General features: G+C 52.0%; 1 protein-coding gene across 2 annotated transcripts; it reads left to right on the forward strand.

Moving 5' to 3' along the window:
• The first annotated feature begins 2,784 nt into the window (after nucleotides 1-2,784).
• ACER3 (alkaline ceramidase 3) lies at nucleotides 2,785-60,515 on the forward strand. 2 transcript variants are annotated; one of them, XM_077341251.1, is made up of 12 exons: nucleotides 2,785-3,028; nucleotides 29,811-29,921; nucleotides 31,533-31,585; nucleotides 34,431-34,483; nucleotides 36,361-36,442; nucleotides 39,344-39,379; nucleotides 43,207-43,265; nucleotides 45,912-46,013; nucleotides 47,522-47,626; nucleotides 50,133-50,178; nucleotides 51,081-55,365; nucleotides 55,459-60,515. In XM_077341251.1, the coding sequence occupies exons 1-11, from the start codon at nucleotides 2,926-2,928 to the stop codon at nucleotides 51,132-51,134; spliced, it is 804 nt and encodes a 267-aa protein (XP_077197366.1). In that variant the 5' UTR covers nucleotides 2,785-2,925; the 3' UTR covers nucleotides 51,135-55,365; nucleotides 55,459-60,515. The 2 variants fall into 2 exon arrangements, with proteins under 2 accessions (XP_077197366.1, XP_077197367.1); XM_077341252.1 differs by having other exon boundaries at nucleotides 51,081-55,343.
• Nucleotides 60,516-70,189: the final 9,674 nt, after the last annotated feature.

Here is a 70,189-nt window from a genome sequence, read left to right on the forward strand (position 1 = left end):
AATTTAATCTATGTGTCCAAGAACCTCCTGAAGATTGACCCCTGGCTGGAATCCAGGTGTTCTGCTTGGGAGCAGACGCCATACCTTTGCGTTTTAGATGTATTTACTGTCTCTTCCAGGGTCCAACTCCAGACAGGCTGTGCGCTGCAAATTGATATTCAATGTAGTCTGAAGGAAGAGTGTTTATGGTTATTCTGGCCAGTCCTTAACTTTGATCCGGAAACAGCAACTGGTCCAGAATGCGGTAGCCGGGGTCCTCACAGCAATACCATGGAGGTCCCACATCCGGCCCGTCCTCCATCAGCTGCAATGCCTGACAGTCGAATTCTGGATCAGGCTTAAGGTCTTGGTAATTCCCTTCAAGGCCATACGCGGTCTGGGCCCAGCGTACTTGAAAGACCGCTCCTCTGCCTACACCTCTCAACGAGCTTTGTGCTCCACCACCTCCAACCAGCTAGGAAGCCCACTTGACCTCAACCAGGGCCAGAGTCTTCTCAGTCTTGGCCCCCACCTGGTGGAACGAGCTCCCGGAGGAGATCAGGGCCGTGACGGAACTAATACAATTCCACAGGGCCTGCACAAGGGAGCTCCTCCACCAGGCATTTGTTTGAGGTCAACCCAAACTAAACATCTACTGAACCTCCCTCCCTTGAACCCATGCAGTAGATATGACCAACAATGGGTCAACCTGTGAGTCAACCTGTGGTCCTCCAGATGTCCATGGCCTACAATTCCCATGAGCCCCTGCCAGCATTTGCTGGCAGGGGCTCATAGGAATTGTAGTCCATGGACATCTGGAGGACCACAGGTTGACTACCCCTGTGCTAGATTGTTCGGTACATTAAAATGCTGTTTCTGTGATTATTGTTATTATCACTGTTATCTTTTATTCGCTATAATAACTTCATGCCATGGGTCAGTTTCGGTTTAATTTCGCTGAAAGAACACTTGCATAATTTTATGCTTGGGGGGGTCACCACAACATGAGGAACTGGATTAAAGGGTTGCGGCATTAGGAAGGTTGAGAACAGCTGATCTATGTGAACCGTCCTGAGCCTTAAGGGAGGGCGGAATGGAAATGTAATAAAATAAACAAACAAACAAACTACCACTGAGTGTGAGGAGGGGGTCTGGCTCCTGACAGGGGACTGGGCCCGTTTACCAGAAACGGTCCAGGGAGGGTGATCATATATGGTTGCCAACCTCCAGACGGGGCCTGGAGATCTCCTGGAGATTTAGCCAACTTAGGCCTTTCAGCCACAATTCTTTCCAAGGGAGCCTAGAATCACAGAATCATAGAGTTGGAAGGGAATGGCCAGGTCGTCTAGTCTAGCTTCCCTGCTTTCTATGTTAAAAAAAAAAAATCGCGGTTGCTGCCATTTCTCCCCTGCTATGGTTGCTAATATCCAGGAAGAATCTGGAACTCAAATATAGAAAAATAGAAATACTTTATCATTAGAGTTCAACAATATTTACAAACCATAAAAGAATCTTATCTGGAATTGTAGAGTTGGAAGAGGTCTCCTGCGTCATCTAGTCCAACCCCCTGCACTGTGCAGGACACTCACATCCCAATCGCTCCTCCACTGTCACCTGACACCCCCTTGAGCCTCCACAGAATCAGCCTCTCCGTCAGATGGCTCTCCAGCCTCGGTTTTAAAATCTCCAAAGATGGATAACCCACCACCTCCTGAGGAAGCGTGTTCCACTGAGGAACCGCTGACTGCCAGGAACTTCTTCCGGAGGTTTAGACGGAACTTCTTTTGCATTGATTTCTTCCCATTGGTTCTGGTCCCTCTGGTCCACTAGACACACAGAAAACTTCTCAGTGCGTATCCCACAAATGCCCAGAAGTTCAGGCCTAACACCTTTGGATGATACTGATCAATACATACAGGCACATATGACATTATTTTACAATGTACAAAGGGAGGAGGACTTCTTTAATCTCATATGGCTGGTTCTGGTTCTGCGAATCATTTCTCCGAGCACCGTCCTCACCCAGTAAATATTTCCTATTCCTCCACCGGATTTTCGGAACCTCATGCCGTGTGCTTCTCTGCGAAAAGGACTAAAATGAGAGCGTCTGCTGGAAGTGCATTCTCCCGTGCACAGAAAAACCCATCGGCAAACGCGCATTATTATTGCATTCTGTATGGAAAGCCCATCAGCAAAAGCCCACTGGAAGCGCATTCTCCCAGGGGTAGTCAAACTGCGGCCCTCCAGATGTCCATGGACTACAATTCCCAGGAGCCCCTGCCAGCATTCGCTGGCAGGGGGCTCCTGGGAATTGTAGTCCATGGGCATCTGGAGGGCCGCAGTTTGACTACCCCTGCAACACGTGCGCAGAAGAAAAAAAAAACCCTCTGCAAAAGCCCATTAGAAGCGGGCACGACTTCGCACCTAACAACAACAACACAACAACAACAATAACCACCCGAGTCGCGCAGCACGGGCCTGGAGGCTGCCTTCCTTACTCCCCCCACCCACAACGCCCCCCAAGAGTTGGCAACCCGAGAGCCTGCTGCCTTCCACCCTCCCGCCGTGCCCACCTCGCAGGGCTGTGGTTCGGCAGGCCGACGGCGGCCGGGAGGGACCAAAGGCGGCCGGCCTGCTCCCTTGGGGCTGGGAGTGGGGGGGGGCGCTCGGCGAGAGGGGGGGGCGCCTTCCCTCAACCCCCTCCCCTCCCCTCGCGCGGGGCGGGGCGGGGCGACTAGGCCGCAGCGGCGGTCTCCATGGCGACGGCGAGGCCTAGGCCGCGGCCTGCGGGCCTGCCGGGCAGTGCGCTCCGCCCCGAGCCGGCGGGAGGGCGGCGCCAGGCGGCGGCGGCGGCGCAGAGTTCATCCGGGAGCGGCGCCGCTGGAAGCGCTTCTCCTTCGCTGCCTGCCTGCCTGCCTGCCTCCTTCCTCGGCGCCCGCCAGCGCCATGGCTCCCGCCGGCGACCGGCCGGGCTACTGGGGCGCGCCCACCTCCACCCTCGAGTGGTGCGAGGAGAACTACGTCGTCTCCTATTACGTCGCCGAGTTCTGTGAGTCCCGGAGCCGAACGAGGCGGGCCGGGAGGGAGGGGAGGGGAGGGGAGGGGAGAGTGAGAGAGGGGGGTCGCGTTCCCACGTTCTCGCCGACACGCGTGTTGGGTGTCCGAATCTGGGGTGGCCACGGCCTCTCCTGGAAGAGGGGAAGGTTGCCCGGTTGGGGAGCTCCTGGAGATTGGGGGATGGAGACTTCGCTGGGGTGCAATGCTGTGGAGGGCGGCCTACACAGCAGGGGGCTAACCAGGGCAGTCTGGAGGGGAGCTGGAATCTAGGGGGGGGTGGTCCCCAGCCCCCCCTGGAGGTTGGCATCCTGGAGGTGAAGCTCAGTGGGGTGCAAGGATAAAGAGTCCCCCCCCCCTTCCCAAGCAGCCCTTTCCTCCAGGGAGGTGACCTGTGCAATCTGGACGGGAGCTGGAGTGTGGGGCATCCCCAGGTCTCCCCTGAGCCTCAGTGGGGTCCAAGGCTATGGAGTCCCCCCCCCAAAAAAGCAGCTCTTTTTTCCAGGGAGCTAATTTGTGGAGTCTGGAGGGGAGCTGGAATCTGGCGGATCCTCAGGTCTCCCCTGGAGGGTGGCATCCCTTAACCTCAGTGGCTACGGAGTCCCCCCTCCCAAGCATCTCTTTTCTCCAGCGAGCTGGCCTGTCCAGTCTTGAGAGGAGCTGGAGTTTTGGGGGATCCCCAGGTCCCCCTTGCAGTCTGGACAGGTGCTGTAACTCCAGGGGATCCCCAGGTCTCCCCTGGAGGCTGGCATCTCTGAACCTCAGTGGGGTCCAAGGCTATGGAGTCCCCCTTCCAAAGCAGCCCTTTTTTTCCAGGGGAGCATTCCTAAATCCACCCTCAAAAGCGTCCCTTTTCTCCAGGGGATCTGATCTCTCTAATCTGGAGATGAGCAGCAATTCCAAGGGATCCCCTGGTCCCACCTGCAGGCTGGCATCCTTAAGCCTCAATGGGGTACAGTGCCATAGAATCTACCCCCAGAAACGTCCATTTTCTCCGGGGAAACTGGTCTCTGTGATCTGTAGATGAGCGCTAACAATGAGGGATCTACAGGTCCAACTATGAACCAGGCATCCCTTAATTGCAGTGGGGTACAATGCCCCAGAGTCCGCTCCCCCCCCCTCCAAAGCATTTGTTTTCCCTCTTAGGAACTAATGCTGTATTCTGGAGGTGAGCTCCAATGATCGGGGATCCCCAGGTCCCATCGGGAGGGTGGCATCCCTTAACCTCAATGGGGCACCATGCCACCGAATCCCCCCTCCTCCGTCCAATGCATCCAAATTTTTCCAGGGGACCTAATCTCTGTAATCTGCAGATGAGTTCTAATGTTAGGGGATCCCCAGGTCCCACCTGGAGGCTGGCATCCTTGAGTAACACCCAGGAAGCATAATGGGTTTGGAGACTATGATGGCTTTATCCGTAGAAAGCAGAGAATGTTCCACGCAAAGCTTGGCCCCATTTGCTGGCAGGGGCTCATGGGAATTGTAGTCCATGGACATCTGGAGGACCACAGGTTGACTACCCCTGCTTTAGGAGATTGAAGGTGGGCAGTCAGTAGTTGGGTGAAGTGGGCAAAGGACACCCTGATCTAAAAATCTTTCCTGAAGCCATCAGCAAAACGACACCCAGTTGGCTCCCAGGAGAGACCGGAAGAAAGGAATGTGATTCTGTAGTCTGCGGAATGTTTGTGTTTATGGCTAGAATAGAATTCATGACCTTAAAGTCCCAGAATACTCATTTTCATGAGTCAGGTGCAGAAGATTGCTGTCTGGTAGACGGAGCCCCGGTTCACCAAAGATTACAGCCTGGAACGTTTTCACGTGGGTCGCCGTGTTGGTCTGAAGTAGCACCACAAAAGTAGAGTCCAAGAGGACCTTTTAGCCCAACCAAGATTGATTCAAGGCGTGAGCTTTCGAGTGCATGCACTCGAAAGCTCACGCCTTGAATCAGTCTTGGTTGGGCTTAAAGGTGCTCTTGGACTTTATTTCTGTGGAGCCTGGAACATGTTCTTCTTTAAGGTGCTGCCGCCTTGAACGTTTGTTCTGTGGCTACCGAGTATTATGTTGGGTGAAATGAATACTTGCCAGGCAACGTATCTTCAATTTCTTGTTTTTTGACTCTGTTGTGAGGCTGAAGTTCCTTTTGTGAAATTCCTAGGTCTTCATTCTCTGAGCCAGCCGTACAGGTTGACAACACTTAAAGACCTCTATGCGCCAAATAACCTTAGAGTTAGTTTTTATACCCCACTTTTCACTGTCTGAAGGAGTCTCAAAGTGGCTTACAATCACCTTCCCTTTCCTCTCCCCACAACAGACACCCTGTGAGGGAGGTGAGGCTGAGAGAGCCCTGAGATTACTGAAGAAGAAGAAGAGTTGGTTCTTAGATGCCGCTTTTCTCTACCCGAAGGAGTCTCAAATCGGCTTCCAATCGCCTTCCCTTTCCTCTCCCCACAACAGACACCTTGTGAGGGAGGGGAGGCTAAGAGAGCTCTGACAGAACTGCTTAGTCAGAACTGCACTAAGGACTGTGACTAGCCTCAGGTCACCCAGCTGGCTGCATGTGGAGAAGCGGGGAATGAAACCCAGCTTGCCAGATCAGACGCTGCTGCTCAATGCTGGGTCACCTTCACTAGATTCTGAAGGCCTGGTTCTCATGCAGGGCTGACTCCCATCCCTGTGGACACTTTTTTGGGGGTGGGGAGTTATGACGAAGGAACCAGTGTTAGCCTCCAGAGTCCTGGTACAGCAGCCCTGAGGTAGATTAGGCTGAGTGAGTGACTGGCTCGAGGTCACCCAGGTAGCTTCATGACTGGTTCTGAACCACTGTGCTAGCGCATCACTTACAATGGCACTAAATTTATTGTGGGGCTGCCCTAGAGGTGATCTTCTGGAGAAAATATTTATTAGGGAGGGGCTTAGAAACGTACTGAAATGCCATTCCAGTGGGGGCAGGGCATGCGAGAATCCCCTGGCCAGTTTGCACATGTTCACATACTGCCTGGTTGCTGGGATTCTCCAAGGATCACTAGATTAGATAATATCTTGCTCTGAAAAACATAAGAAGAATCCTGCTAGATTCAACTGGTGGTCCAACCTCCCATCTCACCCAGGGGCCAGCCAGTTCCTCTGCAGGGCCAGCCACAGGGCAGAGAGGCCGAGGCCTTCCCCTGATAAGACCCTCAGGAGAGCCCTGCTGGGTCAGGCCAGGGAGGGTCCCTCCAGTCCAGCCTCCCGTCTCACCCAGGGGCCAGCCAGTTCCTCTGCAGGGCCAGCCACAGGGCAGAGAGGCCAAGGCCTTCCCCTGATAAGAGCCTCAGAAGAGCCCTGCTGGGTCAGGCCAGGGAGGGTCCCTCCAGTCCAGCCTCCCGTCTCACCCAGGGGCCAGCCAGTTCCTCTGCAGGGCCAGCCACAGGGCAGAGAGGCCGAGGCCTTCCCCTGAGAAGACCCTCAGAAGAGCCCTGCTGGGTCAGGCCAGGGAGGGTCCCTCCAGTCCAGCCTCCCGTCTCACCCAGGGGCCAGCCAGTTCCTCTGCAGGGCCAGCCACAGGGCAGAGAGGCCAAGGCCTTCCCCTGATAAGAGCCTCAGAAGAGCCCTGCTGGGTCAGGCCAGGGAGGGTCCCTCCAGTCCAGCCTCCCGTCTCACCCAGGGGCCAGCCAGTTCCTCTGCAGGGCCAGCCACAGGGCAGAGAGGCCAAGGCCTTCCCCTGATAAGAGCCTCAGAAGAGCCCTGCTGGGTCAGGCCAGGGAGGGTCCCTCCAGTCCAGCCTCCCGTCTCACCCAGGGGCCAGCCAGTTCCTCTGCAGGGCCAGCCACAGGGCAGAGAGGCCGAGGCCTTCCCCTAATAAGAACCCAAGAAGAGCCCTGCTGGATCTGACCAGTAGTCCATCTAGTCCAGCATGCTGCCTCACACAGTGACCAAGACAACAAACAAGGACACAGTGTATGGAGGTTATCCAAAGCAAGCAACAGAAAACAGTTTGTGAAGGCCACATTGTATTATGAGAGATAATGATACCTTGCTCTTGACATGAGAAGGACCCTGTTGGATCCGGCCATTGGTCCATTTGATCCAGCCCCCTGTCTCTCACAGTTGCCCACCAGTTCTGCTGGACGGCTGACAACATGGCATGGAAGCCAAGCCCTTTCTTTAACAAGAACAACATCAGAAGAGCCCTGCTGGATCAAACCAGTGGTCCATCTAGTCCAGCCTCCTGACTCACGCAGGGGCCGGCCACTTCTGCTGCTGGAATTCAAAGGCTGACTGCCTCTGAATATGGAGGTTCCCTTTAGTCGCCATGGCTAGTAGCCCCCTTTCTCCATTATTAATCCTCATAATCCCCTTTTAAAGCTGTCTACGCTGGTGGGTGTATTACCCTGTGAGACTCATAATGTGAAACACGCATGTCCTCTGAAATACTTGGCACAGATCCCTTATGGGTTCGCTCTTGAGCAATGTGTCCGGAGCATATGCTTTCTCGCTTGGCAAATTGAGCATAGAGTTGTTGAACGTGAGCCACTCCGGTTTAAAACGTAGTCCGTCCTTCCCATAAGCAGTAGGAAGCATTCGCCAGGGATTGCTCCTCTCGTAAGCGCAAGAGAGGCTGTGAAACGGCGTGGCAAATACTGTTAACGAACAAGCTTTCTGTAGGGCAGGGGTGGTCAAACTGGGACTCTCCCGATGTCCGTGGACTACAATTCCCATGAGCCCCTGCCAGCAGGGGCTCATGGGAATTGTAGTCCACGGACATCGGGAGAGTCCCAGTTCGGCCACCTCTCCATACGGTTTGGGAAATACCTCCTTCCCAGGCAAGGGGGTGTGAAGGCAAGAGACATCCCCTGCTTGTTGGCCATTTCATGGGACGGAGCATTGAACAGATGGCAAGGGACACATACCGGCTCAAAAACATCCTATGATTCAACTATTTGCATTAAGTGGCAGGGGGCGGCTTCTGCTAGCGTTCTGCTGTTGTGCAGAACTGAGTGTACCGATCGATGGGGTAATCCGAATCCTGTTTTACAGCTTGTTGTGGAGCTGACCTGCTCTGGCCTGAAGGCCTGGTTCTACCCTGTCCTTCAAAGTTTTCCTACTAACCTAGAAAGGCTCTTCTTTCTTTCTCCGGTAAGCCGCAAGTTGGTAAAATGTGGTGTGGATCCTATTATTGTTAGGTGGATCGAGGACTGGTTGACAGATTGCACCCAGAGGGTGTTTGTAAACGGTTCATCCTCTTCTTGGAGAGGAGTGATGAGTGCAGAGCCTCAGGGACCTGTCCTGGGCTCTGCATTGTTCAACATATTCATAAATGATCTGGACGAAGTAATAGAGGAGGGGCTTATTAAATGTGCAGAAGATACTAAACTGGGAGGGGGGGTCTCAAACACACCGGAAGACAGAATCAGGATACAGGATGATCTCGACAGGCTGGAAAACTGGGCTAAATTTGAGTAGCATTTTAATAGTGAAAATTGTAAAGTTCTGCATTTAGGTAGGAAAAATGAAACGCATCGCTATAGGATGGGTGAGGCTTGCCTTGACAAGTAGTGCGGGTGAAAAGGATCTGGGGCTAGACCATACACTGAGCATGAGTCAGCAGCGTGACTCGGTAGCTAAAACGACAACCGGGATTTTGGTTTGTATTAAAAGAAGTGCCGTATAGTATCCAGATCTCTCTGCTCTGGTTCGGCCTCACTTGGAGTCCTGTGTTCAGTTTTGGGCACCCCAGTTGAAGAGGGATGTAGACAAACTGGAGCATGTCCAGGGGAGGGCAACAAAGAGGGTGAGGGGTTTGGTGACCAAGATGTATGAAGAAAGGTTGAGGGAGCTGGGTTTTTTTAGATCAGTGGTTCTCAACCGCTGGAACGCCACAACCCCAACTGCGGAGGCGCTGTGCATGAGTGGCCCGCGCAGGTGCGTGACAGTCTGGTATGGAGGTGTCTAGAATCATGGCTCCACCACCACCCACCTCCGCTGCTTGCTACTGCTGCCGGCCACCACCTGGCGGCCCCCCGGAAGGGGCCAGGTGATCCCAATTGGGGTTGCAACCTCAAGATTGAGAAACCAGGGATTGAACTGGGGACCTTCTGCATGCCAAGCAGAGTCTCTGCCACTGAGCTACGGCCTCTCTCCATGGCTCTCCAGGGTCTCAGTCTTTCCCATCACCTCCTGTCTGTTCCTTCTGGCTGGAGATGTCGGGTATTGAACCTGGGACCTTCTGCCTGCCAAGCAGAGGCTCTACCACTGAGCTACAGTCCCTCTCCATAGCTCTCCACGGTCTCAGGTGGAGGTCTTTCCCATCACTGATTGCTTGTTCCTTCCATCTAGAGATGCTGGGGCTTGGATCTGGGCCCCTCTGCATGCCAAGCAGAGGCTCTGCCACTGAGCCATGGCTTCTCCCCATGGTCCTCCAGGGTCTCAGGCGGAGGTCTTTCCCATCACCCACTGCCTGATCTTTTTCATCAGGACATGCCAGGGACTGAACCTGGGAACTTCTACATGCTAAACAGATGTCCTCCAGCGAAAAAGGCAGCGGGGGCAGGATTTGATGAAGACCAAGGATGCAGTAGGCGGAACACGCCACTAACATCCAGCACAGAATCAGTTTTGCAGTAATGGGAGGACCTGTTTCTGGGTAGTTTCTGGACCGAGGCGGATATGGATCTGGCCCAGCAGTATCTGCATGGAAGTCCCACTTGGGAGATGAGTGTCTGAACATGGACCAGCCTTTCTTGGCTTTTTTTTACCATTGAGAAACCTCCGAAACACTCTTCAGACTTTGAGAAACCCCAGAAGTGGCGCGATCCTGCCAAATATGGTTGGGAAGCATACCAGAAGCCCCTCCCCTTCCCATCCCTTCCAGGCCAATCATTGGCCATTTGTGGAGGGGGTGGGCCAGGTCAACATGACCATATATGCTCATATCGCCTGATAAATATTTAAAGATAAAGGTATCCCCTGTGCAAGCACCGGGTCATGTCTGACCCTTGGGGTGACGCCCTCCAGCGTTTTCATGGCAGACTCAATACGGGGTGGTTTGCCAGTGCCTTCCCCAGTCATTACCATTTACCCCCCAGCAAGCTGGGTACTCATTTACCGACCTCGGAAGGATGGAAGGCTGAGTCGACCTTGAGCCGGCTGCCGGGATTGAACTCCCAGCCTCATGGGCAGAGCTTTCAGACTGCATGTCTGCTGCCTTACCACTCTGCGCCACAAGAGGCTCTAGATAAATATTTAACAAATGTAAAAAAACACATTAGAAATTAAGTAACTTCCATCCATTTGGGAGACTCTTCCAGGGCTCTCAAGAAACCCCAAGGGTTTCACAGCATCAGGGTTGAAAAAGCCTGCCCTGGCCAAATCTATTCCAGCTGCAGGAGTTGTTTCTCAACAATGTAGGCCCCAGTGCTCATACTTTGTCCAGATTGTCCCGATGCCCATTTTTAAGAAGTTTTAGGAATGCAGCCGTGTCGCAAGACTTAAAAATGCCTCTAAACAAATAATCATGCAAAAATACTTTACGATGTTCCCTCTGAGTTGTTTTGAAATGAGGATACAAAAAGGGGAAAACACAGTATATAGAGCAGGGGGAAAAAATGGGACAAAAGCCACTGTGTATAAATCTGAACTTCAACAATAATATCCACAAAGTCACTGAGTGTATTGAATGTGTACAAACCGAAGGCAATTCCAGAACCGAATTCAAATATGCATAAAAGCTACAGGCAGTCTTTAGAAAAAAGGAGCAGGAAACCACAACATGCATCCCAAAATCCTCCATAAACAAAACACTATTTCATTAAGTCAGTGGTTCTCAACCAGGGGGTCGGAACCCCCTTGGGGGTCAAACGACTTTTCCACAGGGGTCGCAGCAGAGCAAGCAGCTTGGCTGGGGGGGCACCGCCACTGTTGCTTCTCCTCCTCCTGCAGGTGCTGGTGCAATCTCCCGCCAGGTGCTCCAGGTGGTGGCACAGCACGGGTGCAATCTCCCTCCAGGTGTTCCAGGTGGTGGCACAGCACGGCGGCCCTGGGCTCCAGGCATCAGTGGCGTAGCTTCTGCAGCTGTGCGCCCAGCCTCTACAGGTGAACCTGCTCACCATGGTGGGACAAGAGGCAGAACTGAACTGAGAAGCCCCAGGGGGGAAAGAAATTAGATGCTCTCATGAACAAGGGATCTTCACGCCATTGGTCAGTTTGGGTTTAATTTTTGTGAAAGAACCCTTGCATCATTTTATGCTTGGGGGTCACCACAACAGGAGGAACGGCATTAAAGGGTCGCGGCATTAGGAAGGTTGAGAACCACTGCCTTAAATGAACACATCTTCACCAGTCATGTTGCTCTTATATTTGCGAAGAGCCCCCATGGGAGGAGCAGTATCCAGGGCATGTCCTGGTGTCCGGACTCTGCTTCCGCCTCCACGGGCCAACCCGGATTGGGCTGACCCCTGGAGTGCCTGCCCCCAGAAGCTGGCCACAAGGCCCTCGTGCAGCTTTGCAGCCAGACTCTGCCTGCCCGCCAAGGAGGACGCTCCCGCAGTGCCCTGGCCTGCCTGCCGCTCAAACCTGCCACCAGCATGCATAGCAGACTGGCCAGCTGTGGCGCCTTCAGCTGCCCCGCTCTTCCTCCATGTGCAGCTAGCTGGGTAACCTTGGGCCAATCACAGTTCTCTTAAGCCTTGCAGAGCAGTTCTCTTAGAGCTCTCTCAGCCCCACCAGCCTCACAGGGTGCTGCCACACGGGGTATAAAAAACAGCTCTTTCCCCCCTCCCTCCAATGTTGCTCCTGATCCTTGGCTTCAGAGACTGAGGTTTCCTTTATTCACAGGGAGTGGCCTGCTCAATTCCCCCCCCCTACCCCCAGCAATTATTATATTTTGCTAAATCTTTTATTCCCCCTGCTATGCATTAGTCAGCCATTTGCCACAGAGTGCCCTAATCCAGTGGTCCCCAACCTGCCGGCCGCGGCCCGGCGCCGGGCCGCAAAGGCCATGGCACCGGGCCGCGGCTCCCTCTCCCCGCCCCGCCCCCGCAGTAAAAAACTTCCCAGGCCGCAAGCTTGCGGCCCGGGAAGCTTCTTACTGCGGGAGGCGGGGAGAGGGAATCAGGGCCGGGCCGCGCCCGTGCGGGCCACGCCCGCTCGGCCCGATCCGCGGGCGCGGCCCGTGGGCGCGGCCCGATCCGCGGGCGCGGCCCGGGCGCGGCTCGCGGGCGCGGCTCGGGTGCGGCCCGATCCGCGGGCGCGGCGTGGGCGCGGCCCGCGGGCGCGGCCCGATCCGCGGGCGTGACCCGCGCGGGCGCGGTCCGCGGGGGCGCGGCCCGATGCCCTGCCGGTCCCCAGCCTCGGAAAGGTTGGGGACCACTGCCCTAATCCAACTCGAAACGCCGAGAGCATCTGGATTCCGGCTTGTGTGATGATATTCTGAGATTCTTTCCCTCCACCCCCCTTCCATTCTTTGTCTCTAGTCTCTATAGATGAATTCAGATGCATTTAGTTGTGTTCCGCTTTTCTCCCCAGTGGGAAACCGGTGACTTAGAACCTTGTTCTCTTTTCTTCCATTTTATCCTCACCACAACTGCCCTGTGCGGTAGGCTTGGCTGAGAGGATGTGGCTGGCTTGTTTCCTTGGTAGAAGTGGGGATTTGAACCCAGGATCCTAGCCGGACAGTCTCCCTGCCATGGCATGCCACCTCTTGCAGCTGTCTTGTTTCTTGGGGGAACTTGGGACTGGGAAAGTGACTTTTCAGCAAGCAAGGTAGTTGTGAATTTCCTGCATTCTGCAGGGGGTTGGACTAGATGACCCTAGAGGACCCTTCCAATTCGCGTTTAGTTCATGTTCCTGTGGCTCAGTTCTTTGCTCCATGAGAGCTGGGTGCAAAGGCTTTTACACTGGGTGGGGTGATCCACAGGGAAGGGGGAGAGGGCTGCTTTGTTTCAGGGCAGATGGCCCTCAGCCCAAACACATGCTAACCCCGTCAGCGGAGGAGCAGGTTAGTTTAGGACATGTAGTACTCAACCTTTCTGTGCCTGCAGGTATCTTTGTTAGTCTGACACACTGCAACAGGTGCAGCCACAAATTGCCTGCCCAAAACTAGTTGCCCCGAGAGGCAGAATCAACCACAGCATGGCTGCCTCACCTCACCTTCAGACACACTGTGAAGATCCAGACCTTCCTGACCTGATCGCGGACACTAAAGAGAATTGGCCCTGGGAAGGACGGGGCAACCCACCGCCCTTCATCTGTTGCCTTGAAAATCCTATGGGGTTGCCCTAAAAGCCAGTTTGGTGTAGTGGTTAGGAGTGCGGACTTCTAATCTGGCATGCCGGGTTCAATTCTGCACTCCCCCACATGGAGCCAGCTGGGTGACCTTGGGCTTCCCACGGCACTGATAAAGCTGTTCTGACCGGGCAGTGATATCAGGGCGCTCTCAGCCTCACCCACCTCACAGGGTGTCTGTTGTGGGGAGAGGAAAGGGAAGGTGACTGGAAGCAGCTTTGAGGCTCCTTCGGGTAGAGAAAAGTGGTATATAAGGACCAACTCTTCTTCTTTTAAGTCAGTTGTGAAAAAGCTGGGGATGGGCACAAAGTGCTCTTTTGAGGTTCAGTGGGAGGTTGGTTCGCAAACCAAACTGATTTGTATCAGTTTATGGCTCCTGCTTTCTGCTCCCCGCCAGTTTTCATGGGGAGCAGAAAGCAGGGGTTTAAATGCCACTCCTCCCTGCCACTCAATTTTATTTTGTAAAGAAGCGCAGAATGACCCGTCCGATAGTAATAGTCAAAAAGACGATGAAACCAGCCAATCAAAACCAGCCAAAAAAACCCCAAGTTCCTTGATATTTAGCTTGTTCTCATACCTTCTTCAGTGACTCTTATTTTCTCTGTTATATAGTTTTCTGTTTTTCTTGTCTAATAATATCACTTCAAACCTTACATTTTTCACACTCAAATGACATAGGAGATCCTGTATAGGCTGTGTCCACAGGATCCCCTGTCATTTGAGTGTTTTTTTTGGGTGGTGGTTGGTTTGACAATGCTCTCCAGAATGCCTCAGTTTTCCCCCCACTTGAAATCAATTTTCAGACTAGTGTACGCTCTACATTTTGAGGGAGTAAACACTTGTCTTTTTAAGTATTTATGCCAAAAGAGAGCATATTTCATAGACTTTTCAATCCCAGTGTTGTCCCAAGTTTTCCAATTTTTAGAAAAACTCAAAAAGGTCCTTTAAGGAAAATCACGGCCGGGGGGGGGGGCGGAATGACAGTTCCCCTCTCCCTGGTTTTTCTCTTGGGTGGGTTGGTTGGTTTTCTGGCCTTTCCCTTTTCTATTTAGATGGCTTCATGTTGGAAGCCCGATTTTCTAAGCAGGTGAGCGGAACGTGGGGTTCCAAGCGGAATTTGGGGTTCCGAGCACCCCGTCAACTCTTTCACACGATGCAAATCTTATTCTGGCCACCTTTCAATGTCGATGCGTCCGCGTTGGGTGGGAGGGAGTTTGGATCGATTTTTGCCGTTTATTGGAGAGTTGCAATCATTAGCTGGTCCTGTCCAGAGAACAATTCGGCTCAACGTTCTGTCCCAATGAGGGAAACAATTGTGTACACAGGGGTGCGTGATGAAGTCAGATACAGGCGAGCTAGAACGAGATCCATCCTTGTGGGGGTGAGGGGGTATTTTTCTTTCTCTTATTCTTTCTCTGAGATAATTTCAGGGTTTTTTGTTGGTTTCTAGTAGGAAGAGTTGTTGGGTGTACTCTGTTTTTCACTGCCTGAAGGAGTCTCCAAGCGGCTTACAATGGCCTTCCTTTCCAATCCCTGCAACAGACACCCTGTGAAGTAGGTGGGGTTGAGCGAGCTCTGTGAGAAGTGCTCTGTAAGAACAGTTCTAACAGGACTGTGAGTACCCCAAGGTCACCCAGCTGGCTGCTTGTGTAGAAGACCTGGAATTGTGTCCAGCTGCACCGTAGAAAACAAGAATTTCAGGGTATATGCTTCCAAAAGTCAAAGCACCCAGATAATTGACAAATGGAGCTTTGACCTTTGAACGCTTAGGATCCCCCTGAAAACTTGTTCATCTTAAGAAGCTGCTGAACTTGCTTCTCATTCCTCTCTGTTATGACATGCTGGGTGTTACGGGTATTCCAGGGTGGATGGCTGTGGTCTGATAGTTTTAGTCCCTGAAACAACCATGTCGGAGATCTTCAGTAACCGGCAGGATGAGAATCTCTCTGTGCCAAAGAGTGGAGGGTATGAACAGTTGCTGGGCATTTTATTTATGTGTGTGTGTGAGAGAGAGAGAGAGACAGAGAGACGCATCACATGTCTTATCTGGGATTCTCCCAGGGGGGTTGGAGTGAAACGGGGAAGTGCTTTTCCTGTGTCTGGGTGTTCATTAGCAAGTCCGTTCAGAACTGTTTTTCTTGTGTCTGGGTGGAGTTCATTAGCAAATCCATTCAGAATTGGATTTCCTGTGTCTGGGTGGAGTTCATTAGCAAGTCCATTCAGAATTGGCTTTCCTGTGTCTGGGTGGTATTCATTAGAAATATATAGCATACTTTGGAATATTTATTTATTTATTACATTTCTGTGCTGCCCTTCCCTGACGCTCAGGATGGTTTATATATGAGTAATAGTGTGGATATTTGTTTGTGTGTACTATAATACTGAGAACGCAACATGCAAATGACTTTTCCCCCCACACACATACACATATCCCTATATGTACATATACCAGCCAGCTTAAGTTCATGTGGTTAATGGGATGGATTCTGGGCCACCAAAGTTCAAGCCACGCTGTTTTCCTAGAAATTAAAAGGCATGAAGCTGCCTTATATTGAATCTATCAAAGACAGCCGCTCTCCAAGTTCTCAGGGCGAGGTCTTTAAGGCAGGTACGGTCCGTGGTCTTCCCCATCACCTTCTGCCTGGTGCTTTTAACTGGAGATGCTGGGGGTTGAATCAGGGACGTCCTCCTCTCCTCTCTCAGTGACGCCAAGCAACTGTTTGCTGTAATAAGAACTTGGAGAATTCATTTCAGAGAGCCAGTTTGGTGTACTGGTTAGGAGTGCGGACTTCTAATCTGGTATGCTGGGTTCGATTCTGCGCTCCCCCACATGCAACCAGCTGGGTGACCTTGGGCTCCCCACAGCACTGATAAAACTGTTCTGACCGAGCAGTGATATCAGGGCTCTCTCAGCCTCACCCACCCCACAGGGTGTCTGTTGTGGGGAGAGGAAAGGGAAGATGACTGTAAGCCGCTTTGAACCTCCTTCGGGTAGGGAAAAGCGGCATATAAGAACCAACTCTTCTTCTTCTTCTTCATTTCTCTTGACATGGATGTGACTTCACGACACGAGGGAAGCCCCCCCCCCCCAAATATTCCATGACTGTGCTATCCAGTGACAACCCACGTAAGAATAGTACAACAGTTAAGAGTGACCCGCATTTTCTCAGCCTGTGACGCTTGCTGGAGTCGGTTTTGAGTTCAGGAGAAGGACGTTTCCTCCCTCAGAGCTATCTTTTCCTGTTAACTTCCTGCCCCCCCCCCTTCCGGAAACATGGATCTATCCCTGGCTGTCCATGCCACTTGGTCTCTCTGGCTTCCCAAGGATGAAAGTGTACGGGCTCCTTGCTAACCGAGGTCTGGGTCACGAAATCTTCCACCTGAATGTAGTTTGTTTTAATACAATAATTCATTGAAAATACCTTTGTATTTATGGAACGCTGCTTTTCAATGTTGCGGACCACCCCGAGCCGGCTGGCAGGGAGGGCGTGGTCGATAAATTTAACATCGTGATAATGTTGTTGTTGTTGTTATGTGCGAAGTCGTGTCCGACCCATCGCGACCCCATGGACAATGATCCTCCAGGCCTTCCTGTCCTCTGCCATTCCCCGGAGTCCATTTAAGTTCACACCGACTGCTCCAGTGACTCCATCCAGCCACCTCATTCTCTGTTGTCCCCTTCTTCTTTTGCCCTCGATCGCTCCCAGCATTAGGCTCTTCTCCAGGGAGTCCTTCCTTCTCATGAGGTGGCCAAAGTATTTGAGTTTCATCTTCAGGATCTGGCCTTCTAAGGAGCAGTCAGGGCTGATCTCCTCTAGGACTGACTGGTTTGTTCGCCTTGCAGTCCAAGGGACTCGCAAGAGTCTTCTCCAGCACCAGAGTTCAAAAGCCTCAATTCTTTGACGCTCGTGATAATAACGTGATAATCGTGATAATAACGGCGGCTAAAGGGCAGCCGATTCCAATCTGGAAAACTTGGTTTGAGTCCTGATTCCTCCGCGTTCAGCCAGATCGGCTTGGGCCAGCCACAGTTCTCTTAAACCTGGTCTCACAAGGTGCCTATGGTGGAGAGAGGAAGGGAAAGGTGTTTGTAAGTTTTCTTTGGGACGCCTTCAGGTCCTGAAAAGTGGGGTATAAAAACCCCCAGCTCTCCGCCATGTTTTCCCCACAACAACCTTGTGAGGTCGATTAAGGCTGAGAGAGTACGCAAGACAGTCTAGGTCAGGGGTAGTCAAACTGCGGCCCTCCAGATGTCCATGAACTACAATTCCCAGAAGCCCCTGCCAGCATTCGCTGGCAGGGGCTTCTGGGAATTGTAGTCCATGGACATCTGGAGGGCCGCAGTTTGACTACCCCTGGTCTAGGTTGAGAAAGACCGCCTTAGAGCCGGAAGCTAAGTATAACTGGGAAGAGTATGTTCCAGTGAAAAACACAATTGTGAAACAGTACAGATGCACTGGGACAACAATGGCAATAATAAATCAAAGATAAGTCGTCTCTCTTCAATTTCAGTTGTTTTTTCAAGTTGTTTTTTTAATCCTTCATATAAGTCCCAATGCGTTTCACCTTTTGGCTTTATCAAGGGACAAATCTGAGTGTTTCAAACACACTTCTTACATGTAAAAAACTTGTCTCTTGGACAGTATGAAAGGTCGTATTAATCGCACCTTAAGAGACAAGTTTTTTACACAGTTTCAAACACACTTCTTAAATGCAAGAAGCCGCAATTAATACGAATAGTGTTTCACTCAGATTTGTCCCTTGATAAAGATCCTGAAGATGAAACTCAAATACTTTGGCCACCTCCTGAGAAGGAAGGACTCCCTGGAGAAGAGCCTAATGCTGGGAGCGATCGAGGGCAAAAGAAGAAGGGGACGACAGAGAATGAGGTGGCTGGATGGAGTCACTGAAGCAGTCAGGGCAAACTTAAATGGACTCCGGGGAATGGTAGAGGACAGGAAGGCCTGGAGGATCATTGGCCATGGGGTCACGATGGGTCGGACACGACTTCGCACATAACAACAACAACAAAAGCCAACAGGTGAAACGCATTGGGACTTTTATGGAGGATTAAAAAAACAACTTGAAAAAAACAACTGAAATTGAAGAGGGATGACTGTTCTTAGACCCGGCTGCTGCCCGCCTGAGTCATCAATGTCGAGCATGTCTGATACGGCAGCTTCACGTTCTTCCATGACTGCAGGGAAGGGCAGCATTAAGTCTCAAGGACGCTTAAGTCTCACGGTAATTGGGGCTTAAGGGAGCGGTCCAAGCAGCAAAAGGAGTAGTTAGCCAAATTACGGAGCACCACAAGGTTTGCCAAGCAGGCAAACAACCCAGAAGCAGGCGTCAGCAGGAGGCAGGGTTTCTGGACACAGCGGTGCCCCTTCTATGCAGCCCCATGTGGCCGTGCTTGCGTGTAAAAATGACAGACTCCCCGGCAAAGCGAAAGAAACAAAGATGCTTTTGCACCAGAGAGAAAAAGGACGTTCGGGAGGCGTCCGGTGAGCGGCTGCCGCAATTTGAAAACGGGACACTCCTGCGGCTGTCGGCTGAAACATGTTCCACAGCCTCTCCCTCAGCGGTGTCTGTCAACGAGGGAGGAAGTCTGTCCTGTTCCCCCAAATGCATCACCCGCCGCCTTTTTGCGGCTGCCGGCTTGGGAGCGTTAAGCCGCGACGCGTAGGCGCTGTGCTCTGACTGGCAGTGGCTCTCCCGGGTCTCAGGCGGGCAGTCTTCCAGATTGCCTCCTCCCCAGTCCCCACCCAATGTCGAAAAGATCCAGGACCGAGCCCTGTGGCACTCCGCTGCTCACCTCCCTCCACTCTGATGAAATCCCATTCACGCTCTTCGGGTGTGGTTTTCTAGCTGCTTCCCTATTCGCCCGACTATCTGAAGATCCGGTCTACGGCCTCTTGAACCCAGTTCTAGGTTGAAACCAAGAACAAAAAATAAGTCTGAAGGGAGCCTGGGAGTTGCCTTGCGAACGCTATATGAGCCTGCTTTGGGCTTTTAATTCCCTGGGATTGACAGGCGGAAAGTCCTGCCCGTATTTAATGCTTGCGTGGGATGGAAAGAATAGAGGAGCTGCTAGCACATGGTCATTAACACGCAGTCTCTCCCCTTGGATCTTGATGAAAACCTCTGGTGAAAGCCGGATTTGGATGCTTTTCGCACCCGCTGAGTAATGCATGTTCGATGCGCTTTCAACACCGCTAGAATTGCAAAATCCATGTGCCGAGTGTTTGTGAAGAGCGTTATTCAACACATATGCGAGCTTTCTCCTTCTGTTTCCCACACCGAGAATCATAGAATCCTAGAGTGGGAAGGGAGCTCCTGGGTCATCTAGTCCAACCCCCTGCACTGTGCAGGACACTGACAACCCTCTTGCTCATCCACTGTCACCTGCCACCCCCTTGAGCCTTCACAGAATCAGCCTCTCTGTCAGGTGGCTACCCACCGGGCGCAAATGCGCATGTGCGGCAGGTCCGCGCATGTGCATTTGTGTGGGGCTGCCGCACATGCGTGGGGCCCAGGTCGCCCTCTCCTCCCGCCCCTTTGTAACGGGCTGCAACCTTAAAAAGGTTGCGGACCGCTGATGTACATGGCAGCCTTTTAAATACTTGAAGATGACGATCAGATCCCCTCTGAATCGTCTCCTCTCCAGGCTAAACAGACCAAGCTCCCATAGCAGCCTTTTAAATACTTGAAGATGACGATCAGATCCCCTCTGAATCGTCTCCTCTCCAGGCTAAACAGACCAAGCTCCCGCAACCTTTCCTCCTATATCTTGGTCTCCAAACCCCTCCAAATCTTTGTTGCCCTCCTCTGGACTCGCTCCAGTTTGCCTACATCTCTCTTCAACTTTGGTTACTGTATAAGAACAAAACGCAAGAGATGCCCTTGTCAGTTTTGGACATGTCTCCTGAAACAGTTTTAAGTTTTGCTACTGGCCGTGTGAGATGACAGGAGAGCTGAGCATGCTCCCTGGCATCGAGGTTCCTTTTTCCTGCCAGCTAGGTGTGTTGAAAGGAAGGAATGCACAGGTACAACGTGCATAGTGCACAATACCTTTGCCCCCTGAGCTCCTGCTTTGCAGCAAAGCCACTGGAAGCATAGATCAGGGGTGGCCAAGCTGTGGCTCTCTATGTCCATGGACTACAATTCCCATGAGCCTTTGGGGGCCATTCCGCTCAGTTTAATGAGGATGGCAGCGCTGCTAGTACATTAGCCAGTGGCTTGTCATCAATGTGCAGTTTCTCCCCTTGGATCCTGATGAACGGTACGATGAAAGATGGTGCTGGAGGTTTTTGAAGGACACTTTCACATACAACACAAAGTTCGACATCAGCCTTTTTCAATTTTTTTTACTGTTGAGAAACCTCTAGAATATCATTAAGGCTTCGGAAAACCCCATCATGCAGAATATGGATGGGAAGCTGCCCCTCCAGGGCCCCTCCCCTCGTTGACCATTTTGGGAGGAGTGGGTGGATTGACATATCATATCACCCAATAAACACTGAATGTCAGGAAACTCCAGGGTTTCACCAAGCCCTGTGTGCATTTGGGGAGGGTTTTTTTTTTTACATGACCATATGTGGTCATAAGAGCCTCTTGTGGCGCAGAGTGGTAAGGCAGCCGCCTGAAAGCTTTGCCCATGAGGTTGGGAGTTCAATCCCAGCAGCCGGCTCAAGGTTGACTCAGCCTTCCATCCTTCCGAGGTCGGTAAAATGAGTACCCAGCTTGCTGCTGGGGGGTAAACGGTAATGACTGGGGAAGGCACTGGCAAACCACCCCGTATTGAGTCTGCCATGAAAACGCTAGAGGGCGTCACCCCAAGGGTCAGACATGACTCGGTGCTTGCACAGGGGATACCTTTACCTTTACCTTTATGTGGTCATATTGCCCAATAAATGTGGAACAAATTATGAAAAATATCTGAAATTATTTCCCACCCCCTTTGGGAAACGCCTCCCGGGCCATCAAGAAAGCTCATGGTTTTGAGGCATTGTATGAATCAGGGTTAGACTGTACGTCTTTATATCCAGAGGGACGGACCAGATCCATTGGGATAATATTAAGGCAAATGAAATTCTTTCTAATCACCTGGAAGAAGTTCCTGAAAGTCAGAGCGGTTCCTCAGTGGAACAGGCTTCCTCGGGAGGTGGTGGGTTCTCCATCTTTGGAGATTTTTAAACAGAGGCATCAGTAGGTGCAAACTTAAATGGACTCCGGGGAATGGGAGAGGACAGGAAGGCCTGGAGGATCATTGTCCATGGGGTCGCGATGGGTCGGACACGACTTCGCACCTAACAACAACAGAGAGCCATCTGATGGAGAGGTTGATTCTGTAAAGGCTCAAGGGGATGGCAGGTGACAGTGGAAGAGCGAGAGGGATGTGAGTGTCCTGCATAGTGCAGGGGGGGTGGGACTAGATGACCCAGGAGGTCCCTTCCAACTCCAGGATTCTATTATTCAATGGTCTTATAAAAACTTTGAAACCTTGACAGAGGATATAGACCCAGAGCTTGGGTTTCTTAATTTACATCTCAGGTTACATTTCAAACGGGGAAGTTACCTGAGTTTTCTTCAGAGTTCCTATTAATGTAATGAGACAGGCCTTTGATCTCCCCGGTCTCACCTGCAGAAGCAACAGGCAAGGGAGCATGCAATTAGCAAAATAATTGCTACCTCCCTCTCTCTTTCCCAGTTTTTCTGAGCCTTGGCAAAACTGGAATAGATGACAACAGTTGGGGGCGGGGGGGGGGGGGGAAATTCCTGGGTTTCACAAAACCCTGGTTGTGGAAACCTAATTCATACTGTGCATCTGGGTGTAAACTGCAGCAGCCATTTTGTGGCTGACTCCGCCTCCTCCAGCAACCATTTTTTGGCAGCCTGGTTTGGAGCCAAGGAAAAGAGGAGGGAGCGTGATTACCTGGAGAAGTTGAAGATCACATGATCTTGGGAAACAGTAACGTTTGTTAGCCAAGTCCTGTCCCCGACCTGCTGGAATGAGCTCCGGGGTGAGCTCAGGGCCCTGATGGCGCTTGCGAAGATGGAGTTCTTCTGCCAGGTCTTAGGTTGAGGCCAGGGTAGTTAAAATCTGGGCTCCCCCCCCCCCACTTGTGCAAATTAGATTGGCGCAGCTCCCCTGGCCAGATCCTGTCTTCAAGCAGCAGCTGGACAGATCCTTCTCCTGGCTGCTTGAGGCTGATCCTGCCCTGAGCAGGGGGTGGGACTAGATGGCCTCTGTCACCCCTTCCCACTCTAGGATTCTAGGAGTCTAGTTCAGAAGTGGAAGGGGCTGCCTAAGGAGGTGGGGAGCTCCCCCTCACTGGTGGTTTTAAAGCAGCGGCTGGACAGATCCTTCTCCTGGATGCTTGAGGCTGATCCTGCATTGAGCAGGGGGTTTGGCTAGATGGCCTCGAGGGTCCCTTCCCACTGTAGGATTCTGATTGGTGGTGGATGTTACTTTCAAGCAAATGGTTAATTTGTAGCATTATACTGCGTGGTAAATGTTCAAGAGGAGGAACCGTTGTATGTTTTTTTTTTTAATTTAACAATCCAGCATGTATATAATCTCCCAACATAGTAATTAATTTCCCGTTATGGGATGTTGAGTGTGGAGGTGTGGCAGCTTTGTAGAAGTTGTAACGAAATGTGAATAAAGTTGTTCCAGATGTAAAGATGTGTTGGTGGATAAAAAAGTGCAATTTGAGCAAAAGACTCCAAAGCTTCCTGGTGGGGGTTTGCCAAAAATCTTAGTGTAGTTGTGACTAAATCTATATTCCCTTGAATTAAAGAACGGACCAAGTTCACATGCTGTGTGTAATCTATCTTGGGGTCTCTAGCCAGCTTGGTGTAGTGGTTAGGAGTACGGACTTCTAATCTGGCAAGCCGGGTTTGATCCCCCACTCCCCCACATGCAGCCAGCTGGGTGACCTTGGGCTTACCACGGCACTGATAAAACTGTTCTGACCAAGCAGGAATATCAGGGCTCTCTCAGCCTCACCTCCCTCACAGGGTGTCTGTTGTGGGGAGAGGAAAGGGAAGGCGATTGGAAGCCACTTTGAGACTCGTTCGGGTACACAGTGTTTCTCAACTTGGGTGTCGGAACCCCTTTGGGGGTTGAATGACCCTTTCACAGGGGTCGTGGCAGGGCATGCAGCTTGGCTGGAGGGGCGCCATCCACACAACAGCCTTGCGGGGTAGATCAAAATAGAGCATTCGTCTGTCTGGAGCGGCGGAAAAGAGCAAGATGGGCATGATGGGACAAGAGGCAGAACTGAACTGAGAAGCGTCAGGGGAAAAGAACCAATTTATGTACAATCATGAACAAGGGATCTTCTCGCCATGGGTCAGTGTTGGTTTAATTTCTGTGAAAGGACCCTTGCATAATTTTATGGTTGGGGGTCCCCAGAACATGAGGAACGGTATTAAAGGGTTGCGGCATTAGGAAGGTTGAGAACCACCGGGGTAGAAGAACCAGGCCTCTCTGAAGTCTTGGGGTAGCTTCCAACATTGTAATATATAACAATTAAAGCATATTGATAATAATCACATTATTAAAATTTATTTTACAAATCCCCAGGAGCGGCCATCCTCTATCCCAGTATACCAATAAGATGGCAGTATATCAATAACTTTAAATTGCTCCCCATATTCCAGGCATCGGTCTTTAGATTAAACTGTACCTCTAAGGCTACATAAAATATGATGGCCCTGGAAGGGGTTCGCCAATTACGTGGTAGTTAATATATATATTTTTAATTTGTTGAATTATCAGGCGATACGACCATATATAAGAGCCTCTGGTGGCGCAGGGTGGTAAGGCAGCAGACATGCTGTCTGAAAGCTCTGCCCATGAGGCTGGGAGTTTGATCCCAGCAGCCGGCTCAAGGTTGACTCAGCCTCCCATCCTTCCGAGGTCGGTAAAATGAGAACCCAGCTTGCTGCTGGGGGGTAAACGGTCATGACTGGGGAAGGCACTGGCAAACCACCCCGTATTGAGTCTGCCATGAAAACGCTAGAGGGCGTCACCCCAAGGGTCAGACATGACCCGGTGCTGGCAGAGGGGATACCTTTGCCGTTACCTTTTTATGACCATACTAGAAATATAGCCCATTGCAGATTGAAATGCAATGGGCGCTAGCAGTTCCCCCCCCCCCCGCTCCGTGGAGCAGCCTACCTGAAGCGTAGGAGGGAGGAAGAGCGGAGAGCCATTTGGAGGCATTCTCCCTCCCTCTCTTAGTTTTGTCCTTCCAGCTGCCCTGGCCGGTCGTAGCGAGCTCCTCAGGCTCTTCTCTGAGCTTGGCTGGCTGGCTGATGGGCAGGAGAAGGAGGCTTCGGGCCAGCGGCAGCAGCAAAATCCTCGCAGCAGCAAGAGTCTATGGGGCGTCAGGGGCGGGCCGGACGTCTCCGGCGGCGCCGCTGATGGGGCGGCGAACTTAGCTACCGGCGCCGGCGCAGCAGAAGCAGCTGTACTGTTGGGCTGACGGCCCCACCGGCTTCGGGGCGGTCAGCGTCTCGGCGGCGGGCTGCAGGGCTCGGCGGTCCAGCTTCTTCTGCGTGGGCGGCAGCTGATCCTGCAGGCGCCGCTTCCGTGAGTCTCCGGCCCGAGCGCCATGTGCCCCACCACGCTTCCGGGACAGCAGCCGTTCCGTGTCAGAGAGGGGCAGGAAGGACAGAAAGCGTCAGGCCGCGTCAGGCAGGGATCCCCCGGCAGCCGCGCTCCGCGCGACTGCCGGGGACTCCCTCCAGCGGCGGCCTGACGCGGCGAGAGGCGCTTCGCGCCTCTCGCCGCGTCAGGCCTGGAGCAACTGCGAGCCGCGCTGTGCGCGGCTCGCAGTTCCTGGGGCTGGGAATCAGAGGGACCAATCGGCAGGCGCTTCGCCTCCGATTGTCTGTCATGAGGTCCCTCCGATTGTCTGTCATGAGGAAGGGTCCAATCTGGACCCTTCCTCATCCCGGACACATCCCGCCCCAAAACCCTTTACAGTTTTATTTAGGCGGTTTACAGATATGGTCGTTTCCCCCCGCCCCTTCCAAAATGGCCAACAATGGCCCTGGAGGGGGTGAGAAGGGGAGGGGCCCCGGGTGGGCGTGTCTGCAGCTCTTCTTCCCAACCATATTCTGCATGACCGTGCCACTTCCGAGGTTTCTCAAAGTCTGAAGAACGTTTCAGGATTCTCAACGGCACAAAGGTTGAGAAAGGCTGGCGTAGAACTTTGGCATCTAATGTGATTCCTATATGATGTTTACGGAGGCCGGTTTTGTTGTTGCTTTGTGAGCCTCAACTATAAGCCTGGCGGGAGATTTCTGCCTTGTCCCAGCATGCCGGGCGCGACAACAAAAATGCTGCCTCAAAATGGCTGCCACAGGAGGCGGAGTCAGCCGCAAAACGGTTTCCGCCACTTAACTTCAGTAACACTGTGCAGATCATTGCGTTGTGGTGACAGCTGCTGCCAAGGCAACATTTAACACAAATCTGCACAGCCATTCAAATCTCCAGTTGCCAGTCAGCAGTCTTGCAGGGCAAAAACTCCCCTTAAAGTATTAGGGTTTTTTAAAAAATGATTTTATTTATTTATTTATTACATTTATATACTGCTACTCCCAGTATTCTGGTCCGTGGCGGTTTACATCCAATAAGAAAACCATAAAAACATCATAAAACCACATAATAAAAACCGTAGAAATGGCATACATAAATTTCAGACCTCAAAACCCCAAATGTCCTGCAGGAAGCACCAGAGATGGATGCCGATATTGTGTATAGGTACGTAATTCTCTGAAAGTGGGCGTGTTTTTCCTCTCCTGCTTCTAAGTCGCATGTGGGCCATAATGTAGTTGTGAATTTCCTGCATTCTGCGGAGGGTTGGACTGGAGGACCCTGGCGGTCCCCTCCGACTCTTATGATTTTATGAAAAGCTGAGCCAAACTGAGCTATTCAAGGGGGGGGAACAGTTATGCAAATGACTGTCCAAATTCCCACTTTCTCTTTGACACTTTCTCTTTGACAAAGACCATTTGTGTGAAGTTGGCCGCTCATGCAAAGCCGTCCGCAGTAATGGCTCGGCTCTCACCCCACACCCAGACGGCCAGTAAGGAAACGTCACTCTGCTTCGGCTGAGATGTTTCGGAGTCGGCCGGCTGTAGCAGCAACCGCCGGATTGCCTTCGGGGACTCCTTTGCCACAGAGAAATTACTTCAACTTCTGAATTGACGGGAGCCGAATAGGAGGAAAAATCAAAGCCGGCAAGCAGCCTCTAAACCAGGGGTAGTCAAAATGCGGCCCTCCAGATGTCCATGGACTACAATTCCCAGGAGCCCCTGCCAGCATTCGCTGGCAGGGGCTCCTGGGAATTGTAGTCCACGGACATCTGGAAGGCCGCAGTTTGACTACTCCTGCTCTAAACCGTGGCTTGCTTGCTTGTATGTTTGGGAGCTCAAACCGCGGTTGGGGTTTTGAAGGCACGGTTGGGACAAACTACGGTACTATTTGGGGCAGAATGAATCGGTAGCATTATATAATTTTACAGCAGAGTTTCTCTCGAATTATTGAAACATGATGATGATGATGATATTACAGGTACGTGTGTTTAAAGTGGCACCAAATGGATGCTATTAGGCGTTTTCATGGCAAGAGATGTTTGGAGGTGGTTTGTCATTGACGACCTCTTTGTGAAACCCTTGTTGGAAGCGTCCTTGGGGAGTGCAGTCCCATAGAACAGCTGTGGCTCTCCAGATGTCCATGGACTACAGCTCCCATGAGCCCCTGCCAGCACATAGAATCATAGAGTTGGAAAGGACCTCCTGGGTCATCTAATCCAACCGCTTGCACTGTGCAGGACACTCACAACCCTCTCGCTCATCCACTGTCACCTGCCACCCCCTTGAGCCCTCACAGAATCAGCCTCTCCGTCAGATGGCTCTCCAGCCTCTGTTTAAAAATCTCCAGAGATGGAGAACCCACCACCTCCCGAGGAAGCCTGTTCCACTGAGGAACCACTCTAACTGTCAGGAACTTCTTCCGGATGTTTAGACGGAATTTCTTTTGAATTAATTTCATCCCATTGGTTGTGGTCCGTCCCTCTGGGGCATGAGAGAACAACTCTGCTCCATCCTCTACAGGGCAGCCTTTTAAATACTTGAAGATGGTTATCAGCTCCCCTCTCAGTTGTCTCCTCTCCAGGCTAAACAGACCAAGCTCCCCCAACCGTTCCTCCTACGTCATGGTCTCCAAACCCCTTACCCTCTTTGTTGCCCTCCTCTGGACACGCTCATGGGCACATGGACATTGTACTCCACGGTCATCTGGACAGCCTCCACTGGGCCGCCCCTGCTGTAGAGTTTCCAAGTTAAGAAACGTTCTGCAGTGGTTTGAGGTTGCTTGCTTCCATACCTTGGTGGTCTCCCATCCAGGCAAATTCATAGAATCATAGAATCATAGAGTTGGAAGGGGCCATATAGGCCATCTAGTCCAACCCCCTGCTCAATGCAGGATCAGCCCAGAGCATCCTAAAGCCTCCAAGAAAAGTGTGTATCCAACCTTTGCTTGAAGACTGCCAGTGAGGGGGAGCTCACCACCTCCTTAGGCAGCCTATTCCACTGCTGAACTACTCTGACTGTGAAAAATCTTTTCCTGATATCTAGCCTATATTGTTGTACTTGTAGTTTAAACCCATTACTGCGTGTCCTCTCCTCTGCAGCCAACAGAAACCGCCTCCTGCCCTCCTCCAAGTGACAACCTTTCAAATACTTAAAGAGGGCTATCATGTCCCCTCTCAACCTCCTTTTCTCCAGGCTGAACATTCCCAAGTCCCTCAACCTATCTTCATAGGGCTTGGTCCCTTGGCCCCAGATCATCCTCGTCGCTCTCCTCTGTAGCCTTTCAATTTTATCTACGTCCTTCTTGAAGTGAGGCCTCCAGAACTGCACACAGTACTCCAGGTGTGGTCTGACCAGTGCCGTATACAATGGGACTATGACATCTTGTGATTTTGATGTGATGCCTCTGTTGATACAGCCCAAAATGGCATTCGCCTTTTTTACCGCTGCATCACACTGCCTGCTCATGTTTAGTTTACAATCCACAAGTACCCCAAGGTCTCGTTCACACACAGTGTTACCTAGAAGCGTATCCCCCATCCAGTAGGCATGCTTTTCATTTTTCTGACCCAGATGCAGAATTGGACGGCAGGGTTTGGGGGATGGCCTCCCCTTTGCTGGAGGGTACAGCGGCTGCATTTCCTTTGTCCTCTGCTCAGTGGCCGGAATTCTCTTTCCGTTCCGGAGTTCCGCCCCCGTTAAGCAGCTGTGGAATTTGCCAGCCTAACTTTTGCAATCGCCAACGTCAGATAACATTGTTTTCTTGAACGAGCTTTTCTCCCGCGAACAATGTAGCTGCCGGGTTTTACAAAGGCTCTGAACTGCTATGCTTGGGATGGGTGGGTTGGGTGTATTTGGGGAGGGGGGGTTGGTTCAGGCTGGAGGGTTGGGTGTTTTTTCCAGTGGTGGGAATTCCTGGCGATCAGCGGTAGAGATAGAGGCTTCCTCGGAGGTCACCGCTGATCAAGCCCTGGCTAATTTTATCAACTGCCGGATCAGACCAGCAGCTTCGCCTTCCCTTCCACGCCCCGTGAAGTAGGTGGGGCTGAGAGAGTTCTGAGAGAACTGCACTGTGACAACAGCTCTAAGAGAACACAACAGCCTTGCGGGGTAGATCGAGAGCGTTCATCTGACTGGAGCAGTGGGAAAGTGGGACATGGTGGGACAAGAGGCAGAACTGAACTGAGAAACCCTGGAGAAAAACCCATTTATATACAATCGTGAACAAAGGATCTTCACACCATGGGTCAGTTTGGGTTTAATTTCTGTGAAAGAACACTGCTTTGGGTTGTGAAAAGAGGTATAAGTCGTTGGCCTGTTTCAGCTGTTCTCTGAGCAGTTCTCTCAGAGCTCTCTCAACCTCCCCTACCTCAGGGTGTCTATTTTGAGGAAAGAATGGAAAGGCGATTTTCAGCCTCTTGGACATATGAGGCCTGCTGGGGAACCTTGGGCCAGTCACAGTCCTATTACAGCTTTTCACGCAGAGAATTTCTCTCAGAGCTCTCTCAGCCTCCTCTACCTCAGGGTGTCCGTCGTGCGGAAAGGAAGGAAAGGCAATTGTAAGCCGCTTCAGCCAGTGAAAAGTGGGGTATAAAGACCGACTCTTCTTCTAATTTTAAATGACTCCTCTCTCTGGTCTTAAGGGAAATATTTGCTAAAGATAACAGCATGTCCTTTTGGGCCTGCCCTGCTGCTGTTGTCACTTGGAAGCCATCGAATCGTTAATCCGAGCAATTATTACCTAATCCCAAATTAAATATTTGTATTTTCAAAGTGGTGTAGCTCAGCATGGGGGGTGAGAGGGGGGGGAGCTCTGCTTGTTCCTCTCTTCTTGGAAAGCAGGGGTTTTGTGCATTTGTCATTTGCCTAATGCTAATTTTCCTTCCTCCGTGCTTTCTTTCTGGCAGGGAACACCGTTAGCAACCTGATTTTCATTCTACCTCCAATCTATGGTGCCATTCAGAGTTACAAAGACGGCCTCGAAAAGCGGTACACGGCTGTTTACTTGGGCCTCACGGGTAAGTGGGAAATCTTTTCCTAAAGAATTTGAAAGGTTGTCATTTGGAGGAGGGCAGGATGCTGTTCCCATCGGCGGCAGAGGAGAGGACACGCAGTAATGGGTTTAAACTTCAAGTACAACTATATAGGCTAGATATCAGGAAAAACATTTTCACAGTCAGAGTAGTTCAGCAGTGGAATAGGCTGCCTAAGGAGGTGGTGCGCTCCCCCTCACTGGCAGTCTTCAAGCAAAGGTTGGATGCACACTTTTCTTGGATGCTTTAGGATGCTTAGGGCTGATCCTGCGTTGAGCAGGGGGTTGGACTAGATGGCCTGTATGGCCTCTTCCAACTCTGTGATTCTGTAAACCCTTGGGCAGGTGGGGGGTTCGGACCACCCTATAGCTGTCGCGGGGTGGACAGTTTTCACCCCCCCCCCAATTCCTCTTCCAGGTCTTGTGTCCATTGGACAAGTGAGTCAAACTGCGGCCCTCCAGATGTCCATGGACTACAATTCCCATGAGCCCCTGCCAGCGAACGCTGGCAGGGGCTCATGTGAATTGTAGTCCATGGACATCTGGAGGGCCGCAGTTTGACTACCCTTGGACAAGGGCATCGAAAACTTGATGTGTATTTTGAAGGTTCCCAGTGGCTTGGCGTAACGGCTAACTGCGCCGGCCTCTAATATGAAGACCCGGTTTTGATTCTCCGCTCTTCCTCCACCTGCAGCCAAATGGGTGACCTTGGGCTAGCCCCAGTCCTGTTAGAGCTGTTCTCACAGAGCAGTCCTACCAGAGCTCTCTCAGCCCCACCTAACTCACAGGGTATCCATTACAGGCAGGGATTGTAAACCGCTTTGAGACTCCTTTGCATAGTGAAAAGCGGGATACAAAACCCAACTCTTCTTCTTGGAACTGTTTGCTCCCTGGGTGGGAAAGGGGGGGTGATGCTTCTGTGAGAAGTGGCCAGGAACTCTACCTTGAGCTAAGCAGCCTAGCAGGTGTGGTTTGAGGTCCTTGGGCCCCCATCCAGGCACGCTGCCACCTGACCAGCGCAGTGGGCTGTTGCTAGCGGCAGGGCGTCCGCATGGCGTGCAGAAGGCCCCTGGGTCAATCTCCGCCATCTCCAGGTTAAAAAGAACCAGGCAGCAAGTGAGGTGGAAGACCCCTGCCCCAGACCCTGGAAAGCTGCTACCGAGGATCGAACCGTTGTCCCCGTGTTCCTTTGGACACCAGATGCTGTGGAGTAAAGGGAAGGGGGGAGGTGAAGTGTCAGCAGGGCATAGGAAAGGGGGGAGGTGAAGTGTCAGCAGGGCATAGGAAAGATCCCTTTGCACAGGGCTCCCGGACTATTTGCCCTTCCCATTAGAGCAGGGGTAATCAAACTGCGGCCCTCCAGATGTCCATGGACTACAATTCCCAGAAGCCCCTGCCAGCGAATGCTGGCAGGGGCTTCTGGGAATTGTAGTCCATGGACATCTGGAGGGCCGCAGTTTGATTACCCCTGCATTAGAGGTTTGTTATGGTGTCATAATTTAGAGATCAGTTGCAGGGCAGAGAGGATGGAGCATTTAAGGTAGTTCCTGCCCTTAGCAAGGCTTCTCCCCTTCATTTTTGCTTTCTTGCTTTTCAGCTGTGGGTTTGGGATCGTGGTGCTTTCACATGACCCTGAAGTACGAAATGCAGGTCAGTTTTCCTTCAGCTTTCGCACCTTTGGGGAAGGCGGATCTGGCTTGGGCCTAATCTGTCTTGCATGCTCAAAGGAAATGCCAGTCGCCACTTGGGAGTCGGGTGGCGAATTTCCTCCAGCCCAGACTGGCCTTGGCATTCTGTTATTTTGGGGGGGGGGGTCATCATCTGGGAATGGAATTGGGGTCACTGTGGGTGGGCAGGTAGTTGTGAATTTCCTGCCTTGTGCAGGGGGTTGGACTAGATGAGCCTGGAGGTCCCTTCCAACACTATGACTCTGTGATTCTAAGTCGAGAATTCCCTGGTTCACACCTGGCTTTAGCCATTAAATCATCTGGGAATTGAAGAGGTCCTTTCTCCCACAGCACCCCCATCCCCCTCCAGATCCACAGTAAAGGGAAAGAATAGGGACCAGCCTTGGAGGATGATTAACAATAGAAAGTCCTGCAAAACACTGGTTGTGTTGGTGTTGTTGAAAACCCAATATTGTCGGAGTGCAGAGCACACGTCACAGATACAGCTCCTAGTGGATTATTCTTGGATTTCTTTATCTGGTGACTTCCAAGATATTATTGTTTCAATTATCCTAGCTAAAGTGGCGTGTACACAGTGCAGTCACCCCCTGGCCGTCACCATTTCCTGATGCCCAGACCGCCTGTCTGCTTACCGGCTGATAAAATTAAGTGATCGCCGGTTCTTGACACCCTGCAAGCCAGACCAAGAGATAATCTTCCTCCAGGCTGTCTGCGACCTTTCAGCTCACTTCCGGTCCAGCCACGGGTTACCCTGGTCTTCCTTCCCATTGGGTGGGAGTAGTGGGAAGCAGTGGAGTAGTAGAACAAGAAGAGTTGGTTCTTATAGGCCATTTTTCTCTACCCAAAGGAGGTTCAAAGTGGCTTCCAATTGCCTTCTCTTCCTCTCCCCACAACAGAAACCCTGTGAGGGAGGTGAGGCTGGGAGAGCCCTGAGATTACTGAAGAAGAAGAAGAGTTGATTCTGCTGCTTTTCTCTACCCGAAGGCGTCTCAAAGCAGCTGACAAACACCTTTCCCTTTCTCTCGGCACAACAGACACCCTGGGAGGGAGGTGGGGCTGAGAAAGCTCTGAGACAATTACTCTGTGAGAACAGCTCCAGCAGGACTGAGTGGCCCAAGGCCACCCAGTTGGCTGCAGGTGGAGGAGGAGTGGGGAATCTAACCCAGCTGTCTGGAATAGAGGCTGCTGCTCTTAACCAGAAAAGCAAGCTGGCTCAGTACACACAAGCACCCTCGAAGACCCACAGATATTTGAATACAAAGCTGACCAAGCATCATGGGGTGAAGTGATGGAGTGGGAGCCTTAGAATCATGGAATCATAGAGTTGGAAGGGACCTCCTGGGTCATCTAATCCAGGGGTAGTCAACCTGTGGTCCTCCAGATGTCCATGGACTACAATTCCCAAGAGCCGCTGCCAGCGTTTTCTGGCTGGGGCTCATGGGAATTGTAGTCCATGGACATCTGGAGGACCACAGGTTGACTACCCCTGATCTAGCACACTCACAACCCTCTCGCTCACCCACTGTCACCTGCCACCGCCTCTTATCGGGTGCATCCATCGGGTGCAAAGCTGCCCTTGCAGGGGAAGGGCACGCCTTAACTTGACTTACCCAACTGTGCCCTCTGATCTTCTCGGTGGGTGCGTCAGGTGTGTGCAGATCTGCCCTCCGTGTGTCCCTCCACCTTGCTGGAGACCCTGGCCCTGGAGCTTGCCTTGGGTAGCCGTGTCTCAGCGATAGTAAGAACTCTTCAGAGGAGGGAGGGGCTAGCAGAACCAGACCCTAAGCAGCAGAAATGGACAAACAAGAGGCAGAAGAGCAAGCATGCCAAGACTTATAGCCTTGAGGTGGCACAGAATGATCCACGTTAATTGTCTTTCAATAACTTTAAGAAGGATGATGTGGCATTTAGCGCGGCAAGTCATCCTGAGCCTTCGGGGAAAGGTTGGCTTATAAATAGGATTAATAATAATAACATTCACCTCCAGTCCTAGTTCTGATCCAGCAGATGAAATCCAGATGGCTGATTGTGGCCTTCCAGGATGGCCTGCGCCATTTAGAGCAGAGCTGCAGGCTAAAAAAAAAAGAGAAGCGCTTGCTTTATGGCTAGATATCAGCCACCTGCTGCAAGTGAGGATGAGATGTTGCAGGATTAAGCCTGAGCAGCTGGTGCTTACATAGCTATATGCTGACACTCCCTGGCCTGCAACCCTTGGACTACCAGACTGCCATGCTTGATTGATTTCTGGCTGGAACCCAGATTGGAATGACCTTGCATCCTATAATCAGCCTTGGCTTTGCTTGCTTGGAAGAGTGGTGAAGGATCCCGAAGCCCGAACCAAGCACCAAGCCCCTTTTGAGTTCCTGATAAGGCGGGAGGGGTGTTACAGCCTGCTGGGTGATCTTGGGCTGGCCACAGTTCTGATAGTTTGGTTCTCACTGAGCAGTCTGACCCAGCAGGACTCTTCTGAGGTTCTTATCAGGGGAAGGCCTCGGCCTCTCTGCCCTGTGGCTGGCCCTGCAGAGGAACTGGCTGGCCCCTGGGTGAGACGGGAGGTTGGACTGGAGGGACCCTCCCTGGTCTGACCCAGCAGGGCTCCTCTGAGGTCCTTATCAGGGGCTGGCCTCAGCCTCTCTGTCTTGTTGTTGGCCCTCCAGAGGAATTGGGGATGGGCTGCTGGCCTGGATGGACCACTGGCCTGATCCAGCAGGGCTTTTCTGATGTTCTTACATTCCTGAATGATGTAATCCTCCAATGATGGAATTGTGAGTGTTGATATCTCCTGCGTCTTTCTTTTTCTTTTGTAGCTGCTGGATGAGCTGCCCATGATATACGCTTGTTGCATGCTTGTCTACTGCCTGTGAGTATATGCCAAATTTTTTTTTTTAATATCCAAATCTCCCATGAAGATGCTTGATCTCATTTGCATTAGAGAGAAGAAGGAGGGCAGGACGGGGCCTGAACTGGGACTGCCGTGAGAGAGACATCTACAAATTTGAGAAATTCCCAACAGCAGGACTGTGAATAAAACCAGCCCTGTAGTGAAACGTTATTTTAATCCTCACAGCCAATCAGAAGCATTAATGGGGAGGATACCGCTTGACCCCGCCCATTTTCCCTGACCAACCCTTGGTTCTAGGATTCTTGTATCTTGACCCGGAAGGACGGACAAGAACCAATGGGGTGAAATTAATGCAAAAGAAATTCCGTCTATATATCAGGGAGAAGTTCCTGACAGTTAGAGCGGTTCCTCAGTGGAACAGGCTTCCTCGGGAGGTGGAGGGTTCTCCATCTTAGGAGATTTTTAAACAGAGGCTGGAGAACCATCTGACGGAGAGGCTGATTCTGTGAAGGCTCAAGGGGGTGGCAGGTGACAGTGGAGGAGCGAGAGGGTTGGGAGTGTCCTGCACAGTGCAGGGGGTTGGACTAGATGACCCAGGAGGCTTTGGAGATTTTTAAGCAGAGGCTGGAGAGCCATCTGACGGAGAGGCTGATTCTGTGAGGGTTCAAGGGGGTGGCAGGTGACAGTGGATGAGCGAGAGGGTTGTGAGTGTCCTGCATAGTGCAGGGGGTTGAACTAGATGACCCAGGAGGTCCCTTCCAAATCTAGGATTCTATGATTCTAAATTCCGTCTAAACATCCAGAAGAAGTTCCTGACAGATAGAGCGGTTTCTCAGTGGAACAGGCTTCCTCGGGAGGTGGTGGGTTCTCCATCTTTGGAGATTTTAAAACAGAGTCTGGAGAGCCATCTGATGGAGAGGCTGATTTTGGGAAGGTTCAAGGGGGTGACAGGTGGCAGTGGATGAGTGATAGGGATGTGCGTGTCCTGCGTAGTGCAGGGGGTTGGACTAGATGACCCAGGAGGTCCCTTCCAGCTCTGTGATTCGATGTATGCTTATTTATTGCCATTCACCAATCTTACCAGCTGCCTTAATCCAGTCTCCGCTTTACGTGCCCAGTTGCATCTGCACCTCGACTCTAACTAGCTGTTCCTGGCCAACAATACTGACCCCCTTTCTTCCTATATGTTACGGTTGAAGAAATTCTCTTTCACTGCATCTGATGAACAGTTCTGCAGCCACGAACGCTTATATCTCGAATTCAACTGGTCTCAAAGGTGCCCTTGGACTCAAACATTGTTCTGAATGTGGACGTTCCACTCATTCACCATGACATAAGGCAGGGGTGGCCAAACAGTGGCTCTCCAGATGCCCATGGACTACAAATCCCATGAGCCCCTGCCAGCAGGGGCTCATGGGAATTGTAGTCCACGGACATCTGGAGAGCCACCGGCATAAGGCCTCCCATAACCAGCTTGCGTTAATCCCAATTGTTGTTGTCAGGTGCGAAGTCGTGTCCGACCCATCGCGACCCCATGGACAATGATCCTCCACGCCTTCCTGTCCTCTCCCATTCCCCGGAGTCCATTTAAGTTTGCACCGACTGCTTCAGTGACTCCATCCAGCCACCTCATTCTCTGTCGCCCCCTTCTTCTTTTGTCCTCGGTCGCTCCCAGCATTAGGCTCTTCTCCAGGGAGTCCTTCCTTCTCATGAGGTGGCCAAAGTATCTGAGTTTCATCTTCAGGATCTGGTCTTCTAAGGAGCAGTCCCAATTAGAGACCAACAAACGTGGAGACTAAAGCATCTTCCTTCCCCTTTGAAGTTCGCAGGCCTCGGAGGACAATGTGGGCATGTCTAATTAGTTTCTCTTGGATCTCCTCTCATCTGTCTTCCAGGTATGAATGTTTCAAGAGCAAGGACACCGTCAATTATCCACTCCTCTTCCTACTAGCAGCCTACAGCATGGTCGTCACCATAGTAAGCAGTTTTGTTTCGTAGAAGTTAAAAGAACACCAAGGATGTTACTCCGTGTTTCCCCCGCAATGTCTTCAAACGAAAATATGGGAGTCCACCACTGGCCTGTCCCGCCCATGACTACTTACACAGACATTCTGCCGTGCCTTGTAGATCGCTGTACCTATGAGTAACGTGGGAGGAAAACCGAAGCCGGAAGAAGGGAGAACGAAATGCCGCTTGCTTAACTTTGAGCGGGTTGCTTGGTGTAAATTGAGCGGTTTCTCAGTGGAACAGGCTTCCTCGGGAGGTGGTGGGTTCTCCGTCTTTGGAGATTTTAAAACAGAGTCTGGATAGCCATCCTATGGAGAGGCTGATTCTGTAAAGGCTCAAGGGGTGGCAGGGTACAGTGGATGAGCGAGAGGGTTGTGAGTGTCCTGCCTAGTGCAGGGGGTTGGACTAGATGACCTAGGAGGTCCTTTCCAGATCTAGTATTCTATGATTCAGTGGTCTTATAGGAACCTTGAAACCTTGACAGAGGATATGGACCCAGAGCTTGGGTTTCTTAATTTACATCTCAGGTTACATTTCAAAGGGGGAAGTTACCTGAGTTTTATACAGACTTCCTATTGATGTAATGATCTAGGCCTTTGATCTCCCCGGTCTCACCTGCAGAAGCAACAGGCAAGGGAGCATGCAATTAGCAAAATAATTGCTACCTCCCTCTCTCTTTCCCAGTTTTTCTGAGCCTTGGCGAAACTGGAATAGATTACAACAGTCGGGGGGGGGGGGGGGGCGGGGGAGGAATTCCTGGGTTTCACAAAACCCTGGTTGCGGAAACCTAATTCATACTGTGCATCTGAGTGTAAACTGTGATCAGTTGCGTTAAAACTGAATAGCAGAGAATCCTTCCGAAACCTGTGCTGTCCTACATACGCATGAGGCTGTTTTGCCCTGAGTGAGGTCAGTGGTACACTGAGTTAGGGGAGGGGGTCTGGGGGTATCAGCTTGTCACGCAGGAGCTCCCTGGCTTGGTCCCCAGCGGCTCCGGACTGAAGGACCAGAATACAGGGAGTGTGAAAGACTGGGAACCCAGAGCGCTACTGGCAGCCTGGAGTCAACCCTTGATGGACCAAGGGTCTGCTTCATGGGGAAGACTGTGGTCAAATGGCAGGGCATCCGCTTAGCATGCAGAAGGTCCCCGGTTCAATCCGCGCTTTCTCCCATTAATTAAGGATCAGGCAGTAGGTGGTGTGAAAGACCCCCTAACCCGAGACCCTGGAAGGCTGCTGCCAGTTTTGAGTAGGCAAAAGTGATGGACCAAGGGGCTCATTCAGTAAAAGACAGGTTCACAGGGAAGACTCTGGTTTCATGGCAGAGCATCTGCTTGGTATGCAGAAGGTCCCCAGTGCAGTCCCTGTTCAAATAGACAAAATAAACATTCATGGCTGAACTGGAGGGACCCTCCCTGGTCTGACCCAGCAGGGCTCTTCTGAGGGTCTCTCAGCCTCTCTGCCCTGTTGCTGGCCCTGCAGTGGAATAGTTCAGCAGTGGAATAGGCTGCCTAAGGAGGTGGTGAGCTCCCCCTCCCTGGCAGTCTTCAAGCAAAGGTTGGATGCACACTTTTCTTGGATGCTTTAGGATGCTTTGGGCTGATCCTGCGTTGAGCAGGGGGTTGGACTAGATGGCCTGTATGGCCCCTTCCAACTCTATGATTCTATGATTCTCTCTGCCCTGTTCCTGGCCCTGCAGAGGAACTGGCTGGCCCCTGGGTGAGACGGGAGGCTGGACTGGAGGGACCCTCCCTGGCCTGACCCAGCAGGGCTCTTCTGAGGCTCTTATCAGGGGAAGGCCTCGGCCTCTCTGCCCTGGGGCTGGCCCTGAGGAGGAACTGGCTGGCCCCTGGGTGAGACGGGAGGCTGGACTGGAGGGACCCTCCCTGGCCTGACCCAGCAGGGCTCTTCTGAGGGTCTTATCAGGGGAAGGCCTCGGGCTCTCTGCCTTGTGGCTGGCCCTGGAGAGGAACTGGCTGGCCCCTGGGTGAGACGGGAGGCTGGACTGGAGGAACCCTCCCTGGTCTGACCCAGCAGGGCTCTTCTGAGGGTCTTCTCAGGGGAAGGCCTCGTCCTCTCTGCCCTGTGGCTGGCCCTGCAGAGGAACTGGCTGGCCCCTGGGTGAGACGGGAGGCTGGACTGGAGGGACCCTCCCTGGTCTGACCCAGCAGGGCTCTTCTGAGGGTCTTCTCAGGGGAAGGCCTCGGCCTCTCTGCCCTGTGGCTGGCCCTGCAGAGGAACTGGGTGGCCCCTGGGTGAGACGGGAGGCTGGACTGGAGGGACCCTCCCTGGCCTGACCCAGCAGGGCTCTTCTGAGGGTCTTCTCAGGGGAAGGCCTCGGCCTCTCTGCCCTGTGGCTGGCCCTGCAGAGGAACTGGGTGGCCCCTGGGTGAGACGGGAGGCTGGACTGGAGGGACCCTCCCTGGCCTGACCCAGCAGGGCTCTTCTGAGGGTCTTCTCAGGGGAAGGCCTCGGCCTCTCTGCCCTGTGGCTGGCCCTGCAGAGGACTGGGTGGCCCCTGGGTGAGACGGGAGGCTGGACTGGAGGGACCCTCCCTGGTCTGACCCAGCAGGGCTCTTCTGAGGGTCTTCTCTCTAGGCAGGAGTGCCCCAAATCAAGTCCGAAAAGTAGACCTAGCACCCGCCATGGCCCAGTGGCCTGGGATAGGGTCATATCTAGTTGGTCCAAATGGAGAGCAAGATGGAGAGTCAGGAAAAGCACGTCTTGCCTTACCCTGCTCCGTAGACTCTTTTCTGGGGTGCCTCTGCCCCCCACAACCCATCGGGCTCTTTGGGGCCGCTCTTTCTGCAGTTCATTATTGAACATACAGGGGCTATCATGCTTAACATGTTTGCTTTCTTTTTAAAAACAGGTTTACCTAAATTGGAAACAGCCAGTGTTTCATCAGGTAACTATGACTCCCTTTGAAGTTTCAGATGTTGTCCGTCGTTCCGTTGTAAGCATGAGGCATTTCCGGCAGAAAAGTGTGCCTAGGCCAGTGGTTCTCAACCTTGGGGCCGGGACCCCTTTTGGGGGTTGAACGACCCTTTCACAGGGGTCGCAGCAGGGCAAGCAGCTTGGCCGGCGAAGGGGGGGTGCCATCCACACAGCAGCCTTGCGGGGTAGATCAAGATAGAAGGTTGGTCTGTCTGGAGCAGCGGAAAAGAGCGAGAACGGCATGGTGGGAGAAGAGGCAGAGCTGAACTGAGAATCCCCGGGGGGGAAAAGAACAATTTATATGCAATCATGAACAACGGATCTTCACGCCATGGGTCAGTTTTGGTTTAGTTTCTGTGAAAGAACCCTTGCATCATTTTACGGTTGGGGGTCCCCACAACATGAGGAGCTGGATTAAAGGGTCGCGGCATTAGGAAGGTTGAGAGCCACTGGCCCAGGGAGAAGAGAAGACAACTGTCCTCTACGGCAGGGGTAGTCAACCTGTGGTTCTCCAGATATTCATGGACTGCAATTCCCATGAGCCCCTGCCAGCAAACACTGCCAGCAAACACTGGCAGGGGCTCATGGGAATTGTAGACCACGGACATTTGGAGGATCACAGGTTGACTACCCCTGCTCTATGGGGCTGGGACTGTGTGGAGGAATGATACAGAAAGGGGTAGTCTGGTGGGCGATGGGGAGGAATCAAGTCTCAGCAATGGAGCATGGGCTGGGCAGGCAGAAGGTCGCAGGTTCAATCCCCGGCATCTCCAGTTCAAAGGGCCAGGTGGGAGGTGATGGGAACGACCTCAGCCTGAGACCATGGAGAGGGGTCATGACTCAGTGGCAGAGCCTCTGCTTGGCAGGCAGAAGGTCCCAGGTTCAATTCCCGGCATCTCCAGTTCAAAGGACCAGGCAGGAGGCGGGGTGGAAGACTTCCATTAGCTCACCGTCACACAGCAAAATCCTTTGAAAGGGATCACAGTCCTCCCTGAAACAGGTAACCAAAACAGGTGGAGACCAAGAAACGAAATGAAAATCTAGCAAAGCGCGCAGTGCTGATATCCAAAATATCAAATAAACTTTAATTATACGTTCAAATGTGTTAAAGTGGCTTTTCAAAACCACTTTTTAAAGGTTCGGCATATAAGTACCTGTGCCTAATATGCATATCAAAAGATATGAAGGCAGGTTAAACGGTACAAACCGGGGCAATAATCTGTGCCTTTTGATTTGTGTTGAGTTGGCATAGGTGCTTCCAGGCAGAACATTCAGAACATGCTTTTTAATACCTTGGAATGTATAATTAAATTATATTTGATATTTTGGATATCACTGCATGCATAGCTAGATTTTAGTTTTGTTTGTAGGCTACCCTCCTTGGGTAGGGTTGTGCCCGCCCCTCCTTTTTGGTCACACTCAGCTCTTAATAAAACGGGCCTCACACATGTATGCTTTATGCGTAATACATATGTCTGTTGTGTACTTTTTGCATACAAAGTGAAAAAGAAAGGGGTGTGTCTAGTTTACATGGAGTGGTACACAGATCAAACATTTGACGATATGTTAGTAGTAGAAGAAGAAGAGTTTGTTCTTATATGCCGCTTTTTTCTACCCGAAGGAGTCTCAAAGCAGCTTCTAATTGCCTTCCCTTTCCTCTCCCCACGACAGACACCCTGTGAGGGAGGGGAGGCTGAGAGAGCCCTGAGATTACTGAAGAAGAGTTGGTTCTTATATGCCGCTTTTCTCTACCCGAAGGAGTCTCAAAGCAGCTTCTAATTGCCTTCCCTTTCCTCTCCCCACGACAGACACCCTGTGAGGGAGGGAGGCTGAGAGAGCCCTGATATTTATACCTGATCAGAGCACCTTTATCATTGCTGTGGTGAGCCTAGTTGGCTGCATGTGGGGGAGCGGGGAATCAAACCAGGCTCACCGGATTAGAAGTCCGCACTCCTAACCACTACACCAAGCCCCACAGGACCGGATAAGGCATTTTGAGGGGGCGGGGCTAGTATAGAGGTGGCCAAAAGTTGGCTCTCCAGATGACCATGGACTACAATTCCCCCAAGCCTCTGCCAGCGTGTGCAGGGGGCTCATGGGAATTGTAGTGCACAGAAATCTGGAAAGCCAGCGTTTGGCCATCTCGGCTCAAGACTCAAGAGCTTTCTTTGAACAAAATTACAAACATCGGCAACAACAGGGAGTGCCCGTGATCACCACTATCGATGATGATGATGATGATGATGATGACTATATTGGATTTGTTGCCCCCCGCTGTCGGCAAGCCGACTTGTGGCAGGTTACAGAATAAAATTCCGCGACACAACAAAACTGCCATTAAAACCAATTAAAATGAACTTTAACAAAGGCCAGCTCCCTCTGTTGGCCGCCACTGATGGAGTCCCTAGCCCGCTGCCCTTCGGCCCCGTCGCACCCCCTGACACCTTTTCGTGGTGCCCACAAAAGTGTTTTCATTAAGGGGGCAGAGTCAGGTGGGGCTCCTCCCCAAACGCAGTCGGCCTGAGCCAAACATCAAAAGACGGCCATTAAGATTCAAGTCGGTTGGGGAATTTTGGAAACATTTGCCGATTTGCATCCCTTTCTCGTGCGGGTGATGTAGCGGCCGCCCAAATGCACCCGAAGCCAAGCACTGTAGCCAAGCACCACAAAAATTCACCGGAGTCCTGATTGTTTTTTTTTTTTTTTTAATCATGAGTTAAAATAAAATTAGAGTCCTCCAAGCCATTGGGCTTACAGTCATGCCTGATTGTACCCCTCCCCCCCTAAAATTAAACATGTAGAAACAGGAGGGGGTGCTTTCCCCAGGCACCTTCATTCCAGGTAAGTTAATTAAAGCCTGTTCAGAACACAATGCCGGTACCCTGAGAACACAGAGCTGCAGGCGAGGGTTGGAAGAGATTTGGCACTCGCCCGTAGGGGCGGCCCCCAATTTGGGGTGGGAGTGTCAGAGACAGATCCCCAACTGCTTGCCAAGTCATAGCTTCTAGGCATGAGATCGCTCACAGGGACTCCGCTGCTCCGGATCTTCAAAAAGCAGGCCGCTCCCCCGCCCAGTGGCTGCTGGGGGAGTGAATTCGGAAGGCAGTACAAAAGGAGAAAGAAGAGAGGCAGGCTTGCTGTCCTTGTGAGAATGGGACGTCCCTATCCCTGGGCTTGCTAGGGTTTTGAAAGCGAAGAAGAAGAGTTGGTTTTTTATACCCCGCTTTGCACTGCCCAAAGGAAGAAGAAGAAGAAGTGTAGGTTCTTATATGCCGCTTTTCTCTACCCAAAGGAGTCTCAAAGCAGCTTTCCTTCGCCTTCCCTTCCTCTCCCCACAACAGACACCCTGTGAGGTGGGTGAGGCTGAGAGAGCCCTGAGATTACTGAAGAAGAAGAAGAGTTGGTTCTTATATGCCGCTTTTCTCTATCCGAAGGAGTCTCAAAGTGGCTTCCAATCACCTTCCGTTTCCTATCCCCACAACAGACACCCTGTGAGGGAGGGGAGGCTGAGAGAGCCCTGATATCACTGCTTGGTCAGAACAGCTTTATCAGTGCTGTGACTTGCCCAAGTTCACTCAGCTGGTAGCCATCTGGCAGGTGACAGTGGAGGAGCGAGAGGGTTGTGAGTGTCCTGCACAGTGCAGGGAGTTGGACAAGATGACCCAAGAGGTCCCTTCCAACTCTAGGATTCTATGATCCCATTCGGGGTGCATAGCATGGACCGGATGGACTGAAAAGAGTCTGGTGCAGAGAAGTGGCTAACCTTCCCTTCTCCCATTCTCCCCCTACCCATTATAGGTTATGTACGGGTCGATGGTCATGGTCCTAGTCCTCCGATCCATGTACATCGTGATGTGGTGAGTATCGCTTGGAGATGACGTGGGCACGCTTTCGTTTCATTCGCTGGCCTGTCCTTGGAGGGTGGGTCGGAGAAATGAATATTGCCGCCACGTTTTTGATTTGTTTTGGTTATATTGTACTTTATATCCCGTATTGTTTTAATAGGGTTTTATTGGGGTTTTAATGGGGACAATTGGCAACCCGCTACGAGCCATTCTTGGGAGTGGCAGGGAATAAACAACAACAACAACAACAACAACAATAATAATAGAAGCTGCTTTTCTCTACCCGAAGCAGTCTCAAAGTGGCTTTGAGAAGAAGAGTTGGTTCTTATATGCTGCTTTTCTCTACCCGAAGGAATCTCAAAGTGGCTTAGTTGCCTTCCCTTCCTCTCCCCACAACAGACACCCTGTGGGGTGGGTGAGGCTGAGAGAGCCCTGAGATTACTGAAGAAGAAGAAGAGTTGGTTCTTATATGCCGCTTTTCCCTACCCAAAGGAGTCTCAAAGTGGCTTCCATTTGCCTTCCCTTTCCTCTCCCCACAACAGACACCCTGTGAGGGAGGGGAGGCTGAGAGAGCCCTGAGATTACTGAAGAAGAAGAAGAGTTGGTTCTTAGATGCCGCTTTTCTCTACCCGAAGGAGTCTCAAAGGGGCTTCCAGTCGCCTTCCCTTTCCTCTCCCCACAACAGACACCCTGTGGGGTGGGTGAGGCTGAGAGAGCCCTGATATCCCTGCCCGGTCAGAACAGTTTTATCAGTGCTGTGACTAGCCCAAGGTCACCCAGCTGGCTGCATGTGGGGGGGGGGGCGCAGAATCAAACCCAGCATGCCAGATTAGAAGTCCGCACTCCTAACCACTACAACCAAGCTGGCTCAATAATAATTGTCCAGCTGTGTCGGGCCCCTCATCTTCCGACAACCACTCTGCACGGTCAGCTCCAAAAGGACTGTGACTAGTTCTTTGACAGCTGCTACTTGAGAACAGCGCTAACAGAGCCGTGACTGTCCCAGGGTCACCAAAGCCATCCAGCTGGCTGCCTGCGGAGGAGTCAGGAATCAAACCTGGTCCTTGAGATTAGAGGCCGCCCTTCTTAAGCAGCACACCAAACTGGGAAGGGAGGAAGTAACCCGTTTCTGCTGAGGGACTGCATTTCTGCACTTCACAAGTCGGAAATGGTGCTTAGAGCTGGTTGTTTGGAGCAGAGGTGCCTGAAACTCAGCCCCTCCAAGACGGAGGTCCTGTGGCTGGGCAGGTAGGCGATAGATCAGGAAGGGCACCTCCCCACCTTGGCTGGCGTTCAACTCAACATATCACCCTCGGCCAGGAATTTGGGGGTGATCCTGGATGCTTCTCTTTCTGTGGAGGCCCAGGTGACCGGAATAGCACATACAGTGTTTTCCCACTACTAGTGGGAAAGCTACTAGCGCCCTACCTGTCGTCAAATTGCTTGGCCAAAGTGATCTATGGAACAGTCACCTCCAGACCGGACTTCTGTAACTCACTCTACGCTGGGCTGCCCTTCTCTCTGATCCGGAAATCAATTTTGCAACTGGTGCAAAATAAAGCTGCTAGGGTCCTTAAAGGAACATCTTGGGGGGCCCACATCCAGCCGGTGCTGAGGCAGTTACAATGGTTACTGATTGCAGCCCGGATCAAGTTCAGTGTTTTCGTGTTAACCTTTAAGGCCACCCGCGGAATGGGCTCCTCATATCCCTGGGATTGCCTGTCTCCTGATGCCCCCTGCAGGGCTCTTCACTCTGCAAATATTAACTTGTTGGAGGTCCCCGGCCCAAAGGAGGGTCACCTGGTCTCGACCAGGGCCTTTTGAGGCCTGGCCCCGACCTGGTAGAAGAAGAAGAAGAAGAGTTGGTTCTTATATGCCGCTTTTCCCTACCTGAAGGAGGCTCAAAGCGGCTTACAGTCGCCTTCCCATTCCTCTCCCCACAACAGACACCCTGTGGGGTGGGTGAGGCTGAGAGAGCCCTGATATCACTGCCCAGTCAGAACAGTTTTATCAGTGCCGTGGCGAGCCCAAGGTCACCCAGCTGGCTGCATGTGGGGGAGCGCAGAATCGAACCTGGCATGCCAGATTAGAAGTCCACACTCCTAACCACTACACCAAACTGGCTCTCTGGTAGAATGAGGTACCAGGAGAGCTGAGGGTCTTGACGGAGCTTTCTCAGTTCCGCAAGGCCCGAACAATGGAGCTCTTCCACCAGGTCTTTGGTTGAGGCCAGGACAGGTTAGATCTGGGCCCCTCGCTGGCTAGCCAGGTCATCAGACATGCCTGGAATTGCCCCCAAGGCACTGTGCCATCATAGAGTCTGTTATTTCAGAGGAGGGACTTTTGCTGCCTGGGGGTGGATTTTTTTTGGGGGGGGGATTTTATTATTGTTTTAGGGGGATTTTAAGGTATATTTAGGATTGTCACCTGCCCCGAGCCATGATATGGCAGTGGCGAGATATAAATAAAATGATAAAAATAAAATAAATAAGTGGTTTCTAACCAGGATCCCTCGAGGGGGAATGGAGGAATGAGGGCAGGGTACAGTCCATGGACGAGTGCAGCGTGGCGACAAATTGAGATCACGCGCATTGTAATATATCAGTGGCGCAACCGACTTTTGTGTACCCACGAGCTTCCATTTGCTTCTCTCCCTAGGGTATATCCCTGGCTCAGGGGTTTGGCGTACACCTCCCTCGTGGTATTTTTAACGGGATTTCTCCTTTGGAACATCGACAACATATTCTGCGACAGACTGAGGTGAGTTGAATCCGTTGCCGGGAGCATCAGCCACTGGCTTGTTGTCCCGCGTCCAGGGGACGGTTTGACTCGAGCACCCTTCGGTCAGACGGGGCCTCAAGAAGGCCTCCGGTTCCCCGGCCTGTTTCCTTCTGGCCCTTGGCCCCTGCTCCTACAGCGAGTGCTAGAGTCCCCTTTCTAGCAAGCCCAGTTCCATGAGAACAAAGGGGGGTCTTAGATCTGGGTCCCCAGCTTGGGGCCCGTGGGTGCTGTGGCACCCGGCAACAGTTTTCTGGGCACCCCCCAGGTGTTTTTGGAAAGTAGGTGGGGCTTTTGGCCAGCAAGTCCTAGAATCATAGACTCAGAGTTGGAAGGTGCCTTCTGGGTCATTTAGTCCAACCCCCTGCACTATGCAGGACACTCACAACCCTCTTGCTCATCCACTGTCACCTGCCACCCCCTTGAGCCTTCCCAGAATCAGCCTCTCCGTCAGATGGCTCTCCAGCCTCTGTGTAAAAATCTGCAAAAATGGAGAACCCACCACCTCCCGAGGAAGCCTGCTCCACTATGAAACTGCTCTCACTATCAGGAACTTTTTCCGGAGGTTGAGACGAAATTTAGAACCATAGAATCATAGAGTTGGATGGGGCCTCCTGGGTCATCTAGTCCAACCCCCTGCACTAGGCAGGACACTCACAACCCTCTCGCTCATCCACTGTTCACCTGCCACCCCCTTCTCAGAATCAGCCTCTCCGTCAGATGGCTCTCCAGCCTCTGTTTAAAAATCCCCAAAGATGGAGAACTCACCACCTCCCAAGGAAGCCTGTTCCACTGAGGAACCACTCTGACTGTCAGGAACTTTTTCCGGATGTTTCTTGTGCATTAATTTCATCGCATTGGTTCTGGTCCGTCCCTCTGGGGCAAGAGAGAACAACTCTGCCCCATCCTCTACATGGCAGCCTTTTAAATACCTGTCAGCGTTGAACAGGAGGATCCGTACAGAATTCAGTTTCAGCTTCAGTGCTCACCATGTTTGCCTTGAAGAATAAATGCAGAGGTTCCAGGGAAGCCCCGTTAGATGCTGAGTGGCAAACTGGGGGAACCCTAGAGCAGGGGCAGTCAACCTGTGGTCTTCCAGAAGTCCATGGACTACAATTCCCATGAGCCCCTGCCAGCAAATACTGGCAGGGGCTCATTGGAATTGTAGTCCATAGACCTCTGAAGGACCACAGGTTGACTACCCCTTTTCTAGAGCAATCAAACCACAACTTTGCCCTGCATCTCTCTCTGTCTCACACACACACACTCTCTTTGAACCATGGGATTACAGCTCGTCGGAAGGTCCTTTACAGTCCCATAGCTTGGCCTTTGGTGTGCAGGCAAGATTTGGAAACAGTGTCTTTGCAAGGCGAGCAAACCTCAGCACCAGCAGGTCCCCCGGCAAGAGTGATTTCTGCTCTGACAGCCCTGTAAATGGAGCGCTTAGGAGGGGGAAAGGAGTGAGAAGTTGGTCTCCTTTGTTTCCGCAGAGACCTGCGCAGCCATCTGCCTCCGTTGGTGGGCGTCGTGACCCAGTTCCACGCGTGGTGGCACATTTTAACGGGCCTCGGCTCCTATCTTCACATCCTGTTCAGGTGGGACATCTTCTCCTTCGTTCTCTGCCTCGTGCCGGGCCAGCAACCTGACTGTCGAGGCGTTCCCTACCCGAGGAACACGATTGGGTGTGTTATGCGCGGTCAGGTTGCTTCCTGCTTAACGGCGACCAGACGAATCTGTGCAATGCAAGACCTCCTTACCTTAAGGAGCCTTGAGGCCTGGCAAACCACAGGCCGTGGTCCCTTGACTGAGTCGATCCACCGCAGGTTGGCTCTCCCTCTTTTCTTCTAGCCTCCCCGTGTTCCTCGCATGATTGTCCTTTCCTCATATATTGTCACTAAAATACAAGAGCCTCAGTTTAGGCACTTCAGCCTCCAGGAAGGCTTGATTGGCCTTCCTTAACCTTTAGACCAGGGGTAGTCAAACTGTGGCCCTCCAGACGTCCATGGACTACAATTCCCATGAGCCCCTGCCAGCAAATGCTGGCAGGGGCTCATGGGAATTGTAATCCATGGACATCTGGAGGGCCACCATTTGACTACTCCTGGTTTAGACTGTCGAGAAACCCGTGAAACATTCTTCAGGCGTCGAGAAGCCCCGGAAGTGATGCCGGCAGGCCACACCTCCCTGCCACGCCCCAGGAAGTGACATGTTACCAGAAGCGACATTTCCCAGAGCATTAGTACCAATGCTTATAGAATGCCCTCCCAGCCTGAGAAAGCATCGCCTGCAACTCTTGCTATCAGATTCAAATAATTTTTTAACTAGCAAAACAGCAAAATTGGCGGGCCTAGCTTTAAGAGCTAGGAATGTATAGCCATTATAACTCTGCTGATAGGTCTACAGAATTTCTTATGTTTTTTGGTTAGTAGCTTTTATGGCACGTCTCTTAATCTTGTTTTTTTGTTTTGCATGTTAACAGTTTTAATAGTTTTGTTGCTTTCATGTCTGCATTTTGTTTTTGTAAAATAGTCAGTGGTATGTAATGCTTTTTAAATGGTTGAGAAGTTTTTAAGTTTTACTGCTGATGCATTTTTAAGCTTTTCATGTATTACCTTCCCTTTTTATAAACTGCATCTGAAATTTTGGTCTAAATCTGGGGTAGTCAACCTGTGGTCCTCCAGATGTCCATGGACTACAATTCCCATGAACCCCTGCCAGCAAACATCTGGAGGACCACAGGTTGATTAGCCCTGGTCTAAATGACCGTAAAATAAAGATTGATTGATTGACATTTCCCAGACATTCCCGACAGATGTGACATCATGCTCCATTGTCCCCCAACAGCAAAACAGGCCAGTGGTCTACACCGGTGGTCCCCAACCACCAGGCTGCGGCCGGGTGCCCTGGCACCGGGCCGCGGCTCCCTCCCCCCCCCCCCCCCCCGCAGTAAGAAACTTCCCAGGCCGCAAGCTTGCAGCCCACCAAGCTTCTTATTGTGGGGGGGAGAGGGAAGCAGGGCCGCGCCAGCGCAATGTGCATGCGTGCCCAAAAACGCATATGCGTGGCACTTCCGCGCATGCGTGAATGTGCCGCGCATGCTCATTTTTGGCCGCACATGGTGCACGCGCGGCCGGGCAATCGCCCTCCCTGCTGCCCCCGGTCCCCAGGCTGAAAAAGGTTGGGGACCACTGGTCTACACTGCTCGGCCGGGAACAGGTCCAGGGCTGGCATCTTTCGTTTCGTTGCCCCCAGCCACTTCCCAAAGTAGTAAAGTTTAAATGAAAGTACTTACCTCTCTGGATTCCAGTCGCTCCCATGTATGGCAAGCCTCAGCCAGCAAGGATTTTTATGACCAAACCTTTCCCCCTTTTGTCTAGGCCCATCATTGGCCATTTTGGGGGGAGGGGAGGGGAGGTAGGTTGACATGACTATACATGGTCATATCACCCAATACATTTTTGAAAATTAATTTACTCCCACCCAATTGGAGGAACCTTTCTGGGGCTGTTGAGAAACCTGTGTTGGGAAAACCTGATCTAGAACTCACTTTGTCTTTTTGGCGGTCCATAGTTGTCCATAATACTCTTCTCCCAACACTTCTCCCAACACTACATTCCAAAAGGAATCAGCTTTCTCCTTCTCCTCCTTCTCCTCCTCCTCCTCCTCCTCCTCCTCCTCCTCCTCCTCCTCCTCCTCCTCCTTCTCCTTTTCCTTCTCCTTCTCCTTCTTCTACTCTTTCTCCTTCTCCTCCTCCTCCTCCTCTTCCTCTTTCTTTCTCTTCCTCCCCCTCCTCCTTCTACTACTGCTGCTGGCCCTGGGCTCATTAAAACATTCACAATCAAGATTTAAGGATCCTACAAATAAAACTCCCATCGTAAACCCCACCCTACCCACCCCAACCATGTTCCATCGGGCCTACAGATAAGGACAAATGTCCAGCCAAGAAGGGGGCTGACATCACTTCCGGGGCTCCCCGAAGCCTGAAAAATTACTTCCAGAGAGCAGCCACGAGTTTGAGCCCCTTGTCTAGTCTCAGTGGATTTTGACCTAAGCAATTCTACCCAAGTGATGAAACTTTTCCTCCCTCCCCTTCCATTCTAGCTTGTACTCAAGGACGCTTTACCTGAAGTACCGGCCAAAGGTGAAGGTAAGCTATCTAAAATGCTTTTAGAACATGATGCCTGTGGCTGCCGCCATCTTTCCTAGGGCTCATAAATTGGGTTTTTTTAAATAAGAGTTCCAGGTGTGGCAGTGGCCCAGCAGGCCGTTATGAGTGCCCACTGGATAACCAGTTGGTTGAGGAGATTATTTTAGCACTAGGGGCCAAGTCTGTTGCATTCAGGAATACAGTGGGCACAAGATTGAGGCGGGGCGGGGTGGAAGAACTCTGCAGACGGCCTCTCTCTCTGCCCAGGGCTTCGAAAGGCTGCAGGCAGCTGTTAGGGAACTCACCAGCAGGAGGAGCTCCCATGTGGTGGGGATCTGCAGCCTCCGAGCCTCAAAGGGAAGTGGAAGGAGGAAGGAGTGGCCAGGGGTGATCAGACGGAAGGCGATTGGCTGGCTGCTGGACAGACAGGCAAGCCGGTTGGAGGAGGAGGCACTCAGGGGCGGGACAGCCGCCCTGAGTGGGTGTTAAGCGCTGAGTGGCACTTAAGCAATGAGACCAGCTCCTCCTCCAAGGCCTTACCAGAAATATATTATGTGGAACAGATTTCAGTTTTTATTATCTCCTGCTCTTCTGTCCTGGTGTATTTTTAAAAAACGATCCCTATTCTTTCCTGCACTTGAGCTTCCTCCTCGTGTGGCAACCATTTTGTGGTGCTGCCTACCCACCTGGGCTAATCCTAAAAGGTCAGGGAACCCCCCCAATCCCCCCATCCCACTCTAGTAACCCCGTAATGGCAGAGAGCTATATAAAACTAAAATCAGGATCAGATCAGTAGGGGAGGATCGGGGAATGTAATTTGTGGTCTGTTCCAGAAATCCAATTAATATTTCCTCCCCTTCTCTCTCTCTCCTCCCCCCCTTCCCCCTTCTCCGTATCTGCAGTTTCTCTTTGGGATCTGGCCCGTTCTTTTAGTGGAGTCACCCAAGAAGCAGTGACCTAGACCTCTCCATTTCGGCCCGGAGACGCTCGGCCTCAGACGAACCGGGAAGCCGCGCACCGTGTTCGACAGACACGTCCTCTTGGCGCTGCCGGGAAACCTTTCTCCTCCCCCTACCCCTCTCTGTTCCGGGAACAACAGAGAATTCCGCAGAGCCAAGAGCCCAAAAGTCAAAGAAGCCACGACGGGTTGAGGGTCTTTCCGCAAGGCACGGATAAACAGAATCAGGGGGCAGCGTCTTTATTGTCTTTCTGCGGCTGGAGAAGCCGGGCTAGTACGTCCCGCTGGTCTCGGCCGATCGGACCCCCTTGCTTCGGGAAGCGGGTTGCTGAGATTCTCAAGGGCTGGCTGCTTGAAACGAACGTTTGTCACCGAATCATGAAAGGCAATGGAGTTCGGCCAGCGCCGGCCATCCATCCTTGGTTTCTAAAAGGGACTTGGGTTTCCCAAGGGGCGTTCCGTCTGTCTGTTAAGTCCACCTCCCTGGTCTTTGTGGCGTCGGCCTTTGTTCTGCGACGTGCCCAAAGCCAGCGTCCAGCGGTCACCGCGTCGGTCCGCAGTAGAACCGCTCGATCCGAGTCCAGGAGAACCCGAGAGGCCGACAGAATTTGCTTTCTCTCTTTTTCAAATCTTTTACGTGACGAAGCAGCTTATTAGCCGCCTGCCGTTGGATGGGACAAGGGTCCGTTAAAGATTGTTCGCGCAGTCCTTCCGTCGTTCCGTGCGGGGGCACTTGTCTTCCGCTGAGCCGTCTGGACCGCCGTTGGCCGTCGTCTTCAGTTTTTGGCCCTTTCTCCGCGATTCCCCGGCTTGCGACGTCTTGCCGGGCGGCCACGACTGCAGCAGCTGAGATAGATCTGAAGTTGGCATTTCCCAGTTCTCTAGGGACTGCAGATGATCATCGCGTTCGTACCAGATCTCAGGTCCCCTTCATTGCGATATGGAACTCATTCAAATAGCCCAGGACAGGAGTGGCCAAACGGTGGCTCTCCAGATGTCCATGGACTTCAATTCCCATGAGCCCCTGGGGCTCATGGGAATTGGAGTCCATGGACATCTGGAGAGTCACCGTTTGGTCAGCCCTGTCCTAGGATTTCCTAATTCGATGGTTTTCAAGGTGATCCGGTTGGCTTTCCTAGGGGCACAAAAGAGCCCGTTGGTTTGGGCTGGCATTTCTTCAGTTGAGACGGACAGGATTTTCAGAGTGTCAGCTTCTGAGCATTAAAAACGCTGATGTCCAGCAAAGGGAGCTTTGAATTTTGAAAGCTCATAACCCCCAAAAGCTCTAGTACTGCTGGACCCAAATCTAGACGCTTGAAACCAATTTCTTCAGTGACATGGCCCAGGGATCTAAGGGGCAGACTTGCTTGTCAGCTAACTAGAGCGTGGGTCTTGTTTTCCATTCAGAACATTCTCTGGCACTCAGAACTCCTCTTGAGTAGAACAGGTCCTCGTAATGTCCCTTAAAAACATATTTGGACTGTCTTTGGTTTCACAGTGTAGCTGTGTTGGCTTGCATTAGATGAACTGTATTTGAATCCGGTGGCAGCTTAGACCCCAAAAAGATTTTCGGAATTCGAGCTTTCTCGGGTCAACGCTCAGATCGAGTCTCGTCTGCCAGAGGGAACGCTGACTCTCGAAAACTCGTTGCCCAAAATCTTGTTGCCACCAGGGTCAAAGCTGGTCTAAGAGAATCTTGAAACCCAAGGCACTGAAGGGCTTCTTGTTCCATAAGAACAGGGTTTCCCTGCCGTGTCGGAATTAATCTGGTCCAGCACTCCGATTCCCAAGCTGGCTGAACCGATTCGGCGTGCCCCAGCAGTGGCATCAGAAAGGTCACTGATGATCAGATCTACAGCACCTCTAAGCGTGGAAATTTTGCTTCGCCATTGCTGCTAAGAGCCGGTGATAAATCTCCCCTCCGTGGAATTTGTCCAATCCCCCCGGAAGCTTCCCCAGTTAAAAAGCAACCATGTGAATCGAGAATTTGGCCCCCCACAACCGCCGGTTCGATACCCGACCTAATTTTTTCAAGCTGTAATGGATTTTAAGGTCATCATTCGCATCCCTCTGTTTTGTGTTTTTGTACGAGTCGGAAAAGGACGAAATTCTCTCTCGCTTTGCCCTCTCTGGCTTCCACAGCAATAAACAGGGTCAAAAGGGGATCGAGCAGATCCATGGAGAAGAGGTCTGTCAGGGACTGAGGGGAACCTCCACGTTCAGAGACTGAATCCCAGGGCTGGGAGGCAACACCAGGGGAAGGCCTCGGCCTCTACGCCCTGGTGCTGACCCTCCAGAGGAACTGGTTTGCCCTGTGTGACACAGGATCCTGGGCAGATGGACCCTCCCTAATTTAGCTTCCCCGACCTTTCTCAGGTCAGGGACCGCCTCCGGAGTGAGGGAAGAGCCGACGGCCCGGGTGCTGCAAAAACACGCACACGCAATTGCCGCGCATGCGTGTTTTCGCCACCAGGTGGCGCTAACGCGCATGCACGGCAACTGCGTGTACGCGTTTTCGCCGCTAGGGGGCTCTAACACGCATGGGCATTTGCGTCACCGCCATGCTGGCAGCTGCACCTTCCTCTTCTCTTCCTTCTTGCTGCTGGCGGGGGAAGGCAGGCGTGGCTGCCGGCGGCCCGGTACCGTGGCCTTTGCGGCCCGCCACCGGGCTGCGGACCGGGGGTTGATGACCCCTGCCCTAATTGACCCAGCAGGGCTCTTCTGTGATTCTTATGTTCTTATCTCACTTTCTAACTTAGGTTGCACGAGTGAGTCATCAGTCCCTGCCCACCAAGTCAAGGGCTCTTGCGTCTCTTTCACCCTGCGCTCAGTGTGAAATCTGGCTAATCTTTGGTATACAGAGGCGAGGTTAGCTCAATCGCAGAAGAGCTGTTGTTTTATCCCATTTTCCAGCACCCCGAAGGGGTCCCAAAGCCACTTACAAACCTCTTCCCCTTACTCTCCCCATGACAGAGGTTGGTGGGGTCGAGAGAGCTCTGAGAGAACTGTGAGAACTACTCCAGGAGAACTGTGACTAGCCCGAGGTCGCCCAGCTGATTGCATGTGGCAGAATGGGGAATCAAACCCGTTTCTCCCCCCGTTTTTAAACACTATACCAATCTGGCTCTCGGGTTTTAAATTGGATTTTAAGAAAAAGGTCACAGAACTTCGCAGGATGGACTTAGCCAGAGGGCATCCCGTGATTCGGCTCGCAGAGGCGGCCTCAGTGCAGGGGCCAGCCGTTGAGCAAGGCAAGGGTCAAGCAGTTCGGTTTAGTCCCGTGCTCTCCTCGAGACGGATGACTTTCCTCCAGACCCTTTTGTGTCCTCGAGACCTCTTGCAACATGGAGAATGATTCATTTGCATATATTTAGACCTCTCGTCACTTTGGAAGGCCTGCGTCCTGGGCAGCCTTTGAGCCCGGAAGGCCTGCACTGCCTTCAAAGCGTGAGGTGCTGGAAGGGCGGAGACGTGCACCCTTGCATGCACCCTGTCTGTAATGCTCATGTGCCAGGCCTTAGTCGATTTCTCTTGTCTTGCTTTTTATTTTTCCCATCTTCATAGAGACAGTCTCCTCCCGGCGTCTCTGCAGTCTTATCGATTTGGCCACCCTGATAGTGACTCTGAACAAGACGTCCGGAATTTTCCACTCGCATTCTTTGTCCAAGCAGTGTCCGTCCGTGGTTTCTTAGAATACCTTCATGGGGAGACGCGTCGGCATCTGCTTGGGAAACCGTCTGCAGTCCTGAAGCACGGCCACATTCTTTCCCTGGGCCAGCCAGGTCAGGCGCACCTTGCAAGCTCATAACCTCCCGTGAATTGCCGTCAAACTCCTCGGTCACACCTGCCTTCCGCCGTGCGTACTTCCGTCGCTGAGACGCTGCCAAGGCCTCAGAACGGGTTGTGCAGAGGAAGAACGCTTCCACGCTGGACTGGCTCACTCAGAGGTTGTTGACTCCACTGCCACATATTCTGAACATCAGAAGAGTGATCCTTACAGGGAGAAAGGTGGGGAGCAATCCGACAACCCCCCCATCCTCCGGATATTCTGGCATCCTTTGTGCCGTACGACCTTTGGGCTTCCAGAGTCTTGGTCATTTGGCTTGGAAGCTTGCGTCCTTTGGGTCAGTAGGCTCCCAGCTGCTTACACGAAGCAGGATTTTCCCTAGTTCTGGAGCGTCTTGTCAAAAGTTGTGCTCTCAAAAATGTGGCAGTCCTCTAAGGCAGGGGTAGTCAACCTGTGGTCCTCCAGATGTCCATGGACTACAATTCCCATCAGCCCCTGCCAGAATTGTAGTCCATGGACATCTGGAGGACCACAGGTTGACTACCCCTGCTCTGAGGTGCTGCAGGATTGGAATATTGGACATCTAAAGGAGAATCTTCCATTTGGAACTGATCCCCTCACCTCGATATTTGGCCGCTGTAGACTCGGCTGCTGAGGAAAGATTCAGTTCTAAGCAGATGTAATACCCACCAGATGTAATACCCAGTGCAATCTCTGTTCGGGTGTCATCTGTTCCACTTAATATTTTTTATAAGGCCTTGGAGGAGGAGCATGTCTCATGGCTTAAGTGCCACTCAGCACTTAATACCCACTCAGGGCGGTTGTCCCGCCCCTCCGTGTCTCTTCCTCCAACCGGCTTGCCTGTCTGTCCAGCGGCCAGCCAATCGCCTTCCATCCCCCAACCCTGACCACCCCCTCCTCTTTCCATTTCCCTCTGAGGCTTGGAGGTTGCAGATCCCTGCTGTGTGAGAGCTGCCCCTGCCGGTGAGTTCTCTAAAAGCTGCCTGTAGCCTTTCCAGGTCCAGGCGGGGAGGGGGGGGAGAGGCCGTTGGCATCCCCCCCCCAATCTAGCCCATTGTATTCCTGAATGCAACGGGCTTTGTCCCTAGTTTGGGAATATCGTGCAGGAAAGTCTGGATTTTTTGCCAAGAGGAATGCAGTTTCCTACAGATCATTGATTCAGCTTGGGATTCCCGGCAAACGATCACTGCGGTGTCACTCTGTTGCCAGAAGACTTCTGAAATATGTTGCCGCGTAGCAATGCCCTTTGCTCTTCATATTCAGATTGTTTCATTTCACATTATTTCTAAAATTGCCATAACGACAGGAAAAGGATGCACTTCCGCATGCAGCCGGGCGACCTTGGGCTAGTCACAGTTCTCTTAGCCCAGGAAGGGCGGACTAAAAAAAATTAAAATTATTAGTATTATAATACTATTATTAGAGCTGTTCTCACAGAGCAGTTCTCTTAGAGCTTTCTCAGCCCTATCTACCTCTCAGGTTGTTGTTCTTTCCCCCCCCCCTTCCTCCTTTTCTTCCTGTGCTGTCATTTTTAGAAATTCTGAATAGCTTTGTGTCCGAAATTACGGGACACTCACTTTTGAAGCTCTTGGTGAAATCCAGGTTTTCTTCAGCTGTAGCTGAAAGTGCATTTTCTACTTGTCGAAAACAAGTAGATTCTGAAAAAAAAGCTACCCATTTTCTGAGATTCCTGATTAGCCATAGTTTTCCAGTTCTCTGGGTCATAATCATGCATCTGTAACAGCTGAGATTCAGAAGAGAAGCCCAATCAGTCTGATATGCAAAAACCAGTTGTGTTGCACCTTGAAAAGTTCATGGTAACAAAAGATTTTGTGGGCTGCAGAATGCATGTTTAGATGCAAGACGGCTTTTTGCCTTCAGTAAATGCTGCCCTGAATTTCAGCTTGGGTTGACTTTCTTTGACCCTGCCCAGAATGTGGTGGTCCTTAACCACCTTAACCATTTGAGCCTTCAAAACGTAGAGATCAAGAACACCCTGGTGGAAACCGTCGTCTTTCTCTGAACCATTTCCTGCGTTCTGCGGGGGGTTGGACTAGATGACCCCAGAGGACCCATCTAGCTCTATGATTCTTTGATCAGCACGATGTTCTCTTTGCACAACCAGGGAGATCCTCGTACTTCAGAAACACCATGCAGCCCTTTTCCTGAGAACTAAGAACCTAGGACCATGCTCTTATGTTCATTTCCATTTAAAAACAAGTCAGAGAACAAGAAGTGCATTCAGAATTTAGCGGCCAGAGTGATGGCCCTCAAGATTTCTGGTTTCTCCCACATCATGCCTCTTCTTGGCAGCAAACAGCTCAAAAGCTGCCTGCCCGTAAGCTCACAATTGTCTTACTCTGGCTTGCAGCAGGAAAAGTCTCTCCTAACACCAGCCGTTTCAGGTCCTTTGAGTTAGAGATGCCAGGATTTTGAACCGGGGACCTGGTGTAGATACATGATTTCCCCCTACAACTTCCCCTCTCCTTGCCTTTTCTTTGGCTCCATAGCCCCAGATCTAGAAATGTAAGAGGTACGTCCATCAATTGTTTGCTTGGAGCCGCATGGCCCTTAAGTGGTAGAATTTCCTTTGCGGCATTCGTCGAAATTTGTTTTTTCTTGGCCACAAGGAAGGTGTTCTATGCTTCTTTTGAGACATTCATTCTTTGGATCCGTAGCCCCACATCTAGAAGTACCACCATCAACTGGTTGCTTGGAGATTATCTCTGTTACGGGACTCTTAAGAGGCGGCTTTTCTTCTGAGACATTCGTTGAAATTTGCTTTTTCCTGGATAAAAGAAGGATGTGTCTTGTCCGTGCAGAGATGTCAGTACGTTACAGTTCTCCCCCATGACTAACTAAATTCTGCGACCTGTTCTTTTGTTCTGCGAGCCTCTTTAAAATATATAGAATTATTGAAAATGTTTAAACAGTAAGAGAAAAGTTCAGGGGGGGAGGATGGTTAAGAAGGGAAAAAACTAAAGGTAAAGCAGTAAGATCTCAGTTAAATTTTCGGGCGTCTCGGTGACAAGAATACAGTTAACAATGTTCTGCGATTCTGCTCACGTGTTCTTTATAAACCTTGTCCCGCCTCTAGTCAAGAGGAGAAGCACAGAGAGTTCTGTGAAGCACTGAAGGCTTTCCCCTTTCTTTTGGACTTTTCACATGACTCCTACCCTGCCTTGGCTGATCCCTACCTGCATTCCCTTCTGAACCTGCCATCATCACACAGCCCATAAGGACTGGCAACTTGTTGTATTTTATATTGTCTTTTAATGCAGTATTCAGATATAAAGAGAGTTGGATTTCTGCACGCTTGTGCCAACTCCCACACTTGTGCGAAACCAGCCCCTCCGAACATAAATGCTATTTCCGTGTTGTACATTTGAGGGTTAGTTTTTAGGCTTGAGTAGTGCCTAGGAGCGGCATAGCCCGGAAATTTTCTGTAGCTGCTTTCTCATCCACCCGGACGTGTCTCCCTTGGTTTATTGCTTCCGAGGGGGAGGTGGGAAAGCTACACTCTAGCCAGATGAAGAAAACTCCCGTAAAGGGAAGGAAGATAAAATTTCACGTAGACGTGAGTAGCCTTTGAACTATGCCAAACGGGAATATCACTGCCAAAATTAACGCGCTGCCGCCACCTTCCTTCCTGCAATCCTGGTGCGGGAATCTTGAAAACATACAGATTCCGTTTTCCCAAGCGGGGGGGCCAAACCCTTAACTGCCTGACCCTATCAAGAAATGCTTGGAAGTGGTGCTGAGGCCCAGGTGAAGCATAGGAGGATGGATCCTGAAGTCTACTAAGGCGAGTTTTCATATCCGTTATTGTTGCTGCTGTTATTGAACTTCCTGTTAGTTGTCTCGTTCCAGGAGCTCCGCATGGGCTTGTATAGAAAATCTGCTCTACCTAATAATCTGTGATGTCTAGAGCCCCCTCTCCATGTGCAGGCAGGGATAATCGATAGATTTTTGCCTTACCCTGCAAATGATTGAAATAGTAGTACGGGCAGGTAACTGTTGTCTGCAGAGCTGTATTAACTGTATGGTCGAGTGGGAGACATTCTGAAGGTTTAGGGTTGGGCGCTTCAGTGTCCAAAGCGTCCGTTCGTGCCTGAAGCAGCTAGCACCGTGTTGCAGGGTGGCAGGGGAGGTCCCAGCGCACCGCCCCTCCCCACCCACACCGTGGAGCTGTCTGCTTTGGGTGCGAACGGCCGCTTCGGACACCAAAGTGCCCAACCCTACTTTGTACCTAGTGACACACCGACAAAAGTCTGCGGATTTTACATGGCAGGTTTGTCCTTCTTCCTCCGCCTGCTCAGCTTTTTGGCATTTTTGTCCACGGAGGGAGGGCAGCAGATCCTCAGGAGCCATATAGGAGAAAAGGGGGGGGGGTTGTGCTTGGTATGGAAGTGGGGTTCAGGAGAAATCATGACCCCTCCTCCTTCAAATGGACCTGCAGTTCCACCAGAGAAACTCCATGATTGGGCACCCATCAGTATCTTCCAAGGGTAACTTTTCCTTAAGAACCCTTAGTCCAAAACAACTTAGCGTCTCCCAATTTTTGGCCGTGGCCCTGCAAGTCCGCAAATGCTACTTGTCGCTTGGTAAACCACAATGAGTGCACAGCGGATGGCTTGATGCAAGACTGTCTATCTTTAGAAATCGAATGTTGAACAGTATTATAAAATCGGGGCCTTCCTCTTTCGGGTCGTAAGCAGAATAATCCTGTAAACGAGACAGGGCTATGTTGCCGGGCTCCTTATCTGACAATTCCTGATTTATGCTGCGAGAAAAAACGACCTACCCGGAAGACAGCACTGCTTGTAGCAAAATGGATCTGTGGACATCCTGCCCCCAGTCATTGTGGCTTACAAAATTCCAGTGGAAACACTGCCCCGTATTCCGATAGGGATAGAATCATCCAAGCGTTTTGCCAGGTTTCCGGTTTCCTGGGGATTCTTCGGCAGCTCGCTCGGCTTTTTGGCAGCACTTGGTGTGCAGAGCTCCCGGCAATTTGCACTTTGGTCCCCGAACCTCCATTTCGGCTTCCCCAAATCTTCCTTGTCCCAAATCCATCTCTCTGATTTAAGTTCTGCTGGGTTGTGCCGGCAGCTTAGCTACCAGCCTCGCTCACCCAAAGCAGGTTGGCACAATCCTCTGTAGAAGGTCTTTTAAAAAGGGGGTCGCTTTCTGTCTGCCAAACGAATGTGGATTTCTCGGCCTCGTTGTATGCACTGATTTTCCCCCCCTTAAGTGTGGTTTACTGTCTCCGGTGTACACCGACCCAGCTGGACGCTAGAGGCATGGACGAACGTCTCTAAAGTGACCAGACCTCGTTCTAACGCCTTTTGATTTGGTATCAACCTTTTAGAATGTTTTTTCCTCTCACGGTTGAGGCCGTGAGCCACGAAATAAGAGCGGCCTGTGTATCAAAAACAGTATGCTAAAGAAGGCGGAAGCATTTCGGTGTATTGAACTCTTTCTATATGGCCCGCTGTCAATTAGTAAGCTTCTAATATATAGATATATCTTGGGGGGGGGTTTGCAATAAAGTGGCTTTTTTGAGATTGATTTGCAACCCGGTGGCTTTTTTGAGATGAATTCCAAAGAATTGTCGGCTAAACACCCGGAAGAAGTTCTTGAAAGTTAGAGCGGTTCCTCGGGGGAACAGGCTTCCATGGGCTAGGTCCAGGGTAGTCAAACTGTGGCCCTCCAGATGTCCATGAACTACAATTCCCAGGAGCCCCCTGCCAGCGAATGCTGGCAGGGGGCTCCTGGGAATTGTAGTCCATGGACATCTGGAGGGCCGCAGTTTGACTACCCCTGGGCTAGGATATCATCAATATGCAAATGACACCCAGCTCTGTCTCCTCATGGACGGCCACCCGGACTCCCCACCCCACTCCGGGTACATTTGCCAGATGTTTGGAAGCCGTAGCTGGATGAGTAGAGCAGAGCCACCTGAAACTCAATCCCCCCAAGACGGAGGTGTTGTGGCTGGGCAGGAAAGGGACAGGGCAGGAAGTTCACCTGCCCACCTTCGCAGGGACTCAACATCTGACCCACAGCAAGGAATTTGGGGGTAATCCTGGATGCCTCCCTATCGATCGAGGTCGTAGGAGTAGCGTGCATGGCGTTCTACCATCTTCTCCAGGTGACGCTACTAGCACCCTACCTGCCCTCGGACTGTTTGGCCACAGTGATCCATGCCACGGTCACCTCTCGATTGGACTTCTATAACGTGCTCTATGCCGGCCTGTCCTTAGCCCTGACCCGGAAATTCCAGCTGGTGCAGAATGCAGCAGCCAGGGTCCTTACTGGTTCATCTTGGAGGACCCATATCCAGCCTGCATTGGTTACCAGTCCTGGCCCGGATCAAGGTCAAGGTCTTGGTTTTGACCTTTAAGGCCATTCACAGCTTGGGCCTTGCCTGAGAGACAGCTTGTCTGCTTATGCCCCCCTCAGGGCCCTTCGCTCTTTGGGTACTAATCTGTTAGTGGTCCCTGGCTCCAGAGAGATATACCTCGACCCAGACCAGGGCCTTTTCAGTCCTGGCTGCAACCTGGTGGAATGAGCTCCAGGAGAGCTGAGGGCCCTGACGGAGCTATCACAGTTCCACAGGGCCTGTAAAATGGAGCTTTTCCACCAGGTATTCAGTTGAGGCCTGGTTTCTTAAGACCAATGGGCCCTGCTCAGGGTATGCTAAACTATTGGGCGAACCCTTTGTTTGACGATTGTGGGGAGGTAGGAGGGTCTGTTTAATCATCTTGATATTTTTGGGTTAAATGGGAATAGGGTTTTTTATGGGGCATTATGTAATCCGTTGTGAGTCCCAGCAGGGAGGCGGACTATACATTTAATAATAATAATAATAATAATAATAATAATAATAATAATAATAATAATAATATCAACTGCAGAAGGCATCCTTAACAACATAGCCGTGTTCACATAGCCGTGAGGTGTTCACCGCTGCCCGAATGACAGCCCGGAACTGCTGAGTGGTAGGAAGCAAGCTGCTCCCTGCGGCTCAGCTATTTTTCGGGCTTTCTGCAACCCCAGTTTAAAGGGACTGCGGTCTCTTTCAACAGAATGTGTGGAGCCACGAACCGTAGAATCATAGAATCATAGAGTTGGAAGGGGCCATACAGGCCATCTAGTCCAACCCCCTGCTCAACGCAGGATCAGCCCAGAGCATCCTAAAGCATCCTAAAGAAAAGTGTGTATCCAGCCTTTGCTTGAAGACTGCCAGTGAGGGGGAGCTCACCACCTCCTTAGGCAGCCTCTTCCACTGCTGAACTACTCTGACTGTGAAAATTTTTTTCCTGATATCTAGCCTATATCGTTGTAGTTTAAACCCATTACTACGTGTCCTCTCCTCTGCAGCCAGCAGAAACAGCATCCTGCCCTCCTCCAAGTGACAACCTTTCAAATACTTAAAGAGGGCTATCATGTCCCCTCTCACCCTTCTTTTCTCCAGGCTGAACATTCCCAAGTCCCTCAACCTATCTTCATAGGGCTTGGTCCCTTGGCCCCAGATCATCTTCGTCGCTCTCCTCTGTACCCTTTCAATTTTATCCACGTCCCTCTTGAAGTGAGGCCTCCAGAACTGCACACAGTACCGTGAACCAGTCCAGTTTGAGAATAAACCTCATGGTCACCCAACCATCAAACCTCATTTTCCCGGGTCATGCCCATCTCTATAGTTGTGTTTGTAACAGCGTGCTCCTGAGTATAGCTACAGGCTTCTTCAGGAGTGGTTTAAGGGTTCACGGAGCTGTAGCAGAGTCCAATTTTGGCAGGAAGAGCCAGACTTGGGGCAGAGGGACCCCCACAGTCGAAAGGGGTGTGGTCTGAATGTCCTTAAAGAGAGGAAAGGGGGTAGGTGAGAGGTTGCAGCCCTGTTCCATGGAGGGGAAGACACTGCACGGGGACCCTGGAAGCATGGGGGCCGTCGCACGAGTTACGTGGATAAAGTAGCCGTGGCCTTCTTAAGTCCCTTGAAGTTGATATGTTTGGAAGATTGTAGCACTGTTTAGGATTGCACTAAGAGACTACCTTTTCATACACTGATCTGGAGGGCCCAGGCTGAGACCGATCCTATCAGATCTTGAGATCTAAGCAGGGCCAGCTGGGGTTGGAAAACCCTGCGGCAGGGGTGGCCATGGACTACAATTCCCATGAGCCCCTGCCACCACTGGCAGGGGCTCATGGAAATTGCAGTCGGTGGACATCTGGAGAGCCACCGTTTGGCCATTCCTGCCCTCTGGGATTGCTGAAAATCAGGTGGGCCTTGCTGGTGGATACCCAGAAATGTTCTGGCCAAAAATTGTATCAGGAGAAGCGTCATAAGCAGAGAACAAAGGTGAAATCTCATAAGTCAGAAGAGGGAGAAGATGGTTTTAATTTTCCTGGTCTGTTTCCATGATAGGGGTTGCAGGTTTCTCCTTTTTGCCAACTTTCCTGCAGAAACTAGTTCATAAGCCGCTCAAAACTTAAAATGTTTTTCTTCTGTTGGGATCAGCTCGGCTGTTTTATCAGGTTTTAGGTCAATGCTGCCCCCTGGTGGAATAAAAATAACACGCATGCTGTTGTGAATGGCGGCAAATTCCTTTGGGTTTTTCTTAAGCCCCGTTCCGGTATTTCGGGCAGGGGTTGCTGCTCCCTCCCCCTTACCACCCCTTCACCACTTCAAAGCCCATCTAACCCGAAAGTGCAGCTGGCAGGGGCTCATGGGAATCGTAGTCCATGGGCATCTGGAATTCCTTTGGGTTTTTCTTAAGCCCCGTTCAGGTATATCAGGCAGGGGTTGCTGCTCCTCCCCCTTACCACTCCATCACTTCAACAGCCTCTTTACCCAGAAACTCCAGCTGGCAGGGGCTCGTGGGAATCGTAGTCTATGGGCATCTGGATAGAGTCAGACTTAGAGGAGAGGAAATAACAAGAGGCAAATCTCTGTTGAGAGAAGTTAGGGCTTCTGGAGCGCAGTCACTTTAAGACAAGCCTTGCAACTGGGAACCAGCAAGTCTTTGAACTGATGCCCTGGCCAATCAGGGAAGACAGGAGAAAGGAGTTAATTTTTAAAAAAAAGCAAAAATCTGCACGCTTACTGATGGTGATTTTTCAAATATCGAGGGTTCTATCCACTTCAGGATATCGTGGGAGAAAGGTAGGATAACCATGGATCAATCACGGATGTTGCAGAGGGAAAATTTAAAGCGCCAACTATCAAAATGCAAATCAAATTCAGTGTCAATGGGAGGGATTCATTCGAACTGGGAATGGGTAAAAAGCCCTGTGCACACTACGCCCAGGTTAGTGCAGCTGAAACAAATGCTTTCTTTGCCTCACCTCGCTCAGTAGAAAGATCCGGATGAGTAGCTGTATTAGCGTGCTTGTAGCAGAAGAAAAGAGCCGGAGTCCAGGAGCACCTTCAAGACTGGCAAGATTTGTGGCAGGGGAGGAGCTTTCATCAGTCAAGTCAAGAAGTCAAATTTTATTTGTCATTCAGACCAATTCACAATTAAAATACCGGATGCATACAAAATGAGAAATATTTAGCCAGTTTGGTGTAGTGGTTAGGAATGCGGACTTCTAATCTGGCATGCCAGGTTCGATTCTGCGCTCCCCCACATGCAGCCAGCTGGGTGACCTTGGGCTCGCCACGGCACTGATAAAACTGTTCTGACTGAGCAGGAATATCAGGGCTCTCTCAGCCTCACCCACCCCACAGGGTGTCTGTTGTGGGCAGAGGAAAGGGAAGGCGACTGTAAGCCGCTTTGAGACTCCTTCGGGTAGGGAAAAGCAGCATATAAGAACCAACACTTCTTCTTAACTACAAAAAGGGTGGTTTTTGTGAGTCCCTGCTCACTTCCTCAGAAACAGCTAGTATGAGTGTCTCTTTATATCACACGGTTGATAGATTTCCATTCTGTATGTGGTGCCTTCCATGGAGATAGGTCAAGATGAGCAGCCACGTGACTGTCCATAGCGGGAGAAAAGAGAGAATCTATGAACACCTTCAAGACTAACCAAATTTGTGGCAGGAGAGGAGCTTTCGTGAGTCCTGCTCACTTCCTCAGATACAGCTGGAATGTGCGACCATCTGTCCTTATATCACAAGATTGATGGAATTCTGTATGGCTCAATAGGAATGCCTTTCAAGAGCTACATCAAGACGGCCATCCGTGTGAGTCTGTAGCAGCAGAAAAGAGCCAGACTCCGGGAGCACCTTCAAGACTAGCCAAATTGGTGGCAGGAGAGGAGATTTCACGAGTCCTTGCTCACTTCCTTAGATACAGCAAGAATGAGAGTCCATCTGTCCTTCTATCACAAGGCAGATGGCTTCCCATTCTGTGCAGCTAAACGGGGTGCCTCCCCTGGGCACAGATCCAGATGGGCAGCCGTGTGAGTCTGTCTGCGGCAGGGGAAAAGAGTCAGGGTGCAGGAGCACCTTCAAGACTAACCAAATTAGTCTGCATTTTAAGGCTGATCCTGCGTTGAGCAGGGAGTGGGATTAGATGGCCTGTGTGGTCCCTTCCAACTCTATGATTCTAAATTGGTGACCTGGAAGAAGCTTTCATGAGTCCCTGCTCACTTCATCAGATACAGCTAGAATGAGAGTCCTCCTGTCCTTCTATCACAAGGTTGGTGGATTTATGTGTGGCTAAATGGGGTGCCTTCTATGGAGATAGATCCAGATGGGTCCACATGTTAATCTGCCTGTAGCAGCAGAAAAGAGCCAGCGTCCAGCAGCAGCTTCAAGACTTAACAAAATTTGCACCAGGCAGGAGCTCTTGTGAGTCTCGCTTCTTCAATTCAGGAGAGACACACACAGCTATGCACGGTTACAAGGAGCCAGGGGGTGGCGCCAGATCTTGGTAATCCATATGTTAAAGAGAGATGCTGATCCCAGTGCAAAGAAATCACCTGGGCCAGAAATTAAGGCAGCAGGGACCCGTGATCTACAAGGCCCACGCTAGCTGGATCTTGTCAGGTCTTTGCGGCTAAGCTGGGTTTGCCGTGGTTAGTACTGGGATGGGAGTTCCCGCAAGCCAAGGAATGAAAAATCAACAGGTCTCCTCTTTAAAACATGCAGTTGGTGAACGCAGAAAGATCCGGAGGGCAACCATTTTTTAAGATTTAAAAGTGAACGTTTCATGTTTGCTGAACAAAAGTGAAACACACCCTTTTCTATAAAAAAGAGAATTAAAGTATCTCACTTCATTTTGCTTGAGGACCAAACTTCACTTAAAGATATGGCTGAGATTTTTATCCTGTTAAGTAAATTTCATAGAGCAGTACCAGGCAAGGGAACACCGGAAAATACCCAGAGTGGGTATTTCCAGGAGATTAGATTGGAAGAGACGCAAGAGAATCCTGGATTTTTAAATTTTGTATTTATATGCTGCTTTTCTCCCCTATGAGGACCTAAATCATACAATCATGGAAGGGCCCTCCAGGGTCATCTAGTCCAACCCCCTGCACAAGGCGTGCCAACCCACATTGACCCCAATTTCATGCCCAAAATAATGTGTGTCCCCCCTACCAAAAATCCATAATCCAGCCTGGCCTGGAGGGAATTCACCTACCATCCCACAGTGGCGATCAGCAATTCCCTGGGTATGAAATGAAGGGCCACAAAAGACCCACACTGGCACATCCCTTCCTGCTCGCCCACTCTCAATCTGCCTAAGTTCATAAAATCAGCATTTCTGTCAGAGGACTATGCAGCCTGTGCTTTAAAACTTCCCAAAAAGTTATATCATTCTGGTGCTCTCCATTTCATACTCAGAACAACGCTTTGAGGTAGGTTAGGCTGTGATCATATGACTTGATCAATGTCACTAAGGAAGCTTGCGTGGCAGAGTGGGGATTTCAACCTGGGTCTCTCAGATCCTAGTACTCTTTAACCACTATAGTACACTGGTCTCTTATATTACATTATATATTATTGTAACTCTTGTCTTCCGTGCTACGGTCTCCACCAAGAACATCAAAAGAGCTCTGCTGGATCACACCAATAGACTTATCAAGTTGAGCATCCAATCTTACACAGTGGCCAATCAGTTCCTCTGGAGAGCAAACAACGGGGCCAATAAGAGGGCAGAGAGGCCGAGGTCTTCCCCTGAGAAGACCCTCAGGAGAGCCCTGCTGGGTCAGACCAGGGAGGGTCCCTCCAGTCCAGCCTCCCGTCTCACCCAGGGGCCAGCCAGTTCCTCTGCAGGGCCATCCACAGGGCAGAGAGGCCGAGGCCTTCCCCTGAGAAGACCCTCAGAAGAGCACTGCTGGGTCAGGCCAGGGAGGGTCCCTCCAGTCCAGCCTCCCATCTCACCCAGGGGCCAGCCAGTTCCTCTGCAGGGCCAGACACAGGGCAGGGAGGCCGAGGCCTTCCCCTGAGAAGACCCTCAGAAGAGCCCTGCTGGGCCAGACCAGGGAGGGTCCCTCCAGTCCAGCCTCCCGTCTCACCCAGGGGCCAGCCAGTTCCTCTGCAGGGCCATCCACAGGGCAGAGAGGCCGAGGCCTTCCCCTGAGAAGACCCTCAGAAGAGCCCTGCTGGGCCAGACCAGGGAGGGTCCCTCCAGTCCAGCCTCCCACTTCATTCAGGGGCCAGCCAGTTCCTCTGCAGGGCCAGCCACAGGGCAGAGAGGCCAAGGCCTTCCCCTGATAAGACCCTCAGAAGAGCCCTGCTGGGTCAGACTAGGGAGGGTCCCTCCAGTCCAGCCTCCCGTATCACCCAAGGGCCAGCCAGTTCCTCTGCAGGGCCAGCCACAGGGCAGAGAGGCCGAGGCCTTCCCCTGAGAAGACCCTCAGAAGAGCCCTGCTGGGCCAGACCAGGGAGGGTCCCTCCAGTCCAGCCTCCCACTTCATTCAGGGGCCAGCCAGTTCCTCTGCAGGGCCAGCCACAGGGCAGAGAGGCCGAGGCCTTCCCCTGATAAGACCCTCAGAAGAGCCCTGCTGGGTCAGACTAGGGAGGGTCCCTCCAGTCCAGCCTCCCGTCCCACCCAGGGGCCAGCCAGTTCCTCTGCAGGGCCAGCCACAGGGCAGAGAGGCCGAGGCCTTCCCCTGAGAAGACCCTCAGAAGAGCCCTGCTGGGTCAGGCCAGGGAGGGTCCCTCCAGTCCAGCCTCCCGTCTCACCCAGGGGCCAGCCAGTTCCTCTGCAGGGCCAGCCACAGGGCAGAGAGGCCGAGGCCTTCCCCTGAGAAGACCCTCAGAAGAGCCCTGCTGGGTCAGGCCAGGGAGGGTCCCTCCAGTCCAGCCTCCCGTCTCACTCAGGGGCCAGCCAGGTCCTCTGCAGGGCCAGCCACAGGGCAGAGAAGCCGAGGCCTTCCCCTGAGAAGACCCTCAGAAGAGCCCTGCTGGGTCAGGCCAGGGAGGGTCCCTCCAGTCCAGTCTCCCATCTCACACAGGGGCCAGCCAGTTCCTCTGCAGGGCCAGCCACAGGGCAGAGAGGCCGAGGCCTTCCCCTAAGAAGACCCTCAGAAGAGCCCTGCTGGGTCAGGCCAGGGAGGGTCCCTCCAGTCCAGTCTCCCATCTCACACAGGGGCCAGCCAGTTCCTCTGCAGGGCCAGCCACAGGGCAGAGAGGCCGAGGCCTTCCCCTAAGAAGACCCTCAGAAGAGCCCTGCTGGGTCAGGCCAGGGAGGGTCCCTCCAGTCCAGTCTCCCATCTCACACAGGGGCCAGCCAGTTCCTCTGCAGGGCCAGCCACAGGGCAGAGAGGCCGAGGCCTTCCCCTGAGAAGACCCTCAGAAGAGCCCTGCTGGGTCAGGCCAGGGAGGGTCCCTCCAGTCCAGCCTCCCGTCCCACCCAGGGGCCAGCCAGTTCCTCTGCAGGGCCAGCCACAGGGCAGAGAGGCCGAGGCCTTCCCCTGAGAAGACCCTCCGAAGAGCCCTGCTGGGTCAGGCCAGGGAGGGTCCCTCCAGTCCAGCCTCCCGTCCCACCCAGGGGACAGCCAGTTCCTCTGCAGGGCCAGCCACAGGGCAGAGAGGCCGAGGCCTTCCCCTGAGAAGACCCTCCGAAGAGCCCTGCTGGGTCAGGCCAGGGAGGGTCCCTCCAGTCCAGCCTCCCGTCTCACACAGGGGCCAGCCAGTTCCTCTGCAGGGCCAGCCACAGGGCAGAGAGGCCGAGGCCTTCCCCTGAGAAGACCCTCAGAAGAGCCCTGCTGGGTCAGACCAAAGAGGGTCCCTCCAGTCCAGCCTCCTGTCTCACCCAGGGGCCAGCCAGTTCCTCTGCAGGGCCAGCCACAGGGCAGAGAGGCCGAGGCCTTCCCCTGAGAAGACCCTCAGAAGAGCCCTGCTGGGTCAGGCCAGGGAGGGTCCCTCCAGTCCAGCCTCCCGTCTCACCCAGGGGCCAGCCAGTTCCTCTGCAGGGCCAGCCACAGGGCAGGGAGGCCGAGGCCTTCCCCTGAGAAGACCCTCAGAAGAGCCCTGCTGGGTCAGGCCAGGGAGGGTCCCTCCAGTCCAGCCTCCCGTCTCACTCAGGGGCCAGCCAGGTCCTCTGCAGGGCCAGCCACAGGGCAGAGAAGCCGAGGCCTTCCCCTGAGAAGACCCTCAGAAGAGCCCTGCTGGGTCAGGCCAGGGAGGGTCCCTCCAGTCCAGCCTCCCGTCTCACTCAGGGGCCAGCCAGGTCCTCTGCAGGGCCAGCCACAGGGCAGAGAAGCCGAGGCCTTCCCCTGAGAAGACCCTCAGAAGAGCCCTGCTGGGTCAGGCCAGGGAGGGTCCCTCCAGTCCAGCCTCCCGTCTCACTCAGGGGCCAGCCAGTTCCTCTGCAGGGCCAGCCACAGGGCAGAGAGGCCGAGGCCTTCCCCTGAGAAGACCCTCAGAAGAGCCCTGCTGGGTCAGGCCAGGGAGGGTCCCTCCAGTCCAGTCTCCCATCTCACACAGGGGCCAGCCAGTTCCTCTGCAGGGCCAGCCACAGGGCAGAGAGGCCGAGGCCTTCCCCTGAGAAGACCCTCAGAAGAGGCCTGCTGGGTCAGACCAGGGAGGTCCCTCCAGTCCAGCATTCATGAAGGGATACATTTCTGGACAGACTGTCTCTGTTCAATCTAGATGTGTGCACAACTTCAAAAGAAAAATACAAATGACCAATTAAGAAAAGCAAATGAAAGAAAAACCACAGTGGTGAAGAGGCATTTGATTATATCTATGACAGTTATCTGTTACAGTTATGATAGTACATAAAGTGATTTAAAACCACTCTCTTCTGTACATTCTTATTTCCCCCCCCCCCCCCGTCCACAGGGCC

The sequence above is a fragment of the Paroedura picta genome, chromosome 6 (assembly GCF_049243985.1).
Source record: "Paroedura picta isolate Pp20150507F chromosome 6, Ppicta_v3.0, whole genome shotgun sequence".
Taxonomy (NCBI): Eukaryota; Metazoa; Chordata; class Lepidosauria; order Squamata; family Gekkonidae; genus Paroedura; species Paroedura picta.

Bases quoted from the DNA above. Each gene is read 5' to 3' on its own strand.
- ACER3 (XM_077341251.1), top strand. From the start codon at position 2,926: ATGGCTCCCGCCGGCGACCGGCCGGGCTACTGGGGCGCGCCCACCTCC. The intron at 43,266-45,911 runs GTGAGTATCGCT...TTCTCTCCCTAG, and splicing joins TCCATGTACATCGTGATGTG to GGTATATCCCTGGCTCAGGG. The intron at 46,014-47,521 runs GTGAGTTGAATC...TTGTTTCCGCAG, and splicing joins ATATTCTGCGACAGACTGAG to AGACCTGCGCAGCCATCTGC.